At 31.1% G+C, this 72,089-nt stretch overlaps 2 protein-coding genes and 1 long non-coding RNA gene across 3 annotated transcripts; 1 reads left to right on the forward strand and 2 right to left on the reverse strand.

Annotated features, from left to right (window-relative positions):
- Nucleotides 1-6,544: 6,544 nt before the first annotated feature.
- Nucleotides 6,545-7,709, reverse strand: LOC126749571 (zinc finger Ran-binding domain-containing protein 2-like). Its single transcript, XM_050459283.1, has 3 exons — nt 7,590-7,709; nt 7,368-7,473; nt 6,545-7,050 (listed from the first exon to the last, which is right to left on the reverse strand). Exons 1-3 carry the CDS (start codon nt 7,677-7,679, stop codon nt 6,545-6,547), a joined length of 702 nt encoding a protein of 233 aa, XP_050315240.1. The 5' UTR covers nt 7,680-7,709.
- A 920-nt stretch (nt 7,710-8,629) lies between these two features.
- Nucleotides 8,630-20,678, forward strand: LOC126749566 (uncharacterized). The gene is made up of 3 exons (XM_050459282.1): nt 8,630-8,766; nt 12,011-20,431; nt 20,487-20,678. The coding sequence occupies exon 2, from the start codon at nt 12,011-12,013 to the stop codon at nt 18,563-18,565; it is 6,555 nt and encodes a 2,184-aa protein (XP_050315239.1). The 5' UTR covers nt 8,630-8,766; the 3' UTR covers nt 18,566-20,431; nt 20,487-20,678.
- A 23,416-nt stretch (nt 20,679-44,094) lies between these two features.
- LOC126749570 (uncharacterized) lies at nt 44,095-45,324 on the reverse strand. Its single transcript, XR_007665144.1, has 2 exons — nt 44,394-45,324; nt 44,095-44,260 (listed from the first exon to the last, which is right to left on the reverse strand). It is a non-coding gene; the product is annotated as an uncharacterized LOC126749570 (long non-coding RNA).
- Nucleotides 45,325-72,089: the final 26,765 nt, after the last annotated feature.

Consider the following 72,089-nt stretch of genomic DNA (forward strand, 5'->3'; position numbering starts at 1 on the left):
GACTTAAGTACACCTGATATTTTTTGATTTTTTAAAGAAATTCTATATGGCTCTTCACAAACAAGACCTAAAGGTTTCAAACTGGTCCCCACGGACCAAAAGTATAGGAGCGAAGCGACTATACTTGTTATAAGAGCGTAGCTCTTATAGAGGGCCGCTTCTTTTTGGGAGTTTTCGCACGACCTCGGGACTCGTCGGATAAAAGTGGTTATAACTTTTTTTCTAATTAGGGTGGAGAAATGATTTTTACCTTTTTATAATCTAAAAATATGAGGCTTTAATCTGATTATTTACAAATTTTCATTTGTTTTTTTGTTTAGGACTAAGACGCCTTCAAAGTCAAAAAATTTTTTTTGTCCAATTTTTTCAATGGGAATTCGATACAGGTCGCAGCGGTTCTTTGAATGTTATGAAATTTAACAGATCGATTACAGTTCATGGGCTACTTATCTGTATAGTTTTTGGTTATTCTCAGCACACGGGAAGTATTTTTTTTTAACGCTCAAAGTTTCAGACATGTGTGATATTCCAGCCCCTCTGACGGTTTAACGGTATCTTTCCGGAAATAGTGACTCACAGAAAATGTATGCGCCTCAACGAGAACTACAACTTTTATTAAGGACTTTTTTTGAAAAAATCTTTTTTTCTAGGAAAAAAATTAAAAAAACCCAAAAAAATTGATTTTTTTTAGTTTTTTCTGTGTAAAATTTTTATGGTGCAAAATTTAAAAAAATTTCATTTGGATTAATTAAACCTGCATCCTTTCCAAATAAAACGGTGTATTAAGTTTAACGCTATCATTTATACAGGGTGAGCAGCGCTCAGTTGAAAATACCCTTTTTCACACATTTTTTTTTCCAGCCTTAATAACTTTTTAGTGGCGCTACTTAGAGCCAAATGGCTTATGGGCGGTTTGTAGCGTGTGATAAGCAGAATCTTTTCCAATTTCAACCGTACTTCTAAGTAAAACCGTTTTTGAGTTATGAATTTTTTAACATTTTTTGACTTTGGAAATTAATTGTGCGCACCCGGTATGTGATAGAAGAACTAAAACCAATCGAGCAGATGCGCCATTCATTTTACTATAACATACTAAAATTTCATTTTTTCGCTATTTTTACAAGTACCCTAAAAGTAATTTTTTTTCAAAAAAGTCCCAAGTACGAAAAATCGTTAAAAATCTACCCACACAAGAGGTACATTCGAGTCACCCATGACCGGCGTTTGGGCCGGCGTGCGCATGGCAACGAACACGGCGATTTTCGCCGAAAAAAGACCCTTTTTATAATCGAAATTTAACTACTAAAACCGACTGGAATCGGTCCAGAATTGATGTTAAACTGTTCCTAAGGCTTTAAACTATTTTTCCATGTACAAATCATAAGGTAAAAACCTTTTTTTATACCCGAAATCATCGTCTGAAAATGGTCGATTTTGACGTCTACGCGTGATTTTATTGCCGACTTTTACGGCTGACTTTTACGTTTTGACAGCATGACGTCAACGTGGATGAATTGGCTCGGACTTGCTTCCTAATTTCATTGATAAAATGCTTAAAATAGCCCAGAACTTCCTGAAATTGGTACGGAATTATTCCAGAGACTCTGGAGAATCCGAATATGTGCATATCTTTTACCAAATCGGGTTCTTTTAGCCGTGATAATTCGACAACGTTTGACGTTTTAACATTTTCCGTGTAATATAATATAATATTCATGCGACACAGTGGCTATACAAGGCATTTTGCTAGACAAAAATTACAACACAGTGGGTCCTAATGATAAAAAAAAAATCTAATCGGGATTTAATGGTATTATTATTTTATATGGTAATTTTTTTTTTTTTTGAAACTTTTTTGGTATTTGCCCGATTTGAATGAAATTTGGTATTTGGGTTTGGTTTAGGGTATAATTATTAATTTTTTACAAATTTTTGAAATATTGAGTTTTAGGGTCACGTGACTACCAAAACTTTTTTCCTATGGGTCCGATTTGATTGAAATTTGGTATTTGGGGTTTATTTATGAAATAATTATTAATTTTTAATCTTTTTTTTAAATATTGAGTCCTAAGGTCACGTGATAATCAAAACTTTTTTCCTATGGGTCCGAATTGATTGAAATTTGGTATTTAGGGTTTATTTATGAAATAATTATTGGTTTGTATCAAATTTTTAAAATATTGAGTTTGAGGGTCACGTGACTACCAAAAGGTTTTTCCTATGGGTCCGATTTGATTGATATTTGATATTTGGAGTTTATATAGGATACAATTATCAATTTTTAGTAAATTTTTGCAATATTGAGTTTTAAGGTCACGTGACTATCGGAACTTTTTTCCCATGGGTCCGTTTTGTTTGACATTTGGTATTTGGGGTTTATGTAGGAAATAATTATTGGTTTTTAACAAATTTTTAAACGATTGAGTTTTCAGGTCACGTGACTATCAAAACTATTTTTCTATTGATCTCATTTGATTGAAAATTGGTTTATGAGGTTTATATGGAAAACAATGATTGATTTCTTAAAATTAAGGTTAACCGTTGCTACCTATCCGAGCCACCCTGTATTGTCTAAAATTAAAACAGTGCGTTGCTTAAATTCCGTGGCGAGAAGCGTGTGACTGTTCCAAAATTTCCAAAAGATATTCTATACTTCTATTTAGTAGTAAACTTATAAAAATTAATAAAATAAATAAGCATTTAATACATGCATTAAAATAATTAATAGATACATATATCTATAATATATGTATAGGTTAGAGTATAAGATATAAGTCTTTAGATTATTAAGTGACACAATGAGTTTTTCAAATTTGTTTGAGATATAGGTGGATGTGATATGAGCCATTATTTATCATAGATACTGTTGTTCCGCTTGGAACTTGTGAGTAAATGTGCTCGGCACAGAACCAATAGAAAAAAAAAAGAGTCACGTGACTATAAGTTTTCTTTCTTATTTTATTCATTTGATTGACAGTTGGTTTTTGATTTATTTAGGTTTATATATAAGGAAAATAATGATTATTAGATTTTTTTTAATTTATGATACTCGTAGTTGTAATCGTAAGAAACAGGGTTATTAAGGCTTACCTAAGGTTATTAATACCTTGAAATTATTTGTAAATAAAATAAGAGTAATAATTAGTAGTAGTAATAATATTAGTTTATTGGAGTTTTTTATTAAGTAGGGGTTGTTAAGTAGAATATGAATGTGAAACCAGTTGCTGTGTAAAAAACGTGGTTCCATTTGTTTTTTTTTTAAGTCAGACTTTTTTTGATGTCAGATTTTATAGCTTCTATTCAGTTCCTTGGTGGTTTCTTATTTTTTTTTAAATTCTTTTCATCTCTTCATATAATTGCCTTTCGAGTTTAAAATGGAAAATAGAAACAGTCGACGTGAAAATTCTTTTATCCAAACCCAATACACAGACTATTATACGGTCTAATCTGTTCCTTTTCTATTGTGGCACTTCCATAAATTGTAGAAAATTTTGTCATTAAGCTTTTTTACTATTTTTTGAATGATCTTGAACCAATATGTTCATCTTGAATACGCATTTTCTTCGAGAATTGAAAAATGGAAATAAATAGGTTTTCAGTTCATTTTAAAGTCAAATCGGTTATAACCTTTTTTAATCCTTCCCTGTCGATTTTCGAACAAAAAAAAGGGTTTTCTTTGGTTTTTTTACTAGAAATTATCTGTTTAGGGCTTACAATAAAATTAGTCAATAGCCATTTTAAGACAAAAAGTGATATAGTGGGAAAAACCAGTTTTGTTTTGGTTTTCCCCCATTTTTACTAATATTTCGGGTTCTATAGCTTCGATTCAATTCGTTGATGGTTTCTTTTATTCCTATTTTTCCTCCTGTTAATTCTTTCATATTTTACTACATGTGTCTCTTAAAATAAAAGTGAGAAATTAAAAAAATCGATGTAAAAACTCGGTTGCATTATGCCAATACATAGACTCTTATGGGACCTATAATCATTTCCCTTTATATTGTGGCACTCGTATACATCGTGGAAAATTTTGTCATAAAGCTTTTTCATTTCTTTTTGAATGGTCTTTACCTAGAAAAAAGAAATTTTGAATTCAGAGCATATTTTAAAAAAATGCTCATTTTGGGCCGAATTTTGTTTGAAAATCGAAAAATGCAAATAAATAAGTTTGTGTTCATTTTATAGTCAAATCGGTAATAACCTTTTTTAAAGGTACTCTGAAATATTACATGATAGAGTAATAAAAAATTTAAATTTGTCCATAGGGCTCTTGATAATTCAATATTTATGTTTTACACTTTTTTTCAATTTTCTCCGATTCTATAATAGCTAGATTCGATTCATTTTGACATGCGAATACCTCGTAATATTCCTGAGAACTTTTATTTAAAACAAAAAGTTATCAGAGTTCCAGTTAATTTAGAAAAAAATAAAAACCATTTTTTCGCAATTTTTCGTGGGTATACATACCCCTTTCGATTTTCGACCAAAAAAAATTATTTTTTTTATTGGGTTTTTTTACTATATATTGTTAGTTTAGGGCTTACTTTAAAATTTGCCAATAATCATTTTAGGAAAAAAAAATGTTACGGTGGGAAAAAACCAGTTTTATTTTGTTTTTCCTGCATTTTTACTTATATCTCAACTCCTATAGCTTCGATTCAATTCGTTTATGATTTCTTTTATTCGTTATTCTTCTCCTGTCAATTCTTTTGATATTTTATTACTATTGGCTCTCAAAAATAAAACTAAAAAATCAAAAAAATCCACGAAAAAACCCATTTTTCTTATCCCCATACCTGAATTCTTATGCGACCTGATCTTTTCCTTTATATTGTGGCACTCGTATAAATCGTGGAAAATTTTATCATAAAGCTTTTTTACTAGTTTTTGAATGGTCTTTAACCAGAAGAAAGAAATTTTGAATTCGGAGCATATTTTGAAAAAATGTTCATTTTGGGCCGGATTTTGTTCGAAAATCGACAAATGCCAAGAAGTAGGTTTTCTGTTCATTTTAGAGCCGAATTGGTAATAACCTTTTTTAAAGATATTTTGAAGTAGTACAAGATAGAAAAATAAAAAATTGAAGTTTTTCCATAGGGCTCTTGATATTTCGATATTTATGATTAATAGTTTTTTCCAATTTTCTCCGATTCTATAATAGCTAAAACCGATTCGTTTTGACAGACGGATACTTCTTAATATTCCCAAGAACTTTTATTCAATACAAAAAGTTGTCAGAGTTATAGTTTATTTATAAAAAAATTAAAACTATTTTTTCGAAAATTTCGTGGGTATACCCCTTTCGATTTTCGACCAAAAAAAAAAATTTTTTTTCTTGGGTTTTTTTACTGGAAATTGTTAGTTTAGGACTTACTTTAAAATTTGCCAATAATCATTTTAGGGAAAAAAAATGGTACGGTGGAAAAAAACCAGTTTTCTTTTGTTTTTCCCACATTTTTACTTATATCTCGGCTTCTATAGCTTCGATTCAATTCGTTTATGATTTTTTTTATTCCTTATTTTTCTCCTGTCAATTCTTTTCATATTTTATTACCATTGGCTTTTAAAAATAAAACTGAAAAATGAAAAAAATCCACGAAAAAACCCGGTTGTCTTATTCCCATACATGAATTCTTATGGGACATAATCTTTCCCTTTGTATTGTGGCACTCGTATAATTGGTGGAAAAATTTATCATAAAGCTTTTTTACTAGTCTTTGAAAGGTCTTATAAAAAATTGAAATTTTTCCATAGGTCTCTTGATGATTCGATATTTATGTTTAATATTGTTCTCCAATTTTCTACAATTCTGTGATAGCTAGAGAATCAATTTTTTTTAACACACGGATACCTCACAAAATTCCCGGGAACTTTTATTTAAAACAAAAAGGTGTCAGATTTATAGTTTATTTAGAAAAAACTAAAAACCATTTTTTTGAAATTTTTCGCGGGTTTCTTTTCGATTTTCGACCAAAAAAAAAAATTTTTTTTCTTGGGTTGTTTTAGCGGTGATTGTCATTTTTTGGCTTACATAAATATTTAATAGTAACCAAGTCAGGAAAAAAAATAGTACCGTAGAAAAAACCAGTTCTCGTTTGTTTTTTCCCCATTTTTACTAATATCTTGCTTTATATAGCTTCTATTCAATTCGTTGATGGTTTCTATTATTCTTTTATCTTAAATGCGTTTCATACTTTATTACAAATAATTTTTAATGATTGATTGTGCAATGGTTTTAATCTCATTGCATAAGGGTTGTTAAAGGAGGTGACGCTTATTTTAATTCGACGGTGGCTACTACCCATACCATACAATAAGCGGAGAAATTTTAGACCGTCAAAAGACACCACCACTATTTGAGTTAGCAAATTAAGATAATAAATAAAAGAAATGTTTAATAATTGTCGTCATCTATTTTGCACTTGGTGATTTTTTTTTGGTTGAAAGAAATAATACAGCAGAAATATGACACAAAATACAAACAACATGTATTAACTAAACACATACAAATTTTATAAATAAATTAAACAACAAACTAAAATTAATGATTTATAAATTGTCTAGTAAATTCAACCATGGACGAAATGTCATTGAACTGCAAACACCCTACAACAGCAGATCCAGCCTGATTTGGTTGTTGGGTGTTTGATATTGCGCGACGCCCACGTCCGCGATTAGCTGCCCGAACATTCTGACTGTCCCCTCTCCTCCCATCCCGTCCTCTGCCTCGTCCACGTATATTTCCCCTTTTAATATTATTTCCTCTGCTTTTAAATCTTTCCCTTGCATTACTATTCCTTTCCCTTCTTTCTTCCTTGCTCCCAAATCTTTCCCTGCTTCTATTTCTACTCGTCTCTCCTCTTTCTCCCCTACTTCTATTTCTATTCCTTTCTTCCCTACATGCACCTCTACTTGTCTCCCTTTTTCTGTCCTCTCTCATTCTGCCTTCTTCTCTCCTCTGCCTTATCCAATTCTGTCGATCTTTTTCTTCCTCCTCTTTTCCTTCAGCTTCCTTTTCCTCTACCTCCATTATTTCGCCATTATTCTCTAAAAATTAATAAATACCTTTATGAAAACAATAAAAGTTATAAAAAAATTTTTAAAAACATTTTTTTCTAAAATAAAAGTGCATATATGCATTTTATCCTAATCAAATAAAGTTCCAATAGTTAAATATGAGTTATGTGCGTTTTTTTAAATGCTTATAATGGTCACATCTTACTTTTTGTAAAGAAATTTAGGGTTTTTTTAGGTAAGGTAAATGAAAAAAGGTTTTTACACTTGCGTATAAAAATTGAAAAAAAAAAGAATTTATGTAGGCGCTACATATATGTTTTTTTATTTATTTATATTGTCATACTTACGCGGAGGGACTGCCGTTTGTTTTTTAAATATTTCCGCCCAATATGCAGGATTATTTCGGTCAATTTCGACAGACGGCACCTCATTTGTAGTTTTTCTTTGGGCAGTCTTGAAAAAGGATAAAAATCGTATTATTTTAATATTCAGGACCCTTAAAAGCTTCTATTTTGCATACTTATGGAATAATAATTGAAAATGCTCTATTGAAAAGTCATTATACTTACTCTCATAGTATTGGCAGAATCGCTTAAAGTTAAGTTCTCCATTTTCTCCCTACAGTCAATTTTAATATTCATGATATTTTTATTGTCCATTATAAGTTAAAAAATGACGTTACTCAGTCAAAAGAACGCGTTGTTTATTAATTTTGAGTGTCATTTGTTTTATACGATGTTTTCACGGCCTACCATGAATATATTATGTAAAAGATAAAAGCATTGAAAAGTTTCAATGTTAATAATTTAAACAAATTAACTTAAAAAGTCGAACTTAAATCGTCGTACTTTTTAAATAAAAGTCAATTTGCCCTGCCGTCAAATAAATGATTATTTTAAATAAATTTTTATCAAGAGTCATCCTGCTAACAAATAAAAGTATATTTGGCAACGCTGTCAAAAGTATAAAATTCTTCTCATCATCATTATTACTCGTTTCTTGTATCCAAATGCTGACAAGTGTCAACTGTCTGTCATTGGTCATGGTCATATGGTGTCTGTGGCTAAATTTTATTGTTATATTATTTGTGAAGAAAAAATGTAAATAGGAATCAAAACATCTTATTTATATGATTTCAATCATAAATATATAGTGATTCGATTTTGTGTATCGTGTATGAGTGCTAATTGCTACCGATAACATTTCTGTTTCCAAGGATAGAAGAAAAGGCATAAAATATTGTTTATTTTACAAGTTAGAAGAAGAGAAATACTTATCAATTTAAGTTATTAATACTGTGCAGCAGGAACATTTGTTGAACAAATTGTTTGCCAATCTGTGTTAGTGTTGAGTTTTTATTTGTTTTGTTTTCTAGGTTATAGTGCAGGCTTTGTTATACTGTTTGTTGCAAAAAGTGAAATTGCTATATTCCGTATCTATAATTTTTTATCTAAGAAATCTACTGTTATTTTTTTAGTGCACTTAATTGCCAAGTATTTCTCAAAAAGTTTTTATCTAACCTATTGGTCTATTGATTATAAAACTATAAATTAACAAACCAAAGGTGTTGATAGGAAGTGGTATTTAGTGGTTACTGTTTTCAAGTAAAGTTAGTGTCCTTTAGAATAAAATTTGCTGCACAGTATATCAGGATATTTGGACATTGTGAAAGATTAAGGCGATTGGTATCCTGCATTTTTACCTCAAACTTACCTATCGAGATATCTTCTAGAAAAAAACTGCAAGGTAAGTTTTAATTTAATTTATTTTTTGGCTGTGTTGAATTTATTCACTGTGTTATGTGTCAAGTGGCTTGGCTTGTATGGAAATTCATAATTAATTTAAAAGATATTATATAACACCCCAAATAACATAATATCCAAATATCATTATTTTATTACTAACTTTTAGCACTATTAACCTTTAAAGGTAAAAATACAACTTGAACACTTAACATTGTAATGACTTGCTGTTTATATGATTTACAAGGAAGGCATATTAAATAACTATTAATCAGATATGGTATTTTGTGGTAATATTTCAAAATTTGCAATTTTGATCACTAATTCACAAAATACTTCGGTTTCAGAAATCAATAAAAATAGATAAAATCATCTGAAATGCTAAAAATCATGACATTATTAGAACATTAGTTTATCCAATTCACTTTTTAAGTTTAATATTTTAGTAGGTACTTATTTATCTAGTGTTAATTTAATAATATTATTTTATTATCATTAAATTCAAAAGGCTCCATGGAGTTATATATTTTCGTTAAATCTATAGATCTTGGCAATTATTAAAGACATTTTAGAATAGAATAGATCATGTTACATATTACAGACTTATAGGTTTAGGACCTAGGTTTTTCAAATATCTGAATGAAGTAACTGAGTCAACCAGTTATTGTTTTGTATTCACAACTAACTGAATAAATTTGTTAGCTTTCAAACAAATTAAGTAAAACTATATAGACTTTTAAGCACTGACATCAAAAGCACTGTTATATTGTTTTAGTATCTATGGAGGTTATTCTATCTACTGCATACAAAAAATATTCCAATTTAGATGTAATAGAGATATTATGATTTAAGGCATATATACTACACATACACACACAATCATTTGATACAATGATAATTAATCAGTCAAATCTTAATCAGTTTTAAAAATTATACTAGGGATTTGCCTCAATATTTTAAATGTTTATTAAATATTACTAAGGTAATATTTATTAGTTTAATTTGCTTAGTATAGGGTAGTTTTGTTATGTAATTTATATATATTACCAAAAGAGTTAACACCAAAACTTGGTATTGAAAAACCCCTATTAATTAGCCATTCAATGATTATATGAAGCTAGGAAATTTTTATATATTATTATAAATATAATCAAATGTAGCTAAAATATTTTATATAAATCACTTGATGAAGGACCTTAGTGACTGAGACAAATGCCTGGTATAATTTTTAAATGTGACATTGTATCAAATGCCTACATGTATTTGTTTATTATATACCTTAGTTCTTAATATCTCTGTTACACCTATACTGCAACTTTTTTTAGGCACAATGGGTAGAATAATCTGTATGGATAATACAATGAGGTAACAGTTGCTTTTGATGTTAATGCTTAGAAATGTAAATAGAAAAGTAGTTTTACTGCATCTCTTTAAAAGCTGATAGTAATGAATTAATTTTGAGATTGATTCTTCCTAAATGTAATTATTCTAAATAAATTTTGGTCTTAAACTTATAATTCTGTAATATGTATACCTAGTAGAGCTAATATTGTAATAGAGCACTTATTAAATTTATTGATAATAGAATCATATTATTAAATGGATAATAACTATCATAACTTGATCTAAAAATTGCCTCTCGATAAGGTGGACATATTGAGATTTTTCCTTTTTCACTTCAGTTATATATTTCAATTTATTTTCAGTTTCCACACCACAGTTTTGTTAGACTTTAAACAAAAAAGATACAGAGGCTTACATAAGCCATATGGAATTTTCTCATAAAAGAACCTTAATATAAAATTCTAAGAATAAGAACAAAATAAAACAAGGATAAAATATTATCTACCTATACTTATACTATACACAAAATATTAAATGGCTGTCAGAATAATATGACTGCAGTAATTATCTTATAAAATTGAGTTGAGTTGAGTAAATCGTTTATAAACAGGAGAAATAGAGCTCTGCCCCAGGACTGACCCTTGTGGACTCCTGAGCATGCTCCCTGCCATTCTGAAAAAACCATTCTCATGGCACAATTTTACTTTTTGCCTTTCTGAAGTAGCACCTCAAGATTAACACTATTGAGAGCTTCTCTGAAATGACATGATATTCCATAGGTGATTTCCTATTGTTCGACTGATTTAGTAATGTCAGATATTACTTTTTGGATCTGATAATAATATATAAATATAAATTTTTTCCTTATTGTACAGCCAAACTGACATTTACTTAATATGTTGCTGTTTGCCATAAAGTTTTAAAGTCTTTTAAGAAAAAGTTTCTCCATTATTTTTGTCCACTCCCTTATATAGTGAAACTTTAAACATTCTGGAAAAATGCCTTTTTGCAAAGATTTATTTATTAAAATATCTAGAATAATATGGGCTATTAATTTAATATTTTTTTTTGAAAATTACTGCTGGTAAGTTTGCTTAGATTTGTGATCAGAATTGTAAATCAGGTAATATTACCACAGAACAACTGTTAAATGTTCAATTTGTATTTTTATAATAGTTTTATTTAACTTATGATTTGAATGATTGTGACTGATTACTAAATAGTAGCTATAATGTTTCTGTGATGATTAGGTTTACTTCAAATATACTTTTAATTGAATAATTTGCAAACAATACTCTTACAACTATATTTAGTATAGTTACCAAATAAAGTACTTCTAACGCAAGTCAATAAATATAAAAAGGCAAATACAACTACAAATAACATAAAATATATGGCATAAAGCAATAAGGTACAAGAAAGAGGTCAGTAAAGTTGAATTGAAGGTAATCAGTGAGTAGATTTATTAAATTATTGAATATTTATTATTTCAGCAGTGAAAATACATCTCATGTCTATAGAATTAATTTGTGTTAAGACTTCTCTGACACATAAAGTATTAGCTTTTATGTTTAAATGATTTTCATATGCTATCTAAAGGAGCCTTTAAGGGTATTTCTTTTTTTAATTTTCATTGTTTATTCTTACCTTGTGCTTTGTTTATTAACTAATAAATAAATTTTAAATAACAATTTAATTGATCAGATTGTTTCTCTGTATCTTTGTTGAAGTAAATAGGTTAAAATATAATATATATGTCATTTGTTAAGTTCAGTTATTAAAATTGCAAAGGAATATGCTCTGAACATTTCAGAATTTATGAATGTGTAATGAATATTTTAATACTGATGTTTAAAAAGTCACTTGAATTATTGCATTAGAAATCGATTAATATTATTTTTCAGATGCCTAGAATGAAGAAACAGTCAGCCAAGACTAAAAGCCTTTTAAAGAAAGCCAAAAAGGCAGAAAATATATCTAATCAGAGCAAGGAGATTCATATTGATGACTTGAAGAATAATGCATCTGAACAAATACAAATACAAACTGGAGAGATATGTATAGGTAAAAATACCACTAAAAGGAAACAAACTGCTACTCAAGCTAATGATTTAAAACCTGAAAAGAAACGTAAATTGACCAATGATTTATCAAAGAGAAAACAGGATAAGGTTGTTTGTTCTATTAATGATATTATTCAAGAGACAGATATTCCAAAACATCAAGAAATAGAAACAAACAAAAAGGAAATTGAGAAAGTTAATTTAGAACAAGAAAACGAAAAAAATAAAGATGTTGAAGTAGTTTCCGAGCATAACTCCATCATACCTATATCATTACATGAGCCTACACCTTTTGAATTGGCTGTACGAGAGGGACCAACGGTTGTATGTAGTTGCTGCTTAAGATTGTGGTTTCCATCTATATGTAAAACAATAAACATCCAGCGATTGGAAGATAAGTTTGGCTCCGATTTTATTCATAAAATTGTAAATAATGGTTACAATTTTTGTGGCTCTTGCCTAACTAATCTTTACAAAGGAAAACTACCCAAATTCTGGTGTGGCAATTATAAAATGGTTCATGCTGTACCAGAAGAGTTAAAAGGATTATCAATTTTGGAAGAAAGAATGGTATCGCCAAGAATACCTTTTATGCAAATCAGGGAAGTTGGATATGCCAGGCAATGCTACATAACAGGACAAATTGTTAATGTACCAGTAAATATAAATACATCCACTACATTACTTCCTCGGAATTTAAATGATAGCCAAACCATACAGATCCAGTTAAAACGTAAATTGGATTATAAAAATGCTTATCTATTTGAAACTGTGAGGCCAAAAATAATCTTGAAGGCAGCTGAATATTTGTGCAAGCAACCTCTTTACCAGCAAGAGGGTATAGAACTTTCTGTTTCAAAGGATTGGGAACAAAGCATTGAAGATTTTATAAAAACTTCAGGTGGTCTTTGTGAAATAAATAAAATGTCATCTGAGTTATTGAATAAAGATGTCGAAAAAATGAAAGTTAATGAAGGAGATACATCACTCACAAATATCTTTGATCCAGTTAGCATAATAAATAATTCAAATGATAAGCAAAATATTTATGACTTAACTGAATTTTTAGAAGTTGATGAGCCAGTGAATCCTGGTGGTCAAGAAACTCTTCTAGATAAATGTAATTCAGAAAATATCTGTTTTGCACCAGGAGAAGGAAAAACGCCACTGCATTTAATGATGGACAAATACAGTGATGAATTGTCATTTCCATCACTATTTTGTGGATACGCTAAAGAATGTTTTGTTAACTTTAGTTACTCGGACGAAGTTAAAATATTACTGCAACACATGGACCGAAGATTTGCAAGAACTGATTTTCTACTATACGCATTTAAAAAATGCCAATTAATACAACTAACAAAAGCGGTTTACACAGCCCTAAGAAAAAAGAAGAATGAGAAAGGGACATATACAGCTGGACAAGTTAGGCAAACAAACTTTGTTGAGCACCTGATTCAAAATGACCAAGGATTCCATTTTCTTAGTAAGGTCAGAAGTTCACCTGCATATTGGCAACGAGAAAAAACAAAATTGCTGTGTATGATTCGTCAGTTTGGAATTCCAACTTTGTTTTTTACTATATCTGCGGCAGAAACGGCATGGCCTGAATTGATCGTCATATTAGCAAAGATAGTAGATAATAAAGAACTTACCCTTGAGGAAGCAAGTAATCTACCCTATATCGAGAAGACTCGTTTAATTAGAAAAGATCCCGTAACATGTGCTAGGTACTTCGATAATCGGTTTAAATTGTTGTTTAAACATATGAAGAGTGCCAATGGACCTTTTAAAAAGAACCCAATAGAACATCACTATTATCGGGTAGAATTTCAGCATCGTGGGTCCCCACATGTGCATGGATTATTGTGGTTGTCTAATGCTCCCAAATTAGGTGTGACGCCAGAGAGCTTCAAGGAGTGTGCCGATTTCGCAAATAGGTATATTACCTGCCAGAGTGACTTAGAAAGCGTACGCGACATTATTCAGTTTAATACACACCACCATTCCAAGTCATGTCAAAAAGATGTTAAGGGATACAAAGTTTGTAGGTATCATATCCCATATCTCCCAATGGATGAGTCTGTTATACTCATGCCAATTAATATTGACAGAGTAAAGGAACCAGAACTACGTAAAGCCATGTCTGAAAAGTATTTTACGATAATGACGAAACTTAAAGCCAAACCAGATTTATCATTTAAAGAATTTTTGGATGATCTTGGTACCTCTAAAGAAGAATATGTAAATATTATTCAACACAATATATTCAAACCAACATTGTTTTTAAAGAGGCAGCCAAAAGACGGATTTATTAATAATTATAATGAGGAAATCTTTTCCATGATGAAAAGTAACATGGATATACAATTAGTCTACGAGCCATATGGTTGCTGCTCTTATATTGTAGGCTACATCAATAAATCGTCACGAGGAGTATCTGACCTATTAATGAAGACAATGGAGGAAATTAAAAAAGGCAACTTGGATATTAAAAGCAAACTCAAGACTCTTGCAGCAGCTTTTTTAAATGCCAGTGAGGTAAGTGCTCAAGAAGCAGCATACTCAGTGTTGCAATTGCACATGCATGACACTAGTACCTCTTACATATACATTCCTACAAGCCCAATTAAAGAAAGGACAAAAATGCTAAAGAGCTTAGAAGAACTAAATCAGATGGATAGTGATGATATTAACATATACCAAAAGGGGCTAATAGAACATTATGAAGCAAGACCCGACGAAATGGAAAATATTTGCTTAGCAGAATTCGCAGCCTACTACGAATTTTTTAAAAAAGAGGCAAGAACGAAAATCAATAGTTTACCCCTAAAAGACGGTAGTGGCGTCTTAGTAAGAAGAAACTGCGCTAAAATTATTTCCTATCGTCAATACGGACTTCAAGAAGACCCCAAAAACTACTACAGGGAGCAGATCATGTTGTATCTTCCATGGAGAAATGAAGTGGATGAAATAGAACAGGAAAATATAGATCAACAAACCATATATGAAGATCGATTTGAAGAACTTTCTATAAATCGTAAAAAATTCAATGTATTAGATGAGAAGATAATTGATGACGCCCTCAAACTTGCTGAAGAGAAATCAGATGCATTAGTTCATAACGGATTCGATGGAGAAATCGATAGTGAGTTTGGTGTATATGGTTTAGACAAGCCTATATATGATCCATTTAGTTGTGTTGGTCAAGATGATGATTCTCCAGTAAAACATGTAGTATTTCCAACACCTTATCAAATAAGTGACTTAGAATATTATTCGCTTATAGGTAAGCTAAACCATAAGCAATACCATTTTTTAAATATTGTGCAAGATAGTATAATAGAGGGAAAAACTTTCTACTGTATACTTAGTGGATCCGCTGGTACAGGAAAAAGTCATCTAATCACAGCAATTACTCAGTCGCTGTTGCGACATTACAACTCGATTCCAGGAAACAATCCTACCAGTCTTAAAGTTTTGCTTTGCGCTCCGACAGGCAAAGCCGCATTTAATATTGGAGGCATCACCCTACACTCGGCATTATCTCTTCCTATATCTCAATATGGTGAAGAATTAGTTCCTTTGAGCCACGAACTAGTTAATACGATTTATTGTAATTTACGTGATTTGAAGTTAATTATAATCGATGAATATTCCATGGTAGGCGCCAGAATGTTTGACCATATTAATAGTAGATTACAGCAAATATTTAAATCTGATGCTGTCTTTGGTAATATCCCTATTATTATGTGTGGAGACATTCGCCAACTTCCACCAGTGAGGGACGTATTTATATTTTTGCCAGTGAAATCAAATCCGTACAAGGAGCTATGTGGCACATATTTGTGGGACCATTTTAAATATTTCGAATTGACTGAGATAATGAGACAAAGTGAAGATAAAGCTTTTGCCGTAGCCCTAAACAATATGGCTCTTGGCAAAATGACTAATAAGGATATAGAGCTTATAAAATCAAGAGAAGTTCATACAGATCTAATTCCTGAAAATGCAATGCACCTATTTGCCACTAATAAGGAAGTAGATGCATTTAATGAAAAAAAACTGTCCACATATAAAACAGAAAGGGCAGTAAGTGAGGCTCGAGATATCATAAAGGGAAGTTGCTCTGATCGCTTAAAACACTTATTTATGGAATATGCTAAAGGGTTAAAAAAAGAAGAAAGTTTTGGCTTAATGTTAACATTAATTCTACAAGTAGATGCCAAATACATGATATCTATGAATATAGATACTAGTGACGGCATAGTTAATGGTGCAACTGGTATTCTACGCCAAATAGATTTTAATCAAAACCAGATTCCATATCGAGTTTGGATTGAATTTTTCGATGACAAATCTGGCAAAGAATGCAGAAACAAAGCACAATCCCTTATGAAATCTAAACATATTCCATCCACTTGGACGCCAATAGAAAAAGCCGCAAGAGCTATTAAGATTAAAAAAGGCAGCAACGTACATGTTGAACGACTTCAATTTCCTCTGTTAATCAGCGAGGGAATTACTATTCATAAAAGTCAAGGCGCAACCTATGAGCAAGTTGCTGTCCATACTGGCAGTGGGCTGACCAGAAGCAGTACCTACGTTGCTTGTAGTCGGGCCACTAAGCTTAGCGGCCTCTATATTGTTGGAAACTTCAAGGCTCCAAAACCGCCAAACGAAGATAATGCAGCTTTTAAGGAATTAGTAAGTATGCAAACAAATAAACTTATGACATCAAAGTATGACACTCAATTTATTAAGGATTCAAATGTTAAATGCATAATTGCTTACCATAATGTGCAGAGTTTCTCAAAAAATATTAGTCTTATCAGTAATAATCCAATTTTTAAAGACGCACATATATTAATATTTGTTGAAACATGGTTGCATAAGAACAAACAAAATTTAAAATTAAATAACTTTGAAGTTTTTGCCAATTTAATTAATGATCAAAGTGTCAGTAAACCTTTCGGAATTATTTGTTACAAGAAACTAGATATACCAGTGGAAATAAAATTAGTGAAAAAATATGTAAAAAACTTCTCTGGTATACTTTTTCAAGCCATTTCATTTTTATTGAATGATATAAATGTTATAGCAGTTTATATTCCACCAAAACTGACTGTTATAGAAGCAAAAATTTGTTTAAACGAAATTCTTATTGGGCAACAAGGGGACATTTTAATCATTGGAGATTTTAATAAGGATATTATTAATAACTGTGATAATGGTCTAAAACATTGCTTAATATCAAAAGGCTTAACTTCAAAACTTGACATTGGTGAGTCTACTACTAAATCAAAAACCCAAATTGATTGGCTATTCAGTAATTTTAATAATTTAAGTCACAATATTTATAACACGGTATATAGTCACCATAAATCAATAGTGGTTAGTCTTTATGACAATGGTTTTATTCCAAAGCGTCAGTTAGATAAAGCGAACAACGATGATCTAACAAAATCTCTTATCAAAAGTCGATTTAGAACTAGTCACACTTTAACTCAAAATGTTTTATCTGATTCCATCTATCAAAATGAAAGTGTAAATAATGACATCGTAATAGATCTTAGTTCGGATGAGGATAATATTCCTTATGTAATAAATAAACCACCCGGATTAGTAAACGATGATAAGGTGTCCTGTTATGCAAATAGTGTTATTCAATCATTTTTATGTTTGCCCGAATTTCGCGCTTCTATTTCAAAGAAGAATACAGCATTAAATAATATTTTAAATGATATTTTGCTGAAAAAAATTAATTGCACTGCAACAGTTCGTCGATTAGTAACTGGACCACATAGTGACGATTTTACTGAAAATCAACAAAAGGATGCCCAATCATTTTGCCAGGCTTTGATACAAAAATTAGATGTAGATGATTTTGGGATTTTTATAAAAGCTACCACCTATGAACTCCTAAATTGTCAAGATTGTGATATTAATACAAATGGGGGCGAACAACTAATATACACACATTTTCTTTATTTTCCGGAAAACTGTGATGATGTGATTGATTTTAATTCGATGTTAATGTTAAAAGACTCTGATAGGCTTTGCCCTAATTGTAATAATTGTAATCTAAGAACACGCGCAGTAGTTGTTTGCATCAAATATTTAGTGGTGTGTCTTCAGAGAATTAGTCCTCAAGGTAGTAAGATAAACACCAAATTTTTCAATTTTGCCCCTGAAAGTATACATCTGGATAATCAAATATTTAAAGTAAGGAGTGTTATTAGACATCATGGAAATACCATAGAATCAGGCCATTATACTTGTTTAGTAAATTATGATGATCAATGGTGGAAATGCGATGACAATCGTATAACAAGAATATCTAGCTTCGATAACACTTTAGAAGATGTATATTTATTAGTCTTGGAAAAATGTTAAATTTCGAAACTAGATATCATCCTACATGAAAACCGATACTACTAGCCTATACAGGCGACCACACAAGATGAGGACAATTTTTTCAAATCCACGCCACGCCAATATGCACAAAATCAATACAGAGATTTTGACAGCATATTTTAGAAGGATGGACGAATTTGAGGATATTAATGTGTTTTTCAGATCCACGCCACGCCAATATGCACAAAATCGATACAGAGATTTTGACAGCATATTTTAGAAGGATGGACGAATTTGAGGATTAATATGTTTTTCAGATCCACGCCACGCCAATATGCACAAAATCGATACAGAGATTTTGACAGCATATTTAAGAAGGATGGACGAATTTAAGGATAAATGTCTTTTTTTAAATCCACGCCAATATGCACAAAATCAACACAGAGGTTTTGATGCTTATTTTAAAAGGCTGAACGAATTTAAGGATTGATGTCTTTTTCAAATCCACGCCACGCCAATATGCACAAAATCGAGACAGAGATTTTGACAGCATATTTTAGAAGGATGGACGAATTTAAGGATAAAGAATATTTTTCAAATCTCGTTTAATTAATGAGAACCCTCAGTAAACATCTTTATTTTCTTCTTTGTATGGGCCATTATATTTATATGGTCATATTCTAATACATTTTAAACTAACATAAAACACATATTCTATTTTTTACATAAAAATAAAATAAACAAATATCAAGAATGCTAGATCTTAGTAGGATTCACATAAATTTCTATTTATGGTTTGATTTTTTCTCTGCCATAATATAGCAGTATATTATTTTACTGGCAATATAATGACTTTTTTTATTTTTTTTTTTATATTAAAAATAAGTTTTTCTTTTTTTTTTAAATAACATCCCGAAATCGTATTTCTAATTTAAAAAGAAAACTGTAACGACTCGGGATGTTAAGCTTTTTGGTTAGGATAATGTCTTCCTTCACCTTATGTACCAGTAAGAACCAAATGCTATGCATTTGGTCGATACTGGAACTTCTTCGACATGAGAATCTTCGGATAGTATTTTAAATCGATTTTAAATTTCTGTTTTGATCTTCACCAACACATTTGACTCTAGGTTGAAAAAATCATTAAAATTTTCATCATCATTCAAGTTCAATCTATAATAAGCTAACGTGAAGTGGTAAATCATTTTCTAAATCAAATGTAAAAGCCGCTTTGTGGAGGCAATTTTGAACAGCTTCTTTTTTACGTAATCTTAATGGGCTTTGACAAAGTAAATTGCAGTGGAGTCACTTTTCTAATATTCTCAAAAGGTGTCCCAGCAGTTTTAATGTTTAAAATTTCTCAGAAAGAAATATGTAAAAAAAAATTTGACACCGCACGAAGAAATCCACCTAAACGTCAAAAAATCCAATTTTTCATTTTCAATTCATTCTTATAGATCTTGAGCTGATTTTTAACGACATTTTGCATTCGGAAATTTTGTAATACTTTAAATAACGAAATTGTTGAATTTCAAAGTTTGGTATTTCCCACTGTTCTTCAACATGCGCACGGACTACGGAGCGATCTTCTTTCCCCGTTCCACTTACGTCTCCTGTACAAACGATTCCATCCCGTATGCTCGTTGAGAAACGAGGCGACCATTTCACGGCTGTCCTGTGAAGCTTTTCTATGTATGCTTAGGTGGATTTCTTCGTGCCGCGTCACAATTATTATGTCTACTTCTACATTTCAGACCTAAAAGTATTTCAAAAGGTAACATTTATTTGTTACTTTCTGAAATATCAAACATTTTTCGGATATGTATCACCCAGTAAGGACGAAACTATATGTTGGCAGTATATCCATATGGCAGCAGTATAGCCTGGCTTCAGTATCCACATTAAGTAAGTTTTTGCGTTCAATATTTTTCTCTAATTTTTTAAATTATATTTTTTGTAGGAATTCAAATTATGCCTCAGCTAGGAAGGATGACTTGCCAGGACTTACATCTCCCAATTATCCAGTTTATTGAACTTATACTATAATGCATATAATACAAGGAATATAAACAGAAAGCAAGTAATTGTATTTTAACTGTATTTCCTTGAAACTGTATGACCTATGAAGATTGGTAAGAGTATATTTTTAACTATTCACTATAATATTATTTAAAAATCCTTCTTATATTTATGTCAAGTTAATTTTAAATCTGGTTTTTGTGGTTTATCTAGTACAACTGTTTACGTCAAATGCTGCAGACATATTATGCATTTTAGCACACTTAGATTAGAGCGGAGCTCTTATCACATCATGATTCTCTGAAGCGTGATACCCCAAAAACCATAAATACAAAAACCTGTAAGACATATTGCTGACCACGTTGCCGGAGCACCTGTTAAACATCATGTAATAAATTTAATTTTTAAATAATCTCCTCTGACCAAAAGCTTTTCTACTGGTCCCAACTGATCAAAGTACGAGCGAAGCTCGTACTTGTTATAAGAGCGTAGCTCTTATAGAGGGCCGCTTCTTTTTTGGAGTTTTCGCACGACCTCGGGACTCGTCGGATAAAAGTGGTTATAACTTTTTTTCTAATTAGGGTGGAGAAATGATTTTTACCTTTTTATAATCTAAAAATATTAGGCTTTAATCTGATTATTTACAAATTTTCATTTGTTTTTTTGTTTAGGACTAAGACGCCTTCAAAGTCAAAAAAATTTTTTTGTCCAATTTTTTCAATGGGAATTCGATACAGGTCGCAGCGGTTCTTTGAATGTTATGAAATTTAACAGATCGATTACAGTTCATGGGCTACTTATCTGTATAGTTTTTGGTTATTCTCAGCACAGGGGAAGTATTTTTTTTTAACGCTCAAAGTTTCAGACATGTGTGATATTCCAGCCCCTCTGACGGTTTAACGGTATCTTTCCGGAAATAGTGACTCACAGAAAATGTATGCGCCTCAACGAGAACTACAACTTTTATTAAGGACTTTTTTTGAAAAAATCTTTTTTTTTGGGAAAAAAATCAAAAAAACCCAAAAAAATTGATTTTTTTTAGTTTTTTCTCTGTGAAATTCTTATGGTGCAAAATTTAAAAAAAATTCATTTGGATTAATTAAACCTGCATCCTTTCCGAATAAAACGGTGTATAAAGTTTAACGCTATCATTTATACAGGGTGAGCAGCGCTCAGTTGAAAATACCCTTTTTCACACTTTTTTTTTTCCCGCCTTAATAACTTTTTAGTGGCGCCACTTAGAGCCAAATGGCTTATGGGCGGTTTGTAGCGTGTGATAAGCAGAATCTTTTCCAATTCCAACCGTACTTCTAAGTAAAACCGTTTTTGAGTTATGAATTTTTTAACATTTTTTGACTTTGGAAATTAATTGTGCGCACCCGGTATGTGATAGAAGAACTAAAATCAATCGAGCAGATGCGCCATTCATTTTACTATAACATACTAAAATTTCATTTTTTCACTATTTTTACAAGTACCCTAAAAGTAATTTTTTTTCAAAAAAGTCCCAAGTACGAAAAATCGTTAAAAATCTACCCACACAAGAGGTACATTCGAGTCACCCATGACCGGCGTTTTCGCCGGCGTGCGCATGGCAACGAACACGGCGATTTTCGCCGAAAAAAGACCCTTTTTATAATCGAAATTTAACTACTAAAATCGACTGGAATCGGTCCAGAATTGATGTTAAACTGTTCCTAAGGCTTTATACTATTTTTCCATGTACAAATCATAAGGTAAAAACCTTTTTTTATACCCAAAATCATCGTCTGAAAATGGTCGATTTTGACGTCTACGCGCGATTTTAATGCCGAATTTTACGGCTGACTTTTACGTTTTGACAGCATGACGTCAACGTGGATGAATTGGCTCGGACTTGCTTCCTAATTTCATTGATAAAATGCTTAAAATAGCTCAGAACTTCCTGAAATTGGTACGAAATTATTCCAGAGACTCTGGAGAATCCGAATATGTGCATATCTTTTACCAAATCGGGTTCTTCTAGCCGTGATAATTCGGCAACGTTTGACGTTTTAGCATTTTCCGTGTAATATAATATAATATTCATGCGACACAGTGGCTATACAAGGCATTTAGCTAGACAAAAATTACAACACAGTGGGTCCTAATGATAAAAAAAAAATCTAATCGGGATTTAATGGGTATTATTATTTTATATGGTAATTTTTTTTTTTTTAACTTTTTTGGTATTTGCCCGATTTGAATGAAATTTGGTATTTGGGTTTGGTTTAGGGTATAATTAATATTTTTTTACAAATTTTTGAAATATTGAGTTTTAGGGTCACGTGACTACCAAAACTTTTTTCCTATGGGTCCGATTTGATTCAAATTTGGTATTTGGGGTTTATTTAGGAAATAATTATTGATTATTAACAAATTTTTAAAATATTGAGTTTTAGGGTCACGTGACTACCAAAACTTTTTTCCCATGGGTCCGATTTGATTGAAATTTGGTATTTGGGGTTTATTTATGAAATAATTATTGGTTTGTATCAAATTTTTAAAATATTGAGTTTGAGGGTCACGTGACTATCAAAAGGTTTTTCCTATGGGTCCGATTTGATTGATGTTTGGTATCTGGGGTTTATTTAGGAAATAATTATTAATTTTTAACAAATTTTTGATATATTAAGTTTAAAGGTCACGCGACTATTAAAACTTTTTTCTATTTGTCCGCTTTGGTTGAAATTTGGTATTTAAGGTTTATTAAGGTAATAAATATTGATAATTAATAAATTTTTAAAATATTAAGTTTCAAGGCCACGTGACAATCAAAACTTTTTTCCTATGGGTCTGATTTGTTTGACATTTGGTATTTGGGGTTTTTATAGGTTACAATTATCAATTTTTAGCAAATTTTTGCAATATTAAATTTTAAGGTCACGTGACTATCGGAACTTTTCATATAATTCAATAAAATAAATAAGCATATAAGACACGCAATAAAATAATTAATAGATACATATATCTATAATATATGTATAGGTTAGAGTGTTAGATATAAGTTTTTAGATTATTAAGTGACACAATGAGTTTTTCAAATTTGTTTGAGATATAGGTAGATGTGATATGAGCCATTATTCATCATAATTACTGTTGTTCTGCTTGAAACTTGTGGGTAAATGTGCTCGGCACAGGGGCAATAGAAAAAAAAGAGTCACGTGACTATGAGTTTTCTTTCTTATTTTATTCATTTGATTAAGAGTTGGCATTCGATTTATTTAGGTTTATATATAAGGAAAATAGTGATTATTATATATTTTTTTATTTATGACAGTCGTAGTTGTAATCGTAAGAAACAGGGTTATTAAGGCTTAAGGTTATTAATATCTTGAAATTATTTGTAAAGAAAATAAGAGTAATAATTAGTAGTAATAATATTAGTTTATGGGATTTTTTTAAAGTAGGGGTTAAATAAAATATAAATGTGAAACCAGTTGTAGTGTAAAAAACGTGCTTCAATTTCTTTTTTTTTAACTTTTTCTGATATGTCAGATTTTATAGCTTCTATTCAGTTCCTTGATGGTTTCCTATTTTTTTTCTTTTAAATTCTTTTTATCTCTTAATATATTTGCCTTTTAAAATAAAAATGGAAAATAGAAATAGTCGACGTGAAAATTCTTTTATCCAATCCCAATACACAGACTATTATACGGTTTAATCTTTTCTTTTCTATTGTGGCACTCCCATAAATTGTAGAAAATTTTGTCAATAAGCTTTTTTACTATTTTTTTGAATGATCTTGAACCAATATGTTCATCTTGAATACAGATTTTCTTCGAGAATTGAAAAATGGAAATAAAGAGGTTTTCAGTTCATTTTAAAGTCAAATCGGTTATAACCTTTTTTAATCCTTCCCTGTCGATTTTCGAACAAAAAAAATGGTTTTCTTTGGTTTTTACTAGAAATTATCTGTTTAGGGCTTACAATATAATTAGTCAATAGCCATTTTAAGACAAAAAGTGATATAGTGGGAAAAACCAGTTTTGTTTTGGTTTTCCCACATTTTTACTAATATTTCGGGTTCTATAGCTTCGATTCAATTCGTTGATGGTTTCTTTTACTCCTATTTTTCCTCTTGTTAATTCTGTCATATTTTACTACATGTGTCTCTTAAAATAAAAGTGAGAAATTAAAAAAAATCGATGTAAAAACTCGGTTGCATTATCCCAATACATAGACTCTTATGGGACCTAATCATTTCCCTTTATATTGTGGCACTCGTATACATGGTGCAAAATTTTGTCATAAAGCTTTTTCACTTCTTTTTGAATGGTCTTTACCTAGAAAAAAAAATTTTTGAATTCGGAGCATATTTTGAAAAATGCTCATTTTGGTGCCTGATTTTGCTTCAAAATCGAAAAATGCAAAGAAATAGGTTTTCCGTTTATTTTAGAGTTAAATCGGTAATAACCTTATTTAAAGCTACTCTAAAGCTGTATATGATAGAAACATAAAAAATTGAAATTTTTCCATAGGGCTCTTGATAATTCAATATTTATGTTTTACACTTTTTTTCAATTTTCTCCGATTCTATAATAGCTAGATCCGATTCATTTTGACATACGAATACCTCGTAATATTCCTGAGAACTTTTATTTGAAACAAAAAGTTCTCAGAGTTATAGTTTATTAAAAAAAAATAAAAACCATTTTTTCGCAATTTTTCGTGGGTATACCCCTTTCGATTTTCGACCAAAAAAAAAATTATTTTTTTTATTGGGTTTTTTTACTATATATTGTTAGTTTAGGGCTTACTTTAAAATTTGCTAATAATCATTTTAGGAAAAAAAAATGTTACTGTGGGAAAAAACCAGTTTTCTTTTGTTTTTCCCACATTTTTACTTATATCTCGGCTTCTATAGCTTCGATTTAATTCGTTTATGATTTCTTTTATTCGTTATTCTCCTCCTGTCACTTCTTTTAATATTTTATTACTATTGGTTCTCAAAAATAAAACAAAAAAATCAAAAAAATCCACGAAAAAATCCGTTTGTCTTATCCCCATACATGAATTCTTATGCGACCTGATCTTTTCCTTTATATTGTGGCACTCGTATAAATCGTGGAAAATTTTATCATAAAGCTTTTTTACTAGTTTTTGAATGGTCTTTAACCAGAAGAAAAAAATTTTGAATTCGGAGCATATTTTGAAAAAATGTTCATTTTGACCCCGGGTTTTGTTCGAAAATCGAAAAATGCCAAGAAGTAGGTTTTCTGTTCATTTTAGAGTCGAATTGGTAATAACCTCTTTTAAAGGTATTTTGAAGTAGTACAAGATAGAATAATAAAAAATTGAAGTTTTTCCATAGGGCTCTTGATATTTCGATATTTATGATTAATAGTTTTTTCCAATTTTCTCCGATTCTATAATAGCTAAAACCGATTCGTTTTGACAGAAGGATACCTCTTATTATTCCCAAGAACTTTTATTCGATACAAAAAGTTGTTAGAGTTATAGTTTATTTATAAAAAAATTAAAACCATTTTTTCGAAATTTTTCGTGGGTATACCCCTTTCGATTTTCGATCAAAAAAAAATTTTTTTTTCTTGGGTTTTTTTACTGGAAATTGTTAGTTTAGGACTTATTTTAAAGTTTGCCAATAATCATTTTAGGAAAAAAAAAATGGTACGGTGGGAAAAAACCAGTTTTCTTTTGTTTTTTCCACTGTTTCATTATTATCTCGGCTTCTGTAGCTCTGATTCAATCCGTTAATGGTTTATTGCATTCCTTATTCCGTTTCTGATAATCTTTTGCTTATTTCATTATATTGGCCTTAATATAAAGGCCAATATAAAATAAAGGATATTAGAAAAGACATATGGCAAAACCAGTTTGGCATATTCCAATGCAGGCTTTTATGATACATGATTTGCTAAAAATGTATGTTTTATTTAGGTAAAATTATTGAATTTTTACAAAGGGTTGATACATTATGCATAAGTGTGTGCTAGAGTCATATTATTCATCGCCATAAAAAAAACACCTTTATCAGGCGTGACCTAGACCTAAGTCTTCACCAACCTTCATCCTCCTGTATGACTGCATTTGACTCTCAATTCTTTGCTTGAAAAATGCATTATAGCCTTCGAAATGTATAAGGGATTGGACAGAATAAGAGGAGATTAGTATGAAATACATCGGTTGGTTTTCAAGGGAAGAATTCAGGGGAAAGGTGAATAGTGAGAATACAAAACTCATTGCTCGAGGATCTACACAGATGGCTCATCCAAAATCTTCAGAGCAGCTGTTTAACGAGTTGCTTGTCACTTGGATCGCCAATCTTTGAAGAGAGAGGGCCGAAATAAAAGAGTAGAGCGGAGCTCTTATCACATCATGATTCTTAGAAGCATGATACCCCAAAAACCGTAAAAACAAATAGTGGTTAAACTCACAGCGTTGCCGGGGCAGCACCTGTTAAACAATCTTTTTAATTAGTTTCCTCTGACCAAAAGCTTTTCTACTGGTCCCAACTGATCAAAGTACGAGCGAAGCTCGTACTTGTTATAAGAGCGTAGCTCTTATAGAGGGCCGCTTCTTTTTGGGAGTTTTCGCACGACCTCGGGACTCGACGGATAAAAGTGCTTATAACTTTTTTTCTAATTAGGGTGGAGAAATGATTTTTACCTTTTTATAATCTAAAAATATGAGGCTTTAATCTGATTATTTACAAATTTTCATTTGTTTTTTTGTTTAGGACTAAGACGCCTTCAAAGTCAAAAAATTTTTTTTGTCCAATTTTTTCAATGGGAATTCGATACAGGTCGCAGCGGTTCTTTGAATGTTATGAAATTTAACAGATCGATTACAGTTCATGGGCTACTTATCTGTATAGTTTTTGGTTATTCTCAGCACACGGGAAGTATTTTTTTTTTAACGCTCAAAGTTTCAGACATGTGTGATATTCCAGCCCCTCTGACGGTTTAACGGTATCTTTCCGGAAATAGTGACTCACAGAAAATGTATGCGCCTCAACGAGAACTACAACTTTTATTAAGGACTTTTTTTGAAAAAATCTTTTTTTTTTGGGAAAAAAATCAAAAAAACCCAAAAAAATTGATTTTTTTTAGTTTTTTCTCTGTGAAATTTTTATGGTGCAAAATTAAAAAAAAATTCATTTGGATTAATTAAACCTGCATCCTTTCCGAATAAAACGGTGTATTAAGTTTAACGCTATCATTTATACAGGGTGAGCAGCGCTCAGTTGAAAATACCCTTTTTCACACTTTTTTTTTTCCCGCCTTAATAACTTTTTAGTAGCGCCACTTAGAGCCAAATGGCTTATGGGCGGTTTGTAGCGTGTGATAAGCAGAATCTTTTCCAATTTCAACCGTACTTCTAGGTAAAACCGTTTTTGAGTTATGAATTTTTTAACATTTTTTGACTTTGGAAATTAATTGTGCGCACTCGGTATGTGATAGAAGAACTAAAATCAATCGAGCAGATGCGCCATTCATTTTACTATAACATACTAAAATTTCATTTTTTCGCTATTTTTAGAAGTACCCTAAAAGTAATTTTTTTTCAAAAAAGTCCCAAGTACGAAAAATCGTTAAAAATCTACCCACACAAGAGGTACATTCGAGTCACCTATGACCGGCGTTTTCGCCGGCGTGCGCATGGCAACGAACACGGCGATTTTCGCCGAAAAAAGACCCTTTTTATAATCGAAATTTAACTACTAAAACCGACTGGAATCGGTCCAGAATTGATGTTAAACTGTTCTTAAGGCTTTAAATTATTTTTCCATGTACATATCATAAGGTAAAAACCTTTTTTTATACCCGAAATCATCGTCTGAAAATGGTCGATTTTGACGTCTACGCGCGATTTTAATGCCGACTTTTACGGCTGACTTTTACGTTTTGACAGCATGACGTCAACGTGGATGAATTGGCTCGGACTTGCTTCCTAATTTCATTGATAAAATGCTTAAAATAGCTCAGAACTTCCTGAAATTGGTACGAAATTATTCCAGAGACTCTGGAGAATCCGAATATGTGCATATCTTTTACCAAATCGGGTTCTTTTAGCCGTGATAATTCGGCAACGTTTGACGTTTTAGCATTTTCCGTGTAATGTAATATAATATTCATGCGACACAGTGGCTATACAAGGCATTTTGCTAGACAAAAATTACAACACAGTGGGTCCTAATGATAAAAAAAAAATCTAATCGGGATTTCATGGGTATTATTATTTTATATGGTAATTTTTTTTTTTTTTAAACTTTTTTGGTATTTGCCCGATTTGATTGAAATTTGGTATTTGGGGTTTATTTATGAAATAATTATTGGTTTGTATCAAATTTTTAAAATATTGAGTTTGAGGGTCACGTGACTATCAAAAGGTTTTTCCTATGAGTTCAATTGGATTGAAATTTGGTATTTGGGGTTTATTTACGAAATAATTATTGATTTTTAACAAAGTTTTAAAATATTGAGTTTGAGGGTCACGTGACAATCAAAACTTTTTTCCTATGGGTCCGATTTGATTGATATTTGATATTTGGAGTTTATATAGGATACAATTATCAATTTTTAGTAAATTTTTGCAATATTGAGTTTTAAGGTCACGTGACTATCGGAACTTTTTTCCCATGGGTCCGTTTTGTTTGACATTTGGTATTTGGGGTTTATTTAGGAAATAATAATTGGTTTTTAACAAATTTTTAAACGATTGAGTTTTCAGGTCACGTGACTATCAAAACTATTTTTCTATTGATCACATTTGATTGAAATTTGGTTTATGAGGTTTATATGGAAAACAATGATTGATTTCTTAAAATTAAGGTTAACCGTTGCTACCTATCCGAGCCACCCTGTATTGTCTAAAATTAAAACAGTGCGTTGCTTAAATTCCGTGGCGAGAAGCGTGTGACTGTTCAAAAATTTCCAAAAGATATTCTATACTTGCCTATACTTTATTATTTAGTAGTAAACTTATAAAAATTAATAAAATAAATAGGCATTTAATACACGCATTAAAATAATTAATAGATACATAAATCTATAATATATGTATAGGTTAGAGTGTTAGATATAAGTTTTTAGATTATTAAGTGACACAATGAGTTTTTCAAATTTGTTTGAGACATAGGTAGATGTGATATGAGCCATTATTTATCATAATTACCGTTGTTCTGCTTGAAACTCGTGGGTAATGTGCTCGGTACAGGGCCAATAGAAAAAAAAAAGTGTCACGTGACTATAAGTTTTTTTCTTATTTTATTCATTTGATTGAGAGTTGTTATTTGAAGTACTTAGATTTATATGTATATAGGAAAAATAATGATTATAATATTATTTTTATTTATTTATGATACTCGTAGTTGTAATCGTGAGAAACAGGGTTATTAAGGCTTAAGGTTATGGCTTGAAATTAATTGTAAAGAAAATAAGAGTAATAATTAGTAGTAGTAATAATTTTAGTTTATGGGATTCTTTCAAGTAGGGGCTGTTAAGTAGAATGTGAAACCAGTTGCTGTGTAAAAAACGTGCTTCCATTTGTTTTTTTTTTAACTTTTTTTGATATCTCGGATTTTATAGCTTCTATTCAGTTCCTTGATGGCTTCTTATTCTTTTCTGTTAAATTATTTTCATCTTTTAAAATAATTGCCTTTCAAACTAAAAATGGAAAATTGAACAGTCGACGTGAACATTCTTTTATCCAATCCCAATAAACAGACTATTATACGATCTAATCTGTTCCTTTGCTATTGTGACACTCCCATAAATTGTAGAAAATTTTGTCAACAAGCGTTTTTACTATTTTTGAATGATCTTGAACCAATAAAAAAATTGAATTGGGAGCATATTTTGAAAAAATTTTCATTTTGGATACGGATTTTGTTCGAGAATTGAAAAATGCAAACTAAATAGGTTTTCATTTCGCTTTAGAGTCAAATCGGTCATAAACTTTTTTAATGTCGATGTCTTTGTCGATTTTCGAACAAAATGTTTTTCTTTGGTTTTTTTTACTAGAAATTGTCAGTTTAAGGCTTACATTAAAATTAGTCACTAGCCATTTTAAGAAAAAAAAGTAATATTGTGGACAAAACGAGTTTTCTTTTGGTTTTCCCACATTTTTACTTATATCTCAACTCCTATAGCTTCGATTCAATTCGTTTATGGTTTCTTTTATTCCTTATTCTCCTCCTGTCACTTTTTTTATATCTTATTACTATTGGCTCTCAAACATAAAACTAAAAAATCAAAAAAATCAACGAAGAAACCCGGTTTTCTTATCCCCATACATGAATTCTTATGGGAGCTAATCTTTCTCTTTATATTCTGGCACTCGCATACATCGTAGAAAATTTTGTCATAAAGCTTTTTTACTAGCTTCTGAATGGTCTTTAACCAGAAAAAAAAAACTTTGAATTCGGAGCATATTTTGAAAATTGCTCATTTTGGTGCCTGATTTTGCTTCAAAATCGAAAAATGCAAAGAAATAGGTTTTCCGTTTATTTTAGAGTTAAAGCGGTAATAACCTTTTTTAAAGCTACTCTAAAGCTGTATATGATAGAAACATAAAAAATTGAAATTTTTCCATAGGGCTCTTGATAATTCAATATTTATGTTTTACACTTTTTTTCAATTTTCTCCGATTCTATAATAGCTAGATCCGATTCAGTTTGACATGCGAATACCTCGTAATATTCCTAAGAACTTTTATTTGAAACAAAAAGTTGTCAGAGTTCCAGTTAATCTAGAAAAAAATAAAAACCATTTTTTCGCAATTTTTCATGGCTATATCCCTTTAGATTTTCGACCAAAAAAAAATTATTTTTTTTATTGCGTTTTTTTACTATATATTGTTAGTTTAAGGCTTACTTTAAAATTTGCCAATAATCATTTTAGGAAAAAAAAATTTTACGGTGGGAAAAAACTAGTTTTCTTTTGTTTTTCCCACATTTTTACTTATATCTCGGCTTCTATAGCTTCGATTTAATTCGTTTATGATTTCTTTTATTCGTTATTCTCCTCCTGTCAATTCTTTTGATATTTTATTACTATTGGCTCTCAAAAATAAAACTAAAAAATCAAAAAAATCCACGAAAAAACCCGTTTGTCTTATTCTTATGTTACTGTATTCTTATGCGACCTGATCTTTTCCTTTATATTGTGGCACTCGTATAAATCGTGGAAAATTTTATCATAAAGCTTTTTTACTAGTTTTTGAATGGTCTTTAACCAGAAGAAAAAATTTTTGAATTCGGAGCATATTTTGAAAAAATGTTCATTTTGACCCCGGGTTTTGTTCGAAAATCGAAAAATGCCAAGAAGTAGGTTTTCTGTTCATTTTAGAGTTGAATTGGTAATAACCTTTTTTAAAGATATTTTGAAGTAGTACAAGATAGAAAAATTAAAAATTGAATTTTTTCCATAGGGCTCTTGATATTTCGATATTTATGATTAACAGTTTTTTCCAATTTTCTCCGATTCTATAATAGCTAAAACCGATTCGTTTTGACAGACGGATACCTCTTAATATTCCCAAGAACTTTTATTCAATACAAAAAGTTGTCAGAGTTATAGTTTATTTATAAAAAAATAAAAACCATTTTTTCGCAATTTTTCATGGCTATATCCCTTTCGATTTTCGACCAAAAAAAAATTTTTTTTCTCTTGGGTTTTTTTACTGGAAATTGTTAGTTTAGGACTAACTTTTAAATTTGCCAATAATCATTTTAGGAAAAAAAAATTGTACGGTGGGAAAAAATCAGTTTTCTTTTGTTTTTTCCACTGTTTCATTATTATCTCGGCTTCTGTAGCTCCGATTCAATCCGTTAATGGTTTATTGCATTCCTTATTCAGTTTCTGACAATCATTTGCATATTTCATTATATTGGCCTTAATATAAGGGCCAATATAAAATAAAGGATATTAGAAAAGATATATGGCAAAACCAGTTTGGCATATTCGAATGCAGGTTTTTATGAAACATGATTTGCTAAAAATTTATGTTTTATTTAGGTAAAATTATTGAATTTTTACAAAGGGTTGATATGTTATGCATAAGTGTGTGCTAGAGTCATATTATTTTTTTCAGCATACTTAATCTCATCACCATAAATATCAGGCGTGGCCTAGACCTAAGTCTTCACCAACCTTCATCCTCCTGTATAGCTGCATTTGACTCAATTCTTCGCTTGAAAAATGCATTAAAGCTTTCGAAATATATAAGAGAACACTACGCATATCCTGAATCATAAAATTAAGAAACACCAAAGCATTCAATAGAATCCAGAAAAACTAATAATAAAGCTAATGATAATAATCAAATAGTGCAAATTAAGGTGTATTGGACATAGAATTAGAGGAGATTAATATGAAATACATCGGTTGGTTTTCAAGGGAAGAATTTAGGGGAAAGGTGAATGAATAGTGAGAATACAAAAATCATTGCTCGAGGATCTACACAGATGGCTCATCCAAAATCTTCAGGGCAGCTGTTTAACGAGTTGCTTGTCACTTGGATCGCCAATCTTTGAAGAGAGAGGGCCGAAATAAAAGAGTAGAGCGGAGCTCTTATCACATCATGATTCTTAGAAGCATGATACCCCAAAAACCGTAAAAACAAGACCTTGTATGACTCACAGCGTTGCTGGGGCAGCACCTGTTAAACAATCTTTTTAATTAGTTTCCTCTGACCAAAAGCTTTTCTACTGGTCCCAACTGATCAAAGTACGAGCGAAGCTCGTACTTGTTATAAGAGCGTAGCTCTTATAGAGGGCCGCTTCTTTTTTGGAGTTTTCGCACGACCTCGGGACTCGTCGGATAAAAGTGCTTATAACTTTTTTTCTAATTAGGGTGGAGAAATGATTTTTACCTTTTTATAATCTAAAAATATGAGGCTTTAATCTGATTATTTACAAATTTTCATTTGTTTTTTTGTTTAGGACTAAGACGCCTTCAAAGTCAAAAAATTTTTTTTGTCCAATTTTTTCAATGGGAATTCGATACAGGTCGCAGCGGTTCTTTGAATGTTATGAAATTTAACAGATCGATTACAGTTCATGGGCTACTTATCTGTATAGTTTTTGGTTATTCTCAGCATACGGGAAGTATTTTTTTTTAACGCTCAAAGTTTCAGACATGTGTGATATTCCAGCCCCTCTGACGGCTTAACGGTATCTTTCCGGAAATAGTGACTCACAGAAAATGTATGCGCCTCAACGAGAACTACAACTTTTATTAAGGACTTTTTTTGAAAAAATCTTTTTTTTTGGGAAAAAAATCAAAAAAACCCAAAAAAAATGATTTTTTTTAGTTTTTTCTCTGTGAAATTTTTATGGTGCAAAATTTAAAAAAAATTCATTTGGATTAATTAAACCTGCATCCTTTCCAAATAAAACGGTGTATTAAGTTTAACGCTATCATTTATACAGGATGAGCAGCGCTCAGTTGAAAATACCCTTTTTCACACTTTTTTTTTTCCCGCCTTAATAACTTTTTAGTGGCGCCACTTAGAGCTAAATGGCTTATCGGCGGTTTGTAGCGTGTAATAAGCAGAATCTTTTCCAATTTCAACCGTACTTCTAAGTAAAACCGTTTTTGAGTTATGAATTTTTTAACATTTTTTGACTTTGGAAATTAATTGTGCGCACCCGGTATGTGATAGAAGAACTAAAACCAATCGAGCGGATGCGCCATTCATTTTACTATAACATACTAAAATTTCATTTTTTCACTATTTTTACAAGTACCCTAAAAGTAATTTTTTTTCAAAAAAGTCCCAAGTACGAAAAATCGTTAAAAATCTACCCACACAAGAGGTACATTCGAGTCACCTATGACCGGCGTTTTCGCCGGCGTGCGCATGGCAACGAACACGGCGATTTTCGCCGAAAAAAGACCCTTTTTATAATCGAAATTTAACTACTAAAACCGACTGGAATCGGTCCAGAATTGATGTTAAACTGTTCCTAAGGCTTTATACTATTTTTCTATGTACAAATCATAAGGTAAAAACCTTTTTTTATACCCGAAATCATCGTCTGAAAATGGTCGATTTTGACGTCTACGCGCGATTTTAATGCCGAATTTTACGGCTGACTTTTACGTTTTGACAGCATGACGTCAACGTGGATGAATTGGCTCGGACTTGCTTCCTAATTTCATTGATAAAATGCTTAAAATAGCTCAGAACTTCCTGAAATTGGTACGAAATTATTCCAGAGACTCTGGAGAATCCGAATATGTGCATATCTTTTACCAAATCGGGTTCTTTTAGCCGTGATAATTCGGCAACGTTTGACGTTTTAGCATTTTCCGTGTAATATAATATAATATTCATGCGACACAGTGGCTATACAAGGCATTTAGCTAGACAAAAATTACAACACAGTGGGTCCTAATGATAAAAAAAAAATCTAATCGGGATTTAATGGGTATTATTATTTTATATGGTAATTTTTTTTTTTTTTTTACTTTCTTGGTATTTGCCCGATTTGAATGAAATTTGGTATTTGGGTTTGGTTTAGGGTATAATTAATATTTTTTTACAAATTTTTGAAATATTGAGTTTTAGGGTCACGTGACTACCAAAACTTTTTTCCTATGGGTCCGATTTGATTCAAATTTGGTATTTGGGGTTTATTTAGGAAATAATTATTGATTATTAACAAATTTTTAAAATATTGAGTTTTAGGGTCACGTGACTACCAAAACTTTTTTCCCATGGGTCCGATTTGATTGAAATTTGGAATTTGGGGTTTATTTATGAAATAATTATTGGTTTGTATCAAATTTTTAAAATATTGAGTTTGAGGGTCACGTGACTATCAAAAGGTTTTTCCTATGGGTCCGATTTGATTGATGTTTGGTATCTGGGGTTTATTTAGGAAATAATTATTAATTTTTAACAAATTTTTGATATATTAAGTTTAAAGGTCACGCGACTATTAAAACTTTTTTCTATTTGTCCACTTTGGTTGAAATTTGGTATTTAAGGTTATAAATATTGATAATTAATAAATTTTTAAAATATTAAGTTTCAAGGCCACGTGACAATCAAAACTTTTTTCCTATGGGTCTGATTTGTTTGACATTTGGTATTTGGGGTTTTTATAGGATACAATTATCAATTTTTAGCAAATTTTTGCAATATTAAATTTTAAGGTCACGTGACTATCGGAACTTTTCATATAATTCAATAAAATAAATAAGCATATAAGACACGCAATAAAATAATTAATAGATACATATATCTATAATATATGTATAGGTTAGAGTGTTAGATATAAGTTTTTAGATTATTAAGTGACACAATGAGTTTTTCAAATTTGTTTGAGATATAGGTAGATGTGATATGAGCCATTATTCATCATAATTACTGTTGTTCTGCTTGAAACTTGTGGGTAAATGTGCTCGGCACAGGGGCAATAGAAAAAAAAGAGTCACGTGACTATAAGTTTTCTTTCTTATTTTATTCATTTGATTGAGAGTTGGCATTCGATTTATTTAGGTTTATATATAAGGAAAATAGTGATTATTATATATTTTTTTATTTATGACAGTCGTAGTTGTAATCGTAAGAAACAGGGTTATTAAGGCTTAAGGTTATTAATAGCTTGAAATTATTTGTAAAGAAAATAAGAGTAATAATTAGTAGTAATAATATTAGTTTATGGGATTTTTTTAAAGTAGGGGTTAAATAGAATATAAATGTGAAACCAGTTGTAGTGTAAAAAACGTGCTTCAATTTCTTTTTTTTTAACTTTTTCTGATATGTCAGATTTTATAGCTTCTATTCAGTTCCTTGATGGTTTCCTATTTTTTTTCTTTTAAATTCTTTTTATCTCTTAATATATTTGCCTTTTAAAATAAAAATGGAAAATAGAAATAGTCGACGTGAAAATTCTTTTATCCAATCCCAATACACAGACTATTATACGGTTTAATCTTTTCCTTTTCTATTGTGGCACTCCCATAAATTGTAGAAAATTTTGTCAATAAGCTTTTTTACAATTTTTTGAATGATCTTGAACCAATATGTTCATCTTGAATACAGATTTTCTTCGAGAATTAAAAAATGGAAATAAAGAGGTTTTCAGTTCATTTTAAAGACAAATCGGTTATAACCTTTTTTAATCCTTCCCTGTCGATTTTCGAACAAAAAAAATGGTTTTCTTTGGTTTTTTTACTAGAAATTATCTGTTTAGGGCTTACAATATAATTAGTCAATAGCCATTTTTAAACAAAAAGTGATATAGTGGGAAAAACCAGTTATGTTTTGGTTTTCCCACATTTTTACTAATATTTCGGGTTCTATAGCTTCGATTCAATTCGTTGATGGTTTCTTTTATTCCTATTTTTCCTCTTGTTAATTCTGTCATATTTTACTACATGTGTCTCTTAAAATAAAAGTGAGAAATTAAAAAAAATCGATGTAAAAACTCGGTTGCATTATCCCAATACATAGACTCTTATGGGACCTAATCATTTCCCTTTATATTGTGGCACTCGTATACATGGTGGAAAATTTTGTCATAAAGCTTTTTCACTTCTTTTTGAATGGTCTTTACCTAGAAAAAAAAAATTTTGAATTCGGAGCATATTTTGAAAAATGCTCATTTTGGTGCCTGATTTTGCTTCAAAATCGAAAAATGCAAAGAAATAGGTTTTCCGTTTATTTTAGAGTTAAATTGGTAATAACCTTATTTAAAGCTACTCTAAAGCTGTATATGATAGAAACATAAAAAATTGAATTTTTTCCATAGGGCTCTTGATAATTCAATATTTATGTTTTACACTTTTTTTCAATTTTCTCCGATTCTATAATAGCTAGATCCGATTCATTTTGACATACGAATACCTCGTAATATTCCTGAGAACTTTTATTTGAAACAAAAGGTTGTCAGAGTTCCTGTTAATTTAGAAAAAAATAAAAACCATTTTTTCGCAATTTTTCATGGCTATACCCCTTTCGATTTTCGACCAAAAAAAAATTATTTTGTTTATTGGGTTTTTTTTACTATATATTGTTAGTTTAGGGCTTACTTTAAAATTTGCTAATATTCATTTTCGGAAAAAAAAAAATTTACTGTGGGAAAAAACCAGTTTTCTTTTGTTTTTCCCACATTTTTACTTATATCTCGGCTTCTATAGCTTCGATTTAATTCGTTTATGATTTCTTTTATTCGTTATTCTCCTCCTGTTACTTCTTTTAATATTTTATTACTATTGGTTCTCAAAAATAAAACAAAAAAATCCACGAAAAAATTCGTTTGTCTTATCCCCATACATGAATTCTTATGCGACCTGATGTTTTCCTTTATATTGTGGCACTCGTATAAATCGTGGAAAATTTTATCATAAAGCTTTTTTACTAGTTTTTGAATGGTCTTTAACCAGAAGAAAAAAATTTTGACTTCGGAGCATATTTTGAAAAAATGTTCATTTTGACCCCGGGTTTTGTTCGAAAATCGAAAAATGCCAAGAAGTAGGTTTTCTGTTCATTTTAGAGTCGAATTGGTAATAACCTCTTTTAAAGGTATTTTGAAGTAGTACAAGTTAGAAAAATAAAAAATTGAAGTTTTTCCATAGGGCTCTTGATATTTCGATATTTATGATTAATAGTTTTTTCCAATTTTCTCCGATTCTATAATAGCTAAAACCGATTCGTTTTGACAGACGGATACCTCTTATTATTCCCAAGAACTTTTATTCGATACAAAAAGTTGTTAGAGTTATAGTTTATTTATAAAAAAATTAAAACCATTTTTTCGAAATTTTTCGTGGGTATACCCCTTTCGATTTTCGATCAAAAAAAAAATTTTTTTTCTTGGGTTTTTTTACTGGAAATTGTTAGTTTAGGACTTACTTTAAAGTTTGCCAATAATCATTTTAGGAAAAAAAAAATGGTACGGTGGGAAAAAACCAGTTTTCTTTTGTTTTTTCCACTGTTTCATTATTATCTCGGCTTCTGTAGCTCCGATTCAATCCGTTAATGGTTTATTGCATTCCGTTTCTGATAATCATTTGCATATTTCATTATATTGCCTTAATATAAGGGCCAATATAAAATAAAGGATATTAGAAAAGATATATGGCAAAACCAGTTTGGCATATTCGAATGCAGGTTTTTATGAAACATGATTTGCTAAAAATTTATGTTTTATTTAGGTAAAATTATTGAATTTTTACAAAGGGTTGATATGTTATGCATAAGTGTGTGCTAGAGTCATATTATTCATTTCAGCATACTTATTTTCATCGCCATAAAAAAACACCTTTATCAGGCGTGACCTAGACCCAACCCAAACCAACCTTCATCCTCCTGTATGACTGCATTTGACTCTTAATTCTTTGCTTGAAAAATGCATTAAAGCCTTCGAAATGTATAAGGGATTGGACAGAATAAGAGGAGATTAGTATGAAATACATCGGTTGGTTTTCAAGGGAAGAATTCAGGGGAAAGGTGAATAGTGAGAATACAAAACTCATTGCTCGAGGATCTACACAGATGGCTCGTCCAAAATCTTCAGAGCAGCTGTTTAACGAGTTGCTTGTCACTTGGATCGCCAATCTTTGACGAGAGAGGGCCGAAATAAAAGAGTAGAGCGGAGCTCTTATCACATCATGATTCTTAGAAGCATGATACCCCAAAAACCGTAAAAACAAATAGTGGTTAAACTCACAGCGTTGCCGGGGCAGCACCTGTTAAACAATCTTTTTAATTAGTTTCCTCTGACCAAAAGATTTTCTACTGGTCCCAACTGATCAAAGTACGAGCGAAGCTCGTACTTGTTATTAGAGCGAAGCTCTAATGGAGGGCCGCTACTTTTGGGGAGTTTTCGCACGACCTCGGGACTCGGCGGACAAAAGTGCTTATAACTTTTTTTCTAATTAGGGTAGAGGAATGATTTTTATATTTTTATAATCTAGATATATGAGGCTACAACTCTATTATCTTCAATTTTTCATTTGTTTTTTTGTTTAGGAGGGGGAAGCCTTAGAACTCAAAAAAAAATTTTTGTTCGATTTTTTCCACGTGTTTCGATACAGGTCGCAACGGTTCTTTGAATTTTATGAAATTTAACGGGTCGATTAGACCTCACCTCTAGATGGACTGTATACTTTTTGGTTATTCTCAGCAAACGGGAAGTATTTTTTTTTAACGGTCAAAGTTTTAGACGTTTGTGATATTCTAGCCCTTCTGACGGTTTAACGGTATCTTTCCGGAAATAGTGACTCACAGAAGATGTGTGCGCCTCATCGAGGGCTACAATTTTTATTTAGGAATTTTTTTGAAAAAATGTTTTTTTTAGAAGAAAAATCAAAAAAACCCAAAAAAAATGCTTTTTTTTAATTTTTTCTGTGTAAAATTTTTATGGTTCAAAATTTTAAAAAATGTCATTTGGATTAATTAAACCTGCATCCTTTCTGAATAAAACGGTATATTCAAATTAACGCTATCGTTTATACAGGGTGAGCAGCCCTCAGTTGAAAATACCCTTTTTCACACTTTTTTTTTTCAAATATTAATAACTTTTTAGTGGAGGCACTTAGAGGTTTCATTCAATTGGAGCATTTAAAGAACCTTTTAAAAGCAATTTTTTGACACACTCTACAATCATCTACGTAGAGTAGTTTTTGCTCTACACTATTTTTTGACTTTGACGCCTTATACCGCAATGGCTATGCCACCTACGAAGACCATTTTTGCCCTCAAACACGCGGAATTTATCTGGCTATAATCCACTAAATCCGTTTTGTTTCAAATATTACCATTTTCCAAGAAAATGCAATTTTCCATGAAAGGTCCCAAAATATCGGTCAGCTGAATATTGGTACCCCTACGGGCCCGATGATCAGGGTATAAAAACTAATGTGGTCTAGCACCCAACAAGTGCGCGTCTCCATGGCAGCGAAACCGGCGATTTTCGCCCGTTTGCACTTAAAATAAGACCCTTTTTATAATCGAAATTTAACTACTAAAACCGATTGGAATCGGTCCAGAATTGATGTTAAACTGTTCCTAAGGCTTTATACTATTTTTCCATGTACAAATCATAAGGTAAAAACCTTTTTTTATACCCGAAATCATCGTCTGAAAATGGTCGATTTTGACGTCTACCCGCGATTTTAATGCCGAGTTTTACGGCGGTTTTGACAACATGACATGACGTCAACGTGAGCAGTCAACGTCAACGTGGATGTATCGGCTCGGACTTGCTTCTTATTTTTATTGATAAAATGCTTAAATTAGCTCAGAATTTCCTGAAATTGGTGTGAAATTATTCAAGAGACTCTGTAGAATCCGATTATGTGCATATCTTCTATCAAATCAAGTTCTTTTAGCCGTGATAATTCTTGTGACAGTGTTTTCATGTGACAAAAGGACTCATACATGGCATTTTGGGTGCGGGAGTGGAGGTTTAATGTGGACTATTTATTTATTTTACCACAAAATCTAACTGTGGATCATTGTTATTATTTGAATAAGTTGTAAAGAAAACGCAAGCGTTAAAGGTAAGCCTTAATGTAATGTGAGCTTTAATGCAATGACAACCTAACCTCTGTCATGAGTGTCATGTACTATGTAAATAAATAATAATGCCAAAAAGGAAAAAATATTGAACTTATAAGTTGGAATAAGGTCCAAAATGTTGAAGATTGGCAAATTTGCGCTTAACTAAACGTTGTAAATGTTATATTACACCTTGCATATAAGTATATAATCAGTTTTTTGCGTTTCAAGCAAGAGACGTGTAACCTTAAAAAAGTAAGAAAATTCAACTACAGTTATGTGTCCCTAGTAAAATATGAATAACAAATAGATATCTGTATGATCTAACAATGAGCGCCCATACAAGGGTATCTTAATGTTTTTGCTTCTGACTGTCACACATTAGTCTGAATGCTCTGGTCAGCAAGATGGCAGGCTTTAAAAATCTAAGAGGATAATTGAAGCAGTAGATAGCATCCAGTTGTGGCACTATCAATGGGGAGGAATGCAGATTCTAGCAGCAAGATGTTTCAAGTATTGAATTCATGATAAGGTGGAAGATGGTGAAAAGAAGCAGAAAAAACCAATCTAAAACTAGAGAGACTTTTTTTTATCTGTTCTTTATTGTTGTTTAATATTCTTTATTACTTCAGTACCAAAGATAGTTTCCTTACAGAGAAGTATTTATATATTACACAGTTTGGTACATATTAAATAACATATTAGCGATTACTCCACAAACAAAAATGTACATGATCATTTTACGAGAAATAGAGAACATATATATATACAGATCTTTATAGGATACACAAGGGTATGTGTGGGGTTTCTTTCTATGGTCCCAAACTCTATAATGCTCTCCCTGCTACCATTAAACTGCCAAGTTTTTTACTGCAATTTAAATTTACTATAAAACAATATTTATTGAAAAAATGTTTTTTCTCAATACAAGAATTTCTAAACGATGATTTCTCATATATGTAATTATAATATAAAACTTTTAGGCTTTAAATCCTTTGATTATTAATAATATTAAGAAGTGTAAAGATTTTCTCTGTGACATATGTGAGCTCCTTTGTGTATATGGCATGAATAAATTGTGTTTATGTTTAAATTAGGTGAAAGAACAGCTATTTTTGTTAAATCTCTCTTTTCTATCAGATAAAGTGATGTGTAAGTGTAACATAAGTGTTTCTGAAATAAAGATGATTTTACTTAATTATTTAACTGTGGCCACCATTTATTTTACCTACCTAAAATATAGCGGGTTGGGAAGGGCAGAAAAACTTCCTGGTTTTTCATGTAAACATTACAGCTATGTAGTGTTAGAGTCTGATGATGATGCAACAAACATCAACTCATCAAAATGCATACCTCTTGACAAAAGATTGGCATTTTCATTTGTCGAGAAAAGTCTTCCCAACCCACTCTATTATAGCCACTCCACTTCAACAATGGACTTCTACTTACAAAAAAAAAAAGATTTAAATAATATTGAATGTTTTTTCCTTTAACTTGGAATATTTAAGAGAATTGTGTAAGTATTCATGTTCTTCTTCTACTGGAAAATAAAACTGTAAAATAGCTAATCTAGTGAAAATATTATAAATGATTTAACATATTTTTTTATAAAGTGGGCTAATATGAATGATCTCTCTTTAAATGTAAATAAGTGCTACTCAATTGGATTCTCTAGACTTAAAAATAAAATGAATAATATATACACTATTGATGACATAGTACTTAGTTCTGTTGACTCAATAAAGGATTTAGGAGTAGTCTTTGATACTCAGCTCAAATTTGGGGAACACTGTGATCTTGTGGAGGGGAAGGCCTCTCAGATGTTAGGTTTTGTTTTAGGAACTTGTCGTGACATGTCTATATCTACTTTGAAGATACTTTATTGTTCATTGGTTAGAAGTCATTTAGAGTATGCCTCGATCATTTGGTCTCCTTTTTATAATTGTCACAAAATGCAACCTGAAAGAGTCCAAAAGAGGTTTACCCAGTACTGTTCCTACAAGTTGAATATGCAGGATAACCTACTTGACATGGAGGCAATATTGGGACTTCAATCGTTGGAATCTAGAAGGATTCAAAGTGACCTCAGCTTTATGTATAAGGTTATTCATGGGCTTATTGATTGCCCTGCTCTCATCAACAGCTTTCATTTAAAGGTCCCTGCACGCACCCTAAGGAGACATGGACTGTTTGCTTTACCAATCTGTCACTCCAACTATTCTTTACATTCTCCAATCTGTCGTAGTCTTGCCTATTTAAACTCTCACCCTGAACTTGATCCATTTGCAAACTCACTGGATTTATTGGTCAACTGGGTCAAATATTTTAATTTATTGTTTTCTTATTGTGTTTATTTCTTGTGTATATGTTTTGAATACTGTCTTATTATGTTAGTGAAAGTACTTTTATTATGTTAATTATACATCTTTTACTTTATTTAATATTGTAACCAAATCTTTTGTACAATGGGGTTTCCCGTATATTGATTGAATAAATGAATAAATAAATATTTAATTGACCGAGAGCATTATGAGAAACTAAAAGATACTTGTAAGTGTGCTGAAAGGGTTAGTCTTTGGAGTTCTCTTGTCCTCCCTTTCAGCCAGTGTACCAATTTAGAAACCAGATATGTTTGCTTTTCTGCAAGGCATTGTAACTTATGAATGACCTAAGTACATATCTGAAATGACTTTTTAAATAAATTAAAAACATTGATTAAACAAGATATATTATGATTAAGCAAAAGAATAAAGCACTCCTTTAGTTAAGTATGTAAGAACATTCAGGTATAAATACTGTCTATGAAATATTTCTGATTAAGTGTATGTACAAATTTAAACTGATCGCCACATATAGACAGTAGCTCATAGAAAACTGTTCCAATAATATCTGCTTTATATGAGGGTAGATTGTCAAAACTATTTATTATATGAAATTTTAAAATTAAACATGTGTATGAAATAAATAACAATCATATGGTAATAACTGCAGAGAAGAGCATAATGTGGTTTATGCCTTAAGGAATGGAATCTTCAAAAAAAAAAACAACAACAACTTTCTCTTTAATTATTAAAACTAAATAACTGTATGACAAAATTTAATAAAACAATAAACAGGTCATGGAACATAAACATTAAATAAGTTTTATTTTCTAACCAAAAATAGAGACTTTGGGTCCAGTTGGAAGATTCTCGTGCCATTTTGCCTATTCAAGATCTGAAACAAATAAAGTATATATAATTAGATATGCATATTTCATTGAGACAACACAAAGTATATAAATTATCTTCTGGTGAAACAATCCAGTAATAAGTAAAACTTTATTAAAATATTGCTCCGTTTTACTCACAACAAAAAAGCTGATTCATATCCCTTCAAACACATTTCATGATCTCTCGGGAATCCTAACATACTTCCTGTAGCTTATTTATTTCTGGCTGTGTACTCTAACCAACAGTAAAGACAGGCAGTTCTTCCTGGTTTCCCAATTTCATCAATATGGTAGAATCTCAATGATTTCTTGACGGATGTCCTTAAGTGCATGGTCTGAGCCCTATCAAACACATTTCATGATCTCTGGGGTATCCTAACATACTTCATTTAGCTTATTTATTTCTGGTTGTGTAGTCTAATCAGCAGTTAAAACATGCAATTCTTCTCCTACAACAAATGGGTCCCATAGCTGTTAAATTGTTGACCAGGATGAAAACAAATCATACCTTGTAATCATTCTAAGTACACAAAACAAAGGCCACACTGGCAAAATATATGCGAACTTGAATGAAGTTATGAGATTTTCATCAGTTTTATTTAGTAAATAATTTGTGTTGAAGTTTTCCAATAAATATTAGTTAAAAAATAATAATAATTTCTCAAGGTGAATTATATTATTGTTTTATTGGGTTGACATTGACATCTGAATTTAACTGACTTGTCAAATTCAGATGTCATTGAGCATTGCTGTTTGAGCTTGGCATGTCATGGGCGCACTAAAATTTATTTTTTCACGGTCGGTTTGATAAATTATATAATTTAATATTTTGGCAGCAAAATTCATATACCTAGTTCTAATTGTTTTTTTTGAATTTAGGGTTTGGGCGACATAGGGTAAGTTTAGTAGATAAATTTCATTGCAGGGGTTGTTAAAGCAAGTGACGGTTATTTTATTTCAATGGTTTATTTTACTAGCTTAATTTTAGCTTCTATTCATCTTTCCATTTACCTAATTGACTTTCAAAATGAAAATGGAAAATAGAACAGTCGACGTGAAAATTCTTTTATCCAATCCCAATACACAGATTATTATCCGGTCTAATCTTTTCCTTTTCTATTGTGGCACTCCCATAAATTGGAAAAAAATTTGTCAATAAGCTTTTTTTACTATTTTTTGAATGATCTTGAACCAATAAAAAAATTGAATGGGGAAGCATATTTTGAAAAAAATTTCATCTTGAACACGGACTTTCTTCGAGAATTGAAAAATGCAAATAAATAGGTTTTCTGTTCATTTTAGAGTCAAATCGGTTATAACCTTTTTTAATCCTTCCCTGTCGATTTTCGATCAAAATGTTTTTCTTTGGTTTTTTTACTAGAAATGATCTGTTTAGGGCTTACATTAAAATTAGTCAATAGCCATTTTAAGAAAAAAAAAGTGATATAGTGGGAAAAAACAAGTTTTCTTTTGTTTTTCCCAATTTTTTATTAATATCTCGGCTTCTGTAGCTCCGATTCAATCCGTTAATGGTTTATTATATTCCTTATTCCGTTTCTGATTATCATTTGCATATTTCATTGTATCGACCTTAATATAAAGGCCAATATAAAATAAAGGATATTAGAAAAGATATATGGCAAAACCAGTTTGAAATATTTCAATGCAGGCTTTTATGAAACATGATTTGCCAAAAATTTATGTTTTATTTAGGTAAAATTATTGAATTTTTACAAAGGGTTGATATATTATGCATAAGTGTGTGCTAGAGTCTTATTATTTATTTCAGCGTACTTAGTCTCATCGCCATAAAAAACATCTTTATCAGGTGTGACCTAGACCTAGAAGTTTTCACCAACCTTCATCCTCCTGTATGACTGCATTTGACTCTCAATTTTTTGCTTGAAAAATGCATTAAAGCTTTCGAAATGTATAAGAGATACACATATCCTGAATCGAAAAAATAAGAAACACCAAAGCTCTCAATAGAATGCAGGAAAACTAATGATAAAGCTAATGATAACAATAAAATAGTGCAAATTATGGTGTATTGGACCTAGAATAAGAAGAGATCAATATGAAATACATCTGTTGGTTTTCAAGGGAAGAATTTAGAGAAAAGGTGAATAGTGAGAATACACAACTCATTGCTCGAGGATCTACACAGATGGCTCATTCAAAATCTTCAGAGCAGCTGTTTAACGAGTTGCTTGTCACTTGGATCGGCAATCTTTGAAGGAAGACGGCCGAATGAAAAGAGTAGAGCGGAGCTCTTATCACATCATGATTCTTAGAAGCATGATACCCCAAAAACCGTAAAAACAAATGGTCGTTAAGCTCACAGCGTTGCCGGGGCAGCACCTGTTAAACAATCTCTAATAAATTTAATTCTTTTTTGAATTAGTTTCCTCTGAACAAAAGCTTTTCTACTGGTCCCAACTGATCAAAGTACGAGCGAAGCTCGTACTTGTTATAAGAGCGCAGCTCTTAAGGAGGGGCTCTTCTTTTTGGGAGTTTTCGCACGACCTCGGGACTCGGCCGACAAAAGTGCTTATAACTTTGATTCTATTTGGGTTAGAAAAATGATGTTTACTTTTTTATAATCTAGATATATGGAGCTACAACTTGATTGTTTACAAATTTTCATTTGTTTTTTTGTTTAGGACTAGGACGCCTTCAAAGTCAAAAAATTTTTTTTGTCCAATTTTTTCAATGGGAATTCGATACAGGTCGCAACGGTTCTTTGAATGTTATGAAATTTAACGGATCGATTAGAGTTCATGAGCTACTTATCTGTATAGTTTTTGGTTATTCTCAGCACACGGGAAGTATTTTTTTTTAACGTCCAAACTTTCAGACATGAGTGATATTCTAGGCCCTCTGACGGTTTAACAGTTGTTTTCCGGAAATAATGACTCACAGAGGATATGTTTGCCTTATCGAGAACTACAATTTTTATTAAGGACTTTTTTTGAAAAAATCTTTTTTTTTGGGAAAAAAATCAAAAAAACCCAAAAAAATTGATTTTTTTTAGTTTTTTCTGTGTAAAATTTTTATGGCGCAAAATTTTAAAAAATTTCATTTGGATTAATTAAACCTGCATCCTTTTCGAATAAAACGGTGTATTAAGTTTAACGCTATCATTTATACAGGGTGAGCAGCGCTCAGTTCAAAATACCCTTTTTCACATATTTTTTTTTCCAGCCTTAATAACTTTTTAGTGGCACCACTTAGAGCCAAATGGCTTATAGGCGGTTTGTAGCGTGTGATAAGCAGAATCTTTTGCAATTTCAACCGTACTCCTAAGTAAAACCGTTTTTGAGTTATGAATTTTTTAACATTTTTTGACTTTGGAAATTAATTGTGCGCACCCGGTATGTGATAGAAAAACCAAAACCAATCGAGAGGATGCGCCATTTATTTTACTATAACATACTAAAATTTCATTTTTTCGCTATTATTGCAAGTACCCTAAAAGTATTTTTATTTCAAAAAAGTCCCAAGCCCGAAAAATCGCTAAAAATCACCCTGCACACTGATGAAATCTCGAAGTCGCCTATGGCCGCGTCTCCGTGGCGACGAAAACGGCGATTTTCGCCGAAAAAAGACCCTTTTTATAATCGAAATTTAACTACTAAAACCGATTGGAATCGGTCCAGAATTGATGTTAAACTGTTCCTAAGGCTTTAAACTATTTTTCCATGTACAAATCATAAGGTAAAAACCTTTTTTTATACCCGAAATCATCGTCTGAAAATGGTCGATTTTGACGTCTACGCGCGATTTTAATGCCGACTTTTACGGCTGACTTTTACGTTTTGACAGCATGACGTCAACGTGGATGAATTGGCTCGGACTTGCTTCCTAATTTCATTGATAAAATGCTTAAAATAGCTCAGAACTTCCTGAAATTGGTACGGAATTATTCCAGAGACTCTGGAGAATCCGAATATGTGCATATCTTTTACCAAATCGGGTTCTTTTAGCCGTGATAATTCGGCAACGTTTGACGTTTTAGCATTTTCCGTGTAATATAATATAATATTCATGCGACACAGTGGCTATACAAGGCATTTTGCTAGACAAAAATTACAACACAGTGGGTCCTAATGATAAAAAAAAAATCTAATCGGGATTTAATGGGTATTATTATTTTATATGGTAATTTTTTTTTTTTTTGAAACTTTTTTTTTATTTGCCCGATTTGAATGAAATTTGGTATTTGGGTTTGGTTTAGGGTATAATTAATATTTTTTTACAAATTTTTGAAATATTGAGTTTTAGGGTCACGTGACTACCAAAACTTTTTTCCTATGGGTCCGATTTGATTCAAATTTGGTATTTGGGGTTTATTTAGGAAATAATTATTGATTATTAAGAAATTTTTAAAATATTGAGTTTTAGGGTCACGTGACTACCAAAACTTTTTTCCCATGGGTCCGATTTGATTGAAATTTGGTATTTGGGGTTTATTTATGAAATAATTATTGGTTTGTATCTAATTTTTAAAATATTGAGTTTGAGGGTCACGTGACTATCAAAAGGTTTTTCCTATGGGTCCGATTTGATTGATGTTTGGTATCTGGGGTTTATTTAGGAAATAATTATTAATTTTTAACAAATTTTTGATATATTAAGTTTAAAGGTCACGCGACTATTAAAACTTTTTTCTATTTGTCCGCTTTGGTTGAAATTTGGTATTTAAGGTTTATTAAGGTTATAAATATTGATAATTAATAAATTTTTAAAATATTAAGTTTCAAGGCCACGTGACAATCAAAACTTTTTTCCTATGGGTCTGATTTGTTTGACATTTGGTATTTGGGGTTTTTATAGGATACAATTATCAATTTTTAGCAAATTTTTGCAATATTAAATTTTAAGGTCACGTGACTATCGGAACTTTTCATATAATTCAATAAAATAAATAAGCATATAAGACACGCAATAAAATAATTAATAGATACATATATCTATAATATATGTATAGGTTAGAGTGTTAGATATAAGTTTTTAGATTATTAAGTGACACAATGAGTTTTTCAAATTTGTTTGAGATATAGGTAGATGTGATATGAGCCATTATTCATCATAATTACTGTTGTTCTGCTTGAAACTTGTGGGTAAATGTGCTCGGCACAGGGCCAATAGAAAAAAAAGAGTCACTTGACTATAAGTTTTCTTTCTTATTTTATTCATTTGATTGAGAGTTGGTATTTGAAGTACTTAGGTTTATATATAGGAAAAATAATGATTATAATATTATTTTGATTTATTTATGATACTCGTATTTGTAATCGTGAGAAACAGGGTTATTAAGGCTTAAGGTTATGGCTTGAAATTATTTGTAAAGAAAATAAGAGTAATAATTAGTAGTAGTAACAATTTTAGTTTATGGGATTCTTTCAAGTAGGGGCTGTTAAGTAGAATGTGAAACCAGTTGCTGTGTAAAAAACGTGCTTCCATTTGTTTTTTTTTTCACTTTTTTTCGAGGATTTTATAGCTTCTATTCAGTTCGTTGATGGTTTCTTATTCTTTTCTGTCAAATTCTTTTCATCTTTCAATATAATTGCCTTTCAAACTAAAAATGGAAAATTGAACAGTCGACGTGAACATTCTTTTATACAATCCTAATACACAGACTATTATACGATCTAATCTGTTCCTTTGCTATTGTAACACTCCCATAAATTGTAGAAAATTTTGTCAATAAGCGTTTTTACTATTTTTGAATGATCTTGAACCAATAAAAAAATTGAATTGGGAGCATGTTTTGAAAAATTGTTTATTTTGGATACAGATTTTGTTGGAGAATTGAAAAATGGAAATAAATAGGTTTTCAGTTCATTTTAGAGTCAAATCGGTTATAACCTTTTTTAATCCTTGCCTGTCCATTTTCGAACAAAAAAAAATGTTTTTCTTTGGTTTTTTACTAGAAATTATCTGTTTAAGGCTTACATTAAAATTAGTCACTAGCCATTTTAAGAAAAAAAAGTGATATAGTGGGAAAAAAACGAGTTTTCTTTTGGTTTTCCCACATTTTTACTTATATCTCAACTCCTATAGCTTCGATTCAATTCGTTTATGGTTTTTTTTATTCCTTATTCTCCTCCTGTCACTTTTTTTATATATTATTACTATTGGCTCTCAAACATAAAAAATCAAAAAAATCCACGAAAAAAGCCGGTTTTCTTATCCCCAAACATGAATTCTTATGGGAGCTAATCTTTCTCTTTATATTCTGGCACTCGCATACATCGTAGAAAATTTTGTTATGAAGCTTTTTTACTAGCTTCTGAATGGTCTTTAACCAGAAAAAAAAATGTTTGAATTCGGAGCATATTTTGAAAAATGCTCATTTTGGTGCCTGATTTTGCTTCAAAATCGAAAAATGCAAAGAAATAGGTTTTCCGTTTATTTTAGAGTTAAATCGGTAATAACCTTATTTAAAGCTACTCTAAAGCTGTATATGATAGAAACATAAAAAATTGAAATTTTTCCATAGGGCTCTTGATAATTCAATATTTATGTTTTACACTTTTTTTCAATTTTCTCCGATTCTATAATAGCTAGATCCGATTCATTTTGACATGCGAATACCTCGTAATATTGCTGAGAACTTTTATTTGAAACAAAAAGTTGCCAGAGTTCCAGTTAATTTAGAAAAAAATAAAAACCATTTTTTCGCAATTTTTCATGGCTATACCCCTTTCGATTTTCGACCAAAAAAAAATTATTTTTTTTTATTGGGTTTTTTACTATATATTGTTAGTTTAGGGCTTACTTTAAAATTTGTCAATGATCATTTTAGGAAAAAAAATTGTACGGTGGGAAAAAACCAGTTTACTTTTGTTTTTCTCACATTTTTACTTATATCTCGGCTTCTATAGCTTCGATTTAATTCGTTTGTGTTTTCTTTTATTCGTTATTCTCCTCCTGTCAATTCTTTTGATATTTTATTACTATTGGCTCTCAAAAATAAAACTAAAAAATCAAAAAAAAACCAAGAGAAAACCCGTTTGTCTTATCCCCATACATGAGTTCTTGCGACCTGATCTTTTCCTTTATATTGTGGCACTCGTATAAATCGTGGAAAATTTTATCATAAAGCTTTTTTACTAGTTTTTGAATGATCTTTAACCAGAAGAAAGAAATTTTGAATTCGGAGCATATTTTGAAAAAATGTTCATTTTGACCTCGGGTTTTGTTCGAAAATCGAAAAATGCCAAGAAGTAGGTTTTCTGTTCATTTTAGAGTCGAATTGGTAATAACCTCTTTTAAAGGTATTTTGAAGTAGTACAAGATAGAAAAATAAAAAATTGATGTTTTTCCATAGGGCTCTTGATATTTCGATATTTATGATTAATAGTTTTCTCCAATTTTCTCCGATTCTATAATAGCTAAAACCGATTCGTTTTGACAGACGGATACCTCTTAATATTCCCAAGAATTTTTATTCAATACAAAAAGTTGTCAGAGTTATAGTTTATTTATAAAAAAATAAAAACCATTTTTTCGAAGTTTTTCGTGGGTATACCCCTTTCGATTTTCGACCAAAAAAAATTTTTTTTTTTCTTGGGTTTTTTTACTGGAAATTGTTAGTTTAGGACTTACTTTAAAATTTGCCAATAATCATTTTAGGAAAAAAAATGGTACGGTGGGAAAAAAACAGTTTTCTTTTGTTTTTTCCACTGTTTCATTATTATCTCGGCTTCTGTACCTCCGATTCAATCCGTTAATGGTTTATTGCATTCCTTATTCCGTTTCTGATAATCTTTTGCTTATTTCATTATATTGGCCTTAATATAAAGGCTAATATAAAATAAAGGATATTAGAAAGGACATATGGCAAAACCAGTTTGGCATATTCCAATGCAGGCTTTTATGAAACATGATTTGCTAAAAATTTATGTTTTATTTAGGTAAAATTATTGAATTTTTACAAAGGGTTGATATATTATGCATAAGTGTGTGCTAGAGTCATATTATTTATTTCAGCATACTTATTTTCATCGCCATAAAAAAACACCTTTATTAGGCGTGACCTAGACCTAAGTCTTCACCAACCTTCATCCTCCTGTATGACTGCATTTGACTCTCAATTCTTTGCTTGAAAAATGCATTAAAGCCTTCGAAATGTATAAGGGATTGGACATAGAATAAGAGGAGATTAGTATGAAATACATCGGTTGGTTTTCAAGGGAATAATTCAGGGGAAAGGTGAATAGTGAGAATACAAAACTCATTGCTGGAGGATCTACACAGATGGCTCATCCAAAATCTTCAGAGCAGCTGTTTAACGAGTTGCTTGCCACTTGGATTGCCAACCTTTAAAGGAAGACGGTCGAATGAAAAGAATAGAGCGGAGCTCTTATCACATCATGATTCTTAGAAGCATGATACCCCAAAAACCGTAAAAACAAATGATCGTTAAGCTCACAGCGTTGCCGGGGCAGCACCTGTTAAACAATCTCTTATAAATGGTCCTTTCTTAATTAGTTTTCTCTGACCAAAAGCTTTTCTACTGGTCCCAACTGATCAAAGTACGAGCGAAGCTCGTACTTGTTATATAGGAGCGTCTGCGACTATATTATGCACGCGAGCCCGGGCCCGAAAAATCGTGTTTTTTTGGAAATAAAAATTCATATCTTTGGCTGTATGGCTAGCGAAACGATGAAATTTGGCATAGGGTCTCTCAATACATTGGGAATGATGGATCCGTAAACGAATTTTTTTTCCGGTACCACCAAACGGAGTGGTACTTTCTCAAAGTCAAAAATTCGTAAAAAAATGGGTCAAATTCCTTTCAGACGCGAGAACTCAAATAAAAAGCCTTTAAAAGACTTTAAATTTTTAGGACATAAGGGTCGGTGGGGGCTTAAGAACTGTATACTTTTTGGGCCAGATCGGTATACAGGGTGAGTTGTTATAAGCGAACAAAAGTGACTAAAAAAAAAATTCAAACTTCTCCAGAGGCTAAAAAAAAATTTTTATAAAAAAAGTGTTTCGGCGAAAAGACTTCATTTTATAAGAGATTTAACATACTTGGAGCTTTTTTTTGTAAAAAATTTATTTTACGAGTTCTGGCATTTTCAGTTTTTTGGAATTTTCCGCCAAACGATACTTATTTTGAGAAAAATTTTTTTTTCAAAAAATAACTTCATCTTTTATCTTCCATATGCCATATAACCGAAATTTTCGTAAGCCATACAGGGCGAGCAATAATGAACTTTACCCATGGAGGTCCGACCCGAAAATCACATTTTATTTAATAACTTTTTAGTGGTGGCACCTGGACCATTTATGTTCTCAGGGATTAAATACTTTAATAACCCCATTATTTGTGTAAAATTACAATCTTCCAACTTTAATAGGTTCTGAGCAATTTGAATTTTCGCGTTTAATTCATTTGCGGCGTCCCTGTACATGGTGAAAAGATCAAACAACATCTAACGGATCCGAAATTTTGTTTTACAATACATACTAAAATTTCAAGGTTCCAGCGATAGTACAAGTACCCGAAAAATGCGATTTTATGAAAAAAGTCCATTTTTTTGCGTTTTTGCAGGTAATTGGAGGTGTCAACCTAAACTCTGATGAAATGGCTGGTGGGAACAATACTTTGACGCATGGTGGATACAAATTTTTTGCTCGTGACAGGTGGCCGGGACTTGGTTGGGTTTTTTGTAAAATTATGAATGAAAATGAACCGGAAACGATCAGGGAAAGGAAGCACCGAATCAGAAAATGAATGGGCTTTCCGAATCTGTGCATATCAATAGGGGAAATTGTGTATTGCGGCCAGGAAAATTCGGCAAACATTTTGACGTCTTCGAAAAATGCCGTTTTTTTGAAATGTCAGTGTCTTTATACCGGGGTGAGACGAAATGAAATTTGCCCGATTATTTTATTAAAATTATTCGAATATATACACGGGTTAGTCGTAATGATCTATTTAATTTAAAATAATAATTTAGATATTTGGTGAGTTTTTACTATTTAGTTTATTATTAATATATGTTAACAATTCTTAAACATTGCTTTTGGGATATAAATAAAAATTTTTTGAAATTATTGATTTTTAAGGTTAGTCGAGTATCATAACTTTTTTTGTATTGGTGCGATTTGGTTGAAATTTGGTACCTAGTACCTATTTCGGATAAGATTAATAAATTTTTACAGATATTTGACATGACTATGTTTTAAGGTCACGTGACTACCTTAACTTTCTTCGTATTTGTCCGATTTGTTTGAAATTTGGTATTTGGGGTTTATTTAGGATGCAGTTATTAATTTTTGACAGCTATTTGACATTTGACTTCCGGGTCACGTGACTATTGTAACTTTTTTGCTATGAGTCCGATTGGGTTCAAATTTGGTATTCATGCTTTATTTAGGACACAATTAATAAATTTTAACAGATAATTGACAAATTATATTTTAAAGTCACGTGACTTTGATAATTCTTTTGCTATTGATCCGATTGTGTTGAAATTTAGTATTTGGGCTTTATTTAGGATTCAAGTAATAAATTTTGCCAGAAATTTGACATATTGAATTTTAAAGTCACGTGACTTCCATAACTTTTTTGCTTTTGATCCGATTGTGTTCAAATTTGGAATTTGGGGTTTATTTAGGATGCAATTGTTGATTTTTTACAAAATTTTAAAACATTATGTTCTAGGGTCACGTGACTATCAAAATTTCCTATTTGATTGAAATCTGCTATTAGATGATATTTATATATTTATAAATAATATTTTGTATTACCCTATTCATTTTATCTTAATTAGTTAAATTATTTCTTAAATTTGCCTTTTTAAAAAACATTAAAAAATCATCGGTTCGAATACATAGGCTTTAAAGGGAACTTATCTTCTTTCATAATATTGTAGCATTATTATAGATTTTGAAAAATTTTGTCATAAAGCTTTTTCATTACTTTTTGAATGGTCTTTAGCCAGAAAAAAGAAATTTTGAATTTGGAGCATGTTTTGAAAAATTTTCATTTTGGGCCGGATTTTGTTCGAAAATCGATAAATGCAAATAAATAGGTTTTCTGTTCATTTTAGAGTCAAATCGATAATAACCTTTTTAAAAGGTATCCTGGAGTAGTACAAGATAGAAAAATAAAAAATTGAAATTATTCCATAGGGCTCTTGATATTTCGATATTTATGTTTAATAGTTTTTTCCAATTTTCTCCGATTCTGTGATAGCTATAATCAATTCGTTTTAACATTCGGATACCTCGGAATATTCCCGAAAACTTTTGTTTAAGACAAAAAGTTGTCAGAGTTATAGTTTATTTAGAAAAAAATAAAAACCATTTTTTCACAATTTTTCATGGCTATACCCCTTTCGATTTTGGAGCAAAAAAAATTTTTTTTTCTTGGGTTTTTTTTGCTGGAAATTGCCAACTTAGGGCTTACATTATAATTTGTCGATTATAATTTTAAGAAAAAAAATGGTACCGTGGGAAAAAACGAGTTTTCTTTTATTTTTTTTCACATTTTTACTAATATCTCGACTTGTATAGCTTCGATTCAATTCGTTGATAGTTTCTATTATTCCTTATTCTCCTCCTGTTAATTCTTTTTATATTTTATTACAATTGCCTTTCGAAATAAAACTGAAAAATTTTAAAAATCGACGTAAATACATAGACTCTTATGGGACCTAATTTTACCTTTATATTGTGCCACTCGTATAAATCGTGGAAATTTTTGTTATTAGGCTTTTTTACTAGTTTTTGAATGGTCTTTAACCAGAAAAAAGAAATTTTGAATTCGGAGCATATTTTGAAAAAAATGGTCATTTTGACCCCGGATTTTGTACGAAAATCGAAAAATGCAAAGAAATAGGTTTTCCGTTCATTTTAGAGTCAAATTGGTAATAATCTTTTTTAAAGATACTCTGAAGTAGTACAGGATAGAAAAATAAAAAATTAAAATTTTTCCATAGGGTTCTTGATAATTCGATATTTATGTTTAATAGTTTTTTCCAATTTTCTCCGATTGTATAATAGTTAGAACCGATTCGTTTTAACGCACGGATACCTCGTAATATTTTCAAAAACTTTTGTTTAAGACAAAAAGTTGTCAGAGTTATATTTTATTTATAAAAAAATAAAAACCATTTTTTTTTAATTTTTCGTGGGTATACCCCTTTCGATTTTCGACCAAAAAAAAAAATTTTTTTTCTTAGGTTTTTTTTGTGAAAATTACAAGTTTAGGGCTAAAACTAAAATTTGTCATAAATTATTTTAAGAAAAAAAATTATACCGTGGGAAAAAACCAGTTTTCTTTTGTTTTTCCCACATTTTTACTTATATCTCGGCTTCTATAGCTTCGATTCAATTTATTTATGGTTTTTTTTATTTTTTATTCTTCTCCTGTCAATTCTTTTGATATTTTATTACTATTACATTTTAAAATAAAAAGAAAAATTAAAACAAATCGACGTAAAATCCCTGTTTGTTCTATTTCAAGAAATAGACCCTTATGGGAACTTCTCTCTGAATTTGGTATTTATGGTTTATTTAGGATACAACTAATAAATTATGACAGATAACTGACATTTGAGTGTCAGCCTAGGTCACGTGACTACCGTAAATTTTTTGCTATTGGTTCGATTCTGTTCGAATTTGGTATTCAGGCTTTATTTAGAATACAATTAATATACTTTCACAGATATTTGAAATATAAGACAGTATATTGACACACAACGCGACTATATAACAAATTATGGTTCTTTGAAGCATGATACCCCAACAACTGGTTTTCTCTTTCCTTGGCAGGTAAACGTTAGCCTCCCCGACTCACCTAAGTACACCTGATAATTTTTGTTTTTTTTTTTTTAATTCCCTTATGACTTTTCACAGACAAGACCTAAAGGTTCCAAACTGGTCCCCACGGACCAAAAGTATAGGAGCGAAGCGACTATACTTGTTATATAGGAGCGTCTGCGACTATATTATGCACGCGAGCCCGGGCCCGAAAAATCGTGTTTTTTTGGAAATAAAAATTCATATCTTTGGCTGTATGGCTAGCGAAACGATGAAATTTGGCATAGAGCCTCTCAATACATTGGGAATGATGGATCCGTAAACGAATTTTTTTTCCGGTACCACCAAACGGAGCGGTACTGTCTCAAAGTCAAAAATTCGTAAAAAAACGGGTCAAATTCCTTTCAGACGCGAGAACTCAAATAAAAAGCCTTTAAAAAACTTTAAATTTTTAGGACATAAGGGTCGGCGGGGGCTTAAGAACTGTATACTTTTTGGGCCAGATCGGTATACAGGGTGAGTTGTTATAAGCGAACAAAAGTGACTAAAAAAAAAATTCAAACTTCTCCAGAGGCTAAAAAAAAATTTTTATAAAAAAAGTGTTTCGGCGAAAAGACTTCATTTTATAAGAGATTTAACATACTTGGAGCTTTTTTTTGTAAAAAATTTATTTTACGAGTTCTGGCATTTTCAGTTTTTTGGAATTTTCCGCCAAACGATACTTATTTTGAGAAAAATTTTTCTTTCAAAAAATAACTTCATCTTTTATCTTCCATATGCCATATAACCGAAATTTTCGTAAGCCATACAGGGCGAGCAATAATGAACTTTACCCATGAAGGTCCGACCCGAAAATCACATTTTATTTAATAACTTTTTAGTGGTGGCACCTGGACCATTTATATTCTCAGGCATTAAATACTTTAATAACCCCAGTATTTGTGTAAAATTACAATCTTCCAACTTTAATAGGTTCTGAGCAATTCGAATTTTCGCGTTTAATTAATTTGCGGCGTCCCTGTACATGGTGAAAAGATCAAACAACATCTAAAGGATCCGAAATTTTGTTTTACAACACATACTAAAATTTCAGGGTTCCAGCGATAGTACAAGTACCCGAAAAATGCGATTTTATGAAAAAAGTCCATTTTTTTGCGTTTTTGCAGGTAATTGGAGGTGTCAACCTAAACTCTGATGAAATGGCTAGTGGGAACAATACTTTGACGCATGGTGGATACAAATTTTTTGCTCGTGACAGGTGGCCGGGACTTGGTTGGGTTTTTTGTAAAATTATGAATGAAAATGAACCGGAAACGATCAGGGAAAGGAAGCACCGAATCAGAAAATGAATGGGCTTTCCGAATCTGTGCATATCAATTGGGGAAATTGTGTATTGCGGCCAGGAAAATTCGGCAAACATTTTGACGTCTTCGAAAAATGCCGTTTTTTTGAAATGTCAGTGGTTTTATACCGGGGTGAGACGAAATGAAATTTGCCCGATTATTTTATTAAAATTATTCGAATATATACACGGGTCAGTCGTAATGATCTATTTAATTTAAAATAATAATTTAGATATTTGGTGAGTTTTTACTATTTAGTTTATTATTAATATATGTTAACAATTCTTAAACATTGCTTTTGGGATATAAATAAAAATTTTTTGAAATTATTGATTTTTAAGGTTAGTCGAGTATCATAACTTTTTTGGTATTGGTGCGATTTGGTTGAAATTTGGTACCTAGTACCTATTTTGGATAAGATTAATAAATTTTTACAGATATTTGACATGACTATGTTTAAAGGTCACGTGACTATTGGTACTTTTTTGCTATGAGTCCGATTGGGTTCAAATTTGGTATTTGGGCTTTATTTAGGATGCAATTATTAATTTTTGACAGATATTTGACATTTGACTTCCGGGTCACGTGACTATTGTAACTTTTTTGCTATGAGTCCGATTGGGTTCAAATTTGGTATTTGGGCTTTATTTAGGATGCAATTATAAATTTTTGACAGATATTTGACATTTGACTTCCGGGTCACGTGACTATTGTAACTTTTTTGCTATGAGTCCGATTGGGTTCAAATTTGGTATTTATGCTTTATTTAGGACACAATCCATAAATTTTGACAGATAATTGACAAATTATATTTTAAAGTCACGTGACTTTCATAATTCTTTTGCTATTGATCCGATTGGGTTGAAATTTAGTATTTGGGCTTTATTTAGGATGCAAGTAATAAATTATGACAGAAATTTGACATATTGAATTTTAAAGTCACGTGACTTCCATAACTTTTTTGCTATTAATCCGATTGGGTTCAAATTTGGAATTTGGGGTTTATTTAGGATGCAATTATTAATTTTTCACAGATATTTGACATTTGACTTCCAGGTCACGTGACTATTGGTACTTTTTTGCTATTGGTCTGATTGGGTTCAAATTTGGTATTTGGGCTTTATTTAGGATGCAATTATTAATTTTTGACAGATATTTGACATTTGACTTCCGGGTCACGTGACTATTGTAACTTTTTTGCTATGAGTCCGATTGGGTTCAAAGTTGGTATTTATGCTTTATTTAGGATACAATTAATAAATTTTATCAGATAATTGACAAATTATATTTTAAAGTCACGTGACTTTCATAATTCTTTTGCTATTGATCCGATTGGATTGAAATTTAGTATTTGGGCTTTATTTAGGATGCAAGTAATAAATTATGACAGAAATTTGACATATTGAATTTTAAAGTCACGTGTCTTCCATAACTTTTTTGCTATTAATCCGATTGGGTTCAAATTTGGAATTTGGGGTTTATTTAGGATGCAATTATTGATTTCTTACAAAATTTTAAAATATTAAGTTCTAGGGTCACGTGACTATCAAAATTTCCTACTTGATTAAAATTTGCTATTAGATGATATGTATATATTTGTAGATAATATTTTGTATTACCCTATTCCTTTTATCTTAATTAGTTAAATTATTTGTTAAATTTGCCATTCAAAAAAAAAATTAAAAAATCATCTGTTCGAATACATAGGCTTTAAAGGGAACTTATCTTCTTTCATAATATTGTAGCATTATTATAGATTTTGAAAAATTTTGTCATTAAGCTTTTTCATTACTTTTTGAATGGTCTTTAGCCATAAAAAAGAAATTTTGAATTTGGAGCATGTTTTGAAAAAATTTTCATTTTGGGCCGGATTTTGTTCGAAAATCGAAAAATGCAAAGAAATAGGTTTTCTGTTCATTTTAGAGTCAAATCGATAATAACCTTTTTGAAAGGTATCCTGAAGTAGTACAAGATAGAAAAATAAAAAGTTGAAATTTTTCCATAGGGCTCTTGATAATTCGATATTTATGATTAATAGTTTTTTACAATTTTCTCCGAATCTGTGATAGCTATAATCAATTAGTTTTAACATTTAAATACCTCGTAATATTCCCTAGAACTTTTGTTTAGGACAAAAAGTTGTCAGAGTTATAGTTTATTTATAAAAAAATAAAAACCATTTTTTCGCAATTTTTCATGGCTATAACCCTTTCGATTTTGGAGCAAAAAAAAAATTTTTTTTTTTGGGGTTTTTTTACTGGAAATTGCCAACTTAGGGCTTACATTATAATTTGTCAGTTATCATTTTAAGAAAAAAAAATTATACCGTGAGAAAAAACCAGTTTTCTTTTGTTTTTCCCACATTTTTACTTATATCTCGGCTTCTATAGCTTCGATTCAATTCGTTGATGGTTTCTTTTATTTCTAATTCTCCTCCTGTCAATTCTTACACATCTCGTGAGAGTTACATTTTAAAATAAAAAGAAAAATTAAAACAAATCGACGTAAAATCCTGTTTGTTCTATTTCAATAAATAGACCCTTATGGAAACTTCTCTCTGAATTTGGTATTTATGGTTTATTTAGGATACAACTAATAAATTATGACAGATAACTGACATTTGAGTTTCAGCCTAGGTCACGTGACTACCGTAACTTTTTTGCTATTGGTCCGATTCTGTTGTAATTTGGTATTCAGGCTTTATTTAGAATACAATTAATATACTTTGACAGATATTTGAAATATAAGACAGTATATTGACACACAACGCGACTATATAACAAATTATGGTTCTTTGAAGCATGATACCCCAGCACTGGTCCTCTCTTTCCTTGGCAGGTAGACGTTAGCCTCCCTGACTCACCTAAGTACACCTGATAATTTTTGATTGTTTTTTTAAATTCCCTTATGGCTTTTCACAGACAAGACCTATAGGTTCCAAACTGGTCCCCACGGACCAAAAGTATAGGAGCGAAGCGACTATACTTGTTATATAGGAGCGTCAGCGACTATATTATGCACGCGAGCCCGGGTCCGAAAAAGCGTGTTTTTTGGGAAATAAAAATTCATATCTTTGGCTGTATGGCTAGTGAAACGATGAAATTTGGCATGTGGCCTCCCAATACATTGAGAATGATGGATCCGTAAACAGTTTTTTTTTTTCGGTACCCACAAAGAGAGCGGTACCGAGTTGAAGTCAAAAATTCGTAAAAAAATGGGTACAAATCGAGTTGCTCACGAGATCTCAAGTTTAAAGCTTTCAATCGAGCTGAAATTTTCAGGATATAAGGGCTCTTGGGTGATTCTTATCTGTATACTTTTTGGGCGAGATCCGTATACAGGGTGATTTATTATAAGCGATCAAAATTGAGTAAAAAAAAAATTCAAAACGGTCCAGAGGCTAAAAGATAATTTTTATAAAAAAAGTTTTTCGGCGAAAAGACTTAGTTTTATGAGAGAAATAACGTATTTAGAGCTTTTTTTTCAAAAAAATTTTTTTAACGAGTTCTGGCATTTTCAGTTTTTTTGAATTTGCCGCCAAACGAAACTTATTATAAAAAAAAAAAAAATACCAAAAAAAAGCTTCATCTTTTGTCTTTCAAATGCCATATAAACAAAATTTTTGTGAACCATACAGGGCGAGCAATAATAAATTTTCTCCATGAAGGTCCGAAAAATTGACAAAAAAAAATCACATTTTATTTAATAACTTTTTAAGGGTGGCACTTGGAAATTTCAAACTTTCAACATTTATAATACTTTTTAAGGGCTTTTTTCTGATGCAGTCTACAGTCATCTACGTAGAGTAGTTTTTGCTCTACACCTTTTTTTAACTTTGACGCTTAATACTGGCATACCTATGTAACGTACGAAGACCATTTTTACCTTCAGACACGCGGAATTTATCTGGCTATAATCCACTAAATACTGTTTTGTTTCAAATATCACCATTTTTCAAGAAAATGCAATTTTCCATAAAAAGTCCAAAAAATCGGTCAGCTGAATATTGGTACCCCCCCGGTACCGGCTCTCAAGGTACAATAATCCGGGTGGTCTAGCACTCAACAAGCACGTCACCCAGGCAATGACACCTGCGCTGTTCGCCCGTGTCCGCTTAAAATAAGACCCTTTTTATAATCGAAATTTAACTACTAAAACCGATTGGAATCGGTCCAGAATTGATGTTAAACTGTTCCTAAGGCTTTATACTATTTTTCCATGTACAAATCATAAGGTAAAAACCTTTTTTTATACCCTAAAACATCGTCTGAAAATGGTCGATTTTGACGTTTACGGGCGATTTTAATGCAGACTTTTACCGCAGTTTTGATGACATCAGTGACATGACGTCAACGTGAACGAATCGTCTCGGTCTTGCTTTTTATTTTCGTTGATAAAATACTTAAATTAGCTCAGAATTTCCCGAAATCGGTATGGAATAATTCTAGAGACTCTGGAGAATCCGATTATGTGCATATCTTTTACCAAGTCGCCTTCCTTTAGCTGTGATCATTCGACAAAGTTGTAAAGTTTTAGAATTTACCGTGTTTTCATGCGACGGAAGGACTCATACATGGCATTTTGAGTGCGGGAGTGAAAGTTTAATTACTATTTATTTATTTTAACACAAAATCTAACTGTGGACTGTGGATCATTGTTATTATTTGAATTGTGAAAAAAACGCAAGCGTTAAAGGTAGGCCTTAATGTAATATGAGGAGCTTCAATGACAACCTAACCTCTACATGTATTATGTAAATAAATAACGACCAAAAAGGAGAAAATATTGAACTTATTAGTTAGAATAAGGCCCAAAATGTGAAAGATTGGCAAATTTCTGCTTAACTTAACGCTGTAAATGTTATATTACACCTTGCATATAAGCATATAATCAGTTTTCACCCAAGAGGTGTGTAACCTTAAAAGAGTAAGGAAATTCAACTACAGTTATGTGTCCCTAGTCAAATATGAATAACAAATAGATATCTGTATGGTCTAACAATTAACGTCCATGCAAGGGTATCTTAATGGTTTTGCTCATGACTGGCAGCAGGCCACTTAGTCTGAATGCTCAGGTCAGCGAGATGCCAGGCTTTAAAACATCTAAGAGGATAATCGAAGCAGTAGATAGCATCCAGTTGTGGCACTATCGAAGGGGAGGAATGCAGATTCTGGCAGCTAGATGTTTCAAGTGTTGAGTTGATGATAAGGTGGAAGATGGTGGTGAAAAGAAGCAGAAAAAGCCAGTCCAAAACTGGAGAGACTTTTTTTTATCTTATTGTTGTTGTTCTATATTCTATATTATTTAGATACCAAAGATAGTTTCCTTACAGAGAAGTATTTATATATCATATAGTTTAGTACATATTAAACATCATATTAGTGATTACTCCACACACAAAATTGTACAATTTTCATTTTACGAGAAATAGAGAACATATATATACAAATTTTTATAGGATACACAAGGTTAAGTGTTGGGTTTCCTTCTTTGCTCCCAAACTCTATAATGCTCTCCCTGCTACCATTAAACTGTTACCTACCAAGTTTTTTACTGCAATATAAATTTACTATAAAACAATATCTATTGAAAAAATGTTTTTTCTCAATACAAGAATTTCTAAATGATGATTTCTCATATATGTAATTATAATATAAAACTTTTAGGCTTTAAATCCTTTGATTAATAATAATATTAAGAAGTGTAAAGATTTTCTCTGCGACATATGTGAGCACCTTTGTGTATATGGCATTAACAAATTATGTTTATGTTTAAATTAGGTGTAAGAACAGCTGTTTTTGTAAAATGTCTCTTTTCTATCACATAAAGTAATATGTACTTACATAAGTTCATGAAATAAAGATGATTTTACTTTAATTATTTAACTGTGTTCATTATTTATTTTTCCTACCTTAAAGATTGAAATAATATAGCAGGTTGGGTTGGGTTAGAAGGGCAGAAAAACCTATAAACCTACTGGGTTTTCATGTAAACATTACAGCTATGTGGGGTTAGAGTCTGATAATGATGAGTGAACTCATCGAAACACATAAACTTGGAATATTTAAGAGAATTGGGTAAGTATTCTAAGGGTAAGTATAAATTATAAAATAGCTAATCTAACAAAAATATTATAAATGATTTAACATATTTATTTGACCGAGAGCATTATGAGAAACTAAAAGATAATTGTAAGTGTGCTTCAAGGGTTAGTCCTCGGATTTTTGTTGTCCTCTTTTTCAGCTAGCATACCAATTTGACAACCAGATATGTTTGCTGTTCTTCAAGACATTGTAACTTTTTAATGACCTAAGTACATATCTTAAAAGACTTTCTAAATAAATTAAAAACATTGATTTAACAGATATTATTGAGACAGTTTTCTAAGAGCTACTGTTTATAAGTGGCGATCAGTTTAAATTTGTACACTTAATGCAAAATATTTCATAGACAGTATTTATACCTGAATATTCTTACACACTTAAGAACTGCCTTATTCTTTTGCTTAATTATAAAAGATGTATTATAAATACTGTCTATGAAATATTTTGGATTAAGTGTACAAATTTAAACTGATCGCCACTTATAAACAGTAGCTCTTAGAAAACTGTCTCAATAATATCTGCTTTATATGAGAGTAAAGATTGTTTGCCTAAAAAGTGTAAATTTTAATTGTATGTTTTGAAATGTAAACTATTTATTATTGACATTTTGATGAAAATTAAAGATATGGATAATAACTGTATGCTAATGACTGCAAAGTAATATAGAGCAAATTTGGTTTACACCTTAAGGAATGGAATCTTGAATAAAACTCAACCTTTATTATAGATCATTTTTCTCTTTAATTATTAAAAGTAAATAACTGTATGACAAAAGTTGATAAAATAATAAACAGGTTATGGAATATAAACATGAAATAAGTTTTATTTTCTACCCAACCATAGGGTTTTTAGCTCCAATTGAAAGATTCTCGTGCCTTTTTGCCTATTCAAGATTTGAAACAAATAAAGTATATATAATTACATATGTATATTTCATTCAAATAACATTAAGTATATAAATTATAAATGCATCCAACTTCTGGTGAAAAAATCCAGTATTGAGTGAAACTTCATTGAAATGTTGCTCCGTTCCACAACAAAAAAGTTGATTGTCTACAGTTTGTGTCACAGTTCAGTTGTTATATTCCTGTTTACTTCTATTTTTTATTTCCTTCCTCATATGACTGCACCTACTCCATCAAACACATTTCATGATCTCTGGGGAATCCTAACATACTTCATGTAACTTATTTATTTCTGGTTGTGTAGTCTAATCAACAGTAAAGACAGGCAGTTCTTCCTGGTTTCCCAATTTCATCAATATGGTAGAATCTCAATGATTTCTTGATGGATGTCCTTAAGTACATGGTCTGAGCCCCATCCAACACATTTCATGAACTCTGCGGAATCCCAACATACTTCAATTAGCTTATTTATTCCTGGTTGTGTGGTATACTAATCAGCAGTTAAAACATGCAATTCCTCCTGGTTTACAACTAATGGGTCCCACAGCCCTTGAATTGTTGACCAGGATGAAAACAAATCATACTGTGTAATCATTCTAGGTACACAAAAGGCCACACAGGCAAAATATATATAAACATGAATAAAGTTATGAAATTTTTATCAGTTTTATTTAGCAAAGTCATTCTGTTTTTCATACATATTTCCACACTATAAGCTGAATCTATATATTTATAAAAACAAAAACTGATAAAATACATATAGGTGTGTATGTGTATGAAGCCAAAATCGAGAACGTAGCATATGTTGGTTGTCATGTTGGTTGTCAGCTACCCATTTTTATAGTCCACGCCCGCTGTTATTTAATCGATGTAAGGTCCGTATCTCCTAAAATCCCCAAGGAAATAATTTTTTGTCCAGATATTAACTATGAATACCTAAATCGACTTATGGTGGTCTTAAACATCTACCAACTAAGGTTTCATTGTGAAATTAATTAAAAAGTCAAATTTTAAACAAATGAAAAGGCTCTAACTCCCAAAATTCCCAAAGGATTTGGATAAAACTTTTTTCTATAATAAATAATAAATATCTAAACCGAGTTTAGATAGTTGCAAATCTCTACAAGCTTTTTGGTAAAAAATTATTGAACTGTAAGATGTACAAAAATATAAAGGGCTATGACTGTTAATACTCCCAAAGGATTCCAATGAAACTTTTTTCTGTACATAACAATAAATATTTAAATGGATTTTTCTTAAATCGACAAACGGTGTCGACTTTTTTGCTATTGATCCGATTGGTATAAAATTTGGTATTTCGAGCTTATTTAGGATGAAATGAATAAATTTTGACCAATATTTGACATTTAAGGGCCAAGTCACGTGACACCGTAACTCTTTTGCTATTGCTTTGATTGGGTTAAAATTTGGTATTTGGAGTTTATTTAGGATGCAATTAATATACGTTGACTGATATTTGACATATAACACATTATATTGACATACAACGCGACTATATAACACATTATGGTTCTTTGAAGCATGATACCCCAACAACTGGTCCTTTCTTTCCTTGGCATATAAACGTTGGACCCCCGACTGACCAGACTTAAGTACACCGGATAATTTGTGTTTTTTTTAAGAATTCCTTTATGACTCTTCACAGACAAGACCTAAAGGTTCCAAACTGGTCCCCACGGACCAAAAGTATAGGAGCGAAGCGACTATACTTGTTATATAGGAGCGTCAGCGACTATATTATGCACGCCACCTAGAGCTCGCGCGACCGTGTTTTTTGGGATATAAAAATTCATAACTTTGGCTGTATAGCTAGTGAAACGATGAAATTTGGCATGTGGCCTCTCAATACATTGGGAATGATGGATATGTAAACAATTTTTTTTTCCGACACCCGCGACGGGAGCGGTTGCGAGTTGAAGTCAAAAAATGGTAAAAAAGCCGGTCAAAATCGAGTCAGACGCGATAACTCAAATTTAAAGCCTTTAATCGACCTGAAATTTTCAAGACATAAGGGGTCTTGGGTGGTTCATGTCTGTATACTTTTTGAGCCAGATCCGTATACAGGGTGATTTATTATAAGCGATCAAAGTTGAGTAAAAAAAAAATTCAAAATGGTCCAGAGGCTAAAACATAACTTTTATAAAAAAAGTTTTTCGGCGAAAAGACTTAGTTTTATAAGAGAAATAACATACTTAGAGCTTTTTTTTCAAAAAAATTTTTTTAACGAGTTCTGGCATTTTCAGTTTTTTTGAATTTGCCGCCAAACCAAACTTATTTCGGGAAAAAAAAATTTTCAAAAAAAAGCTTCATCTTTTATCTTTCAAATGCCATATAACCGAAATTCTTGTGAACCATACAGGGCGAGCAATAAAAAAATTTTCCCATGAAGGTCCAAAAAATTGAAAAAAAAAAATTACATTTTATTTAATAACTTTTTAAGGGTGGCACTTGGAAATTTCAAACTTTCAACATTTATAATACTTTTTAAGAGCTTTTTTCTGATATACTCTACAGTCATCTACGTAGAGTAGTTTTTGCTCTACACCTTTTTTTAACTTTGACGCTTAATACTGGAATACCTATGCAACGTACGAAGACTATTTTTGCCTTCAGACACGCGGAATTTATCTGGCTATAATGCACTAAATACCGTTTTGTTTCAAATATCACCATTTTTCAAGAAAATGCAATTTTCCATAAAAAGTCCAAAAAATCGGTCAGCTGAATATTGGTACCCCCCCGGTACCGGCTCTCAAGGTATAATAATTCGGGTGGTCTAGCACCCAACAAGCACGTCACCCAGGCAATGAAACCTGCGCTGTTCGCCCGTGTCCGCTTAAAATAAGACCCTTTTTATAATCGAAATTTGACTACTAAAACCACCTGGAATCGGTCCAGAATTGATGTTAAACTGTTCCTAAGGCTTTATACTATTTTTCCATGTACAAATCATAAGGTAAAAACCTTTTTTTATACCCTAAAACATCGTCTGAAAATGGTCGATTTTGACGTTTACGGGCGATTTTAATGCAGACTTTTACCGCAGTTTTGATGACATCAGTGACATGACGTCAACGTGAATGAATCGTCTCGGTCTTGCTTCTTATTTTCGTTGATAAAATACTTAATTTAGCTCAGAATTTCCCGAAATCGGTATGGAATAATTCTAGAGACTCTGGAGAATCCGATTATGTGCATATCTTTTACCAAGTCGCCTTCCTTTACCTGTGATCATTCGACAAAGTTGTAAAGTTTTAGAATTTACCGTGTTTTCATGCGACGGAAGGACTCATACATGGCATTTTGGGTGCGGGAGTGAAAGTTTAATTACTATTTATTTATTTTAACACAAAATCTAACTGTGGACTGTGGATCAGTGTTATTATTTGAATTGTGAAGAAAACGCAAGCGTTAAAGGTAGGCCTTAATGTAATATGAGGAGCTTCAATGACAACCTAACCTCTACATGTATTATGTAAATAAATAACAAGACCAAAAAGGAGAAAATATTGAACTTATTAGTTAGAATAAGGCCCAAAATGTGAAAGATTGGCAAATTTCCGCTTAACTAAACGCTGTAAATGTTATATTACACCTTGCATATAAGCATATAATCAGTTTTCACCCAAGAGGTGTGTAACCTTAAAAGAGTAAGGAAATTCAACTACAGTTATGTGTCCCTAGTCAAATATGAATAACAAATAGATATCTGTATGGTCTAACAATTAGCATCCATGCAAGGGTATCTTAATGGTTTTGCTCATGACTGGCAGCAGGCCACTTAGTCTGAATGCTCAGGTCAGCGAGATGCCAGGCTTTAAAACATCTAAGAGGATAATCGAAGCAGTAGATAGCATCCAGTTGTGGCACTATCGAAGGGGAGGAATGCAGATTCTGGCAGCTAGATGTTTCAAGTGTTGAGTTGATGATAAGGTGGAAGATGGTGGTGAAAAGAAGCAGAAAAAGCCAGTCCAAAACTGGAGAGACTTTTTTTTATCTTATTGTTGTTGTTCTATATTCTATATTATTTAGATACCAAAGATAGTTCCCTTACAGAGAAGTATTTATATATCATATAGTTTAGTACATATTAAACATCATATTAGTGATTACTCCACACACAAAATTGTACAATTTTCATTTTACGAGAAATAGAGAACATATATATACAAATTTTTATAGGATACACAAGGTTAAGTGTGGGGTTTCCTTCTTTGCTCCCAAACTCTATAATGCTCTCCCTGCTACCATTAAACTGTTACCTACCAAGTTTTTTACTGCAATATAAATTTACTATAAAACAATATCTTTTGAAAAAATGTTTTTTCTCAATACAAGAATTTCTAAATGATGATTTCTCATATATGTAATTATAATATAAAACTTTTAGGCTTTAAATCCTTTGATTAATAAGAATATTAAGAAGTGTAAAGATTTTCTCTGCGACATATGTGAGCACCTTTGTGTATATGGCATTAACAAATTATGTTTATGTTTAAATTAGGTGTAAGAACAGCTGTTTTTGTTAAATCTCTCTTTTCTATCACATAAAGTGATGTGTAAGTGTAACATAAGTTTATGAAATAAAGATGATTTTACTTAATTATTTAACTGTGTTTATTTTTCCTACCTAAAAGATTGAAATAATATAGCGGGTTGGGTTGGGTTAGAAGGGCAGAAAACACATCTCGTGAGAGTGGTTTTCATGTAAACATTACAGCTATGTGGGGTTAGAGTCTGATAATGATGAGTGATCTCATCGAAACACATAAACTAGGAATATTTAAGAGAATTGGGTAAGTATTCATGTTCTTTTTCTACTGGAAAATAAAATTGTAAAATAGCTAATCTAACAAAAAATATTATAAATGATTTAACATATTTATTTGACCGAGAGCATTATGAGAAACTAAAAGATAATTGTAAGTGTGCTTCAAGGGTTAGTCCTCGGATTTTTGTTGTCCTCTTTTTTCAGCTAGCATACCAATTTGACAACCAGATATGTTTGCTGTTCTTCAAGACATTGTAACTTATTATTGACCTAAGTACATATCTTAAAAGACTTTCTAAATAAATTAAAAACATTGATTTAACAGATATTATTGAGACAGTTTTCTAAGAGCTACTGTTTATAAGTGGAGATCAGTTTAAATTTGTACACTTAATGCAAAATATTTCATAGACAGTATTTATACCTGAATATTCTTACACACTTAAGAACTGCCTTATTCTTTTGCTTAATTATAAAAGATGTATTATAAATACTGTCTATGAAATATTTTTGGATTAAGTGTACAAATTTAAACTGATCGCCACATATAAACAGTAGCTCTTAGAAAACTGTTCCAATAATATCTGCTTTATATGAGAGTAAAGATTGTTTGCCTAAAAAGTGTAAATTTTAATTGTATGTTTTGAAATGTAAACTATTTATTATAGACATTTTGATGAAAATTAAAGATATGTATAAAATGGATAATAACTGTATGCTAATGACTGCAAAGTAATATAGAGCAAATTTGGTTTATGCCTTAAGGAATGGAATCTTGAATAAAACTCAACCTTTATTATAGATCATTTTATCTTTAATTATTAAAAGTAAATAACTGTATGACAAAAGTTGATAAAACAATAAACAGGTTATGGAATATAAACATGAAATAAGTTTTATTTTCTACCCAACAATAGGGTTTTTAGGTCCAGTTGAAAAATTCTCGTGCCTTTTTGCCTATTCAAGATTTGAAACAAATAAAGTATATATAATTACATATGTATATTTCATTCAAATAACATTAAGTATATAAATTATAAATGCATCCAACTTCTGGTGAAAAAATCCAGTATTAAGTGAAACTTCATTGAAATATTGCTCCGTTCGACAACAAAAAAGTTAATTGTCTACAGTTTGTGTCACAGTTTAGTTGTTATATTCCTGTTTACTTTTAATTTTTATTTCCTTCCTCATATGATTGCACCTACTCCATCAAACACATTTCATGATCTCTGGGGAATCCTAACATACTTCATGTAACTTATTTATTTCTGGTTGTGTAGTCTAATCAACAGTAAAGACAGGCAGTTCATCCTGGTTTCCCAATTTTATCAATATGGTAGAATCTCAATGATTTCTTGATGGATGTCCTTAAGTACATGGTCTGAGCCCCATCAAACACATTTCATGAACTCTGCAGAATCCGAACATACTTCATTTAGCTTATTTATTCCTGGTTGTGTGGTATACTAATCAGCAGTTAAAACATGCAATTCCTCCTAGTTTACAACTAATGGGTCCCACAGCCCTTGAATTGTTGACCAGGATGAAAACAAATCACACTGTGTAATCATTCTCGGTACACAAAAGTTCACACAGGCAAGATATATGTAAACTTGAATGAAGTTATGAGATTTTTATCAGTCTTATTTAGCAAAGTTATTGTTTTTTCTCATACATATTTGCACAATATAAGTTACATATTTATATAAAACTGATAAAATACATATAGGCTACGTCCAATCATTTCAGCAAACCAAATCGAGAACGCAGTATATGTCGGTTGGCAGCAACCACAATAATAGTCCGTGCTCCCTGTCAATATAATGTCTACAGCCGCCTTTACTCAAGCTGCGTAATAACAGTTGCAACGTCGCGCAACGCGAGAGATTCGGATCCGTTTA

The sequence above is a fragment of the Anthonomus grandis genome, unplaced genomic scaffold (genome assembly GCF_022605725.1).
Source record: "Anthonomus grandis grandis unplaced genomic scaffold, icAntGran1.3 ctg00000325.1, whole genome shotgun sequence".
Lineage (NCBI taxonomy): Eukaryota > Metazoa > Arthropoda > Insecta > Coleoptera > Curculionidae > Anthonomus > Anthonomus grandis.

Coding starts and splice junctions, on each gene's coding strand:
- LOC126749566 (XM_050459282.1), top strand. CDS start 12,011: ATGCCTAGAATGAAGAAACAGTCAGCCAAGACTAAAAGCCTTTTAAAG.
- LOC126749571 (XM_050459283.1), bottom strand. CDS start 7,679: ATGGACAATAAAAATATCATGAATATTAAAATTGACTGTAGGGAGAAA. Junction 7,474..7,589: donor ATTCTGCCAATACTATGAGA/GTAAGTATAATG, acceptor TCCTTTTTCAAG/ACTGCCCAAAGAAAAACTAC. Junction 7,051..7,367: donor ACAAACGGCAGTCCCTCCGC/GTAAGTATGACA, acceptor ATTAATTTTTAG/AGAATAATGGCGAAATAATG.